Below are 72089 nucleotides of genomic sequence, written 5' to 3'. Positions count from 1 at the left end.
GTTTTTCATGTGGTCTAATTTTCCGTTTCTTTTCTCCATTAAAGATATACTTGTAGAACCCTGCTTATGTGAGGTTCGCTGTTTTTGTGTTTCATACAGAATAAATCCTGCCCCTAGGTTGGTTAGACAGTGGTTGTCTTCATCTTGCTCCACATCATACACAGCACAACACAGTCCAATACACACACACATATGTGTGTGTATATATATATATATATATATATTTATATGCAGTATATATAAGTCTCAGAGCAGATGGGTTAGGTATATTCAGTGTAAGTCAATCACATCTTTAACTATAATCAGGTAAGTATTTCAGAAGTCAGCATTACAGAACTGATAGAATGAAAAATACATTTGTAATTATCAGTGCCTTTACCTCTATAATAATGATGCTATCATGTCACATAATCTGGGATTACACCCAATTTCCTACTAAGCCATTTTAACACTGACTTAGCTCATGTCATAGATTTCCACCTCAACAATAGCTGACCTTGCACTGCTCATGGTGGCCCTGATTTCCACTGGTTCCCATTTTGCCAATATACTACTTCCTGCAGCCTTGACCCGTTTGAATGTGGTTTCATTCTTATCGTACATGAGATTGTAGAGTTCCTTGTCACATTGCTGATTATTGTCAAAAATGCCCACTGCCAGCCAGTTGTCAAAGATGTTGTAGTCAAAAGGCACAGAGAACATGATGGCCATCATCTTATCAGTGCAGCGTTTCTCCTGTTCCAGGTCGTAAGTCAACACACCCACGGCCCCACTGGCCACACCTGTATTCTTGGAGAAGGCACACGCCGCCATTGTGTTGACGTCCACAGTGGGTGGGGGAGGTTGAGTGTTGTGGCCGCTGTACATCCAGATTCTAAATAAATAAATATCATTCAGTTAAATTAACTATGTGTCTGGTTTCATCACCTTTTAACATTAAATTAACTGGTGTAAATACACGGATAGAAATGAGTGTGAGGAAAATGTTATTTTCACGTCACAGTGATCACGTGTATAACTAAATAACTAAATCGTTAAAAGGGCTTTGTGAGTCCTAGGCCTGACTTAGTCCTAATTAAGTAGTATAGATCTAAACCTTAGTCTGGTCTTACTTGGGGTTGACAAGTGAGTAGACTCTGCTGTCATTCTTAATATTTATGGTGCAACTGCGACAGGAGAGCTCGCTGACAGCCTGGCCAGCACTCACAACAGTAGACGCAGGTCCCAGTGTGTTCATTTTCCAGTATGTACTTTTGTCTAAGAATGAGAAACACACACACACACACACACACACACACACATTAACTGGTGCAGACTGAAAAGCTCCATGGTAGAAATTAATGGAATCATTTTAGGTCAGCAAGAATCTGACAGTGTCATCTGCTAAAGTCATCTGACTTCTCTGTCCTCCTGAACTCACGTCAATCAACCTTCATCAATAAATCCTAAACACTGGAAAGTTATTAATAACTACATTTCTGTGTAGAAAGTTACAAGGTTCACTTTCAAAAACCTAATTTTTGATGTGTCCATATGTGATAAATCTACACTTAATCCTTAATCGATCTTTTATAAAAGGTTAATTAGTGAATCAAATTAATATACATTTTACACAGTGGACACAGATGAGAACACGACTATATGTAGCAACAAGTGTCAATTTCTTTTGGCCACGTGCTATTTTGATTGTGTCTGCTAGAGTTTCAGATATAATATATGACATGGCAGTGGACACAGGCGCTGTGTGTTGGGCTAGTGAAGGATTTGTCAGTTCAGGTCTTTTCTCCTCCCGCCCCACAGTTATTCCAAGTTTATATCCTGCTGAAGAATTAACCCTTTATAGCCTGCTTCTTGATCATATGTGCTCCCAGTGCATAGATGTTGAGGATACTCCTTTGATCCTAACCTTTTAGTAAGCCCCAGGTTTCCACAGTTTCCATTTTCAATGTTTGAAGCAATTTGAAGGGATATCATCAGAATACTGTAACTGTCCATAAGAGACCAGTCTATTGTTGAAGAGGGACCTTCACTTCCCCCGACATCCTTCATTTGGTAAACAACCTGAGTCCTTACCTTATGTCTGCTTAGAGCCGAATAACCTAATGTTCCTCTCATTTGAAACTAGAAGGTAAAACAACCTTGCCCAACTTATGTTCATAAAATAAGCTTCCTGCACTGATACTAAGTGTCTAGAATAATTAGATGCATGAAACTGTCTCCTCAATGTTTATACAGTCAGTTTATTTTGCAAAGTTGAACTGGCCTAATTCTTCAGTTGGAAAGAATACATGACACCAGGTTCAGATGAACACTTTGATTCTGGACCACACGATCACCCAGAGCGTCACATTTTCGAAAGCATGGAATAGGTTCTACAAATACAAAAAAACCCCCAAAAAATACACACACACACACACACACACACACACACACACACACACACAGAATCAACTTACCCTCACTTTATCTTCTGAGTTTGATTTGGTCGTGGTTTTATCAGCTAAATTCAGGTGTGGTTAGTCAGCGTTTGTTCTTGTTTTTCTCTTTAACTAATGTCCCTTGATGATCTCAGAGAGCTCCCTTTTATTGAGTTTGACTACTCCTTTGGGGGCAGTCCCTTGTAGCTACATCACAGCTTGTCTTTATTATAACTCACTCTTATTATTGTTATTCTTATTATTGTTATTATTGCCTTATTGACACTGTGAGCCATAACAACATGGCAAAAACATGCCATCTGTCAGTTTCTACAAAGATAAGGAATTTAAAATGTATTGATATATGTTTTGGTTCTTCCACATTAAGTCGGTACAGTAACTGAAAACTCCATCCTCCTCCCTCCACAAGGCCATTCACGTAATGTCAAATCCTGGCTATTTTACTCATCCCAAAAATAATTCAGTCACTGATCTTGAAGTTATTCAAAGGCTCATGATTACAAGAACAGTGTGCCTTATGTGTAATATAAAATAAATTAGCAGAAATTAGCATAAATGAGATGGGTATGACCCGGTTCTTCCTTTATAGCTCACAGTGCAGATAAAAAAGGAAGGGGAGGAAACTGACACAGAGCGTAAACTGTGAAATATGAGCTAACGCTGTACTTAAAACTGAAAGTGAAACCAAAATTAATCCAGAGAATATTTTGGTTTCTGTTGCTTCTAATTCTTTTAATCTTACTCTACTTTCTAAGTTTCTACTGGCATTTCCACTGCCTTCATAATGATGAATTTAACACAAACGCTACTGAAAGCTGTTCTTAGACTCAGGGTCAGAAAACATTTACAAAACAGGAAGTACTTGTAACCCTCATAACAGAGCTGGTTCTCTCAGTCAGTTTTGTCTTCAGCCCCAGAGCTGCATAAAGAAAAAAAAAAAAAATACTAACACTGCATAACAGGATATCCTCTTATTCACATCAGTTGTGTACACACGTTTTCACAGAGACATCATCATCCCTTTTCTTTTCTTTTTTTAATCTCAAATCAGCATCTGTGATCTGATCAAACTGACCTGATGCTGCCGAAATATGACTTTTCTTCTAAGTTGATATCTCAGTCATTTATCCCTCAGGATGCTATTCCAACCTAACTGTTGATGAAGCTCTTTTCTTATCTTTTCTTCTCTTTTCCCTTTTCTCTTACTGAGTTATCTCTTAAATTATACTTTTTTATTGTATATTGCACAGTGTGCCCTGCTGCCAACCTTCATTTCACTGTTACTGTAAACTGTACCTCGGCATGTGACAAACAAAAAACTTGACTTGGAAAAAATTTCTAGTCTACTTTTTGTTTTAGTTATATGATAGGTTGTTTTTCATTTCATCGTACGAAAAGAGAAAAGATAGGAAGTTTCTATATATAAACTGAAATGTTAAAATATTCCCCTTTACAACTACTTTGATTCTTACTTTTGACACATGTAAAAACTTCCTTCAGTTTGTTGTGGTTAGGGGCCTTCTTCAGACATTACACAATAACAGTATCATCCTTAGTCTGAACCCATTATAATCCTACCGTGTTCCTTTTTTTTTTAACTGTCAACAAATCCTCTGTTCTCTTTTCTGTACATCTTCAGTTATGACCTTATGGCGGGACTTCACCTTTATGGCTGGACTAAAAAAATGCATCATAAATCCCTTCTGAACTGAGCTTTGTAACAGGAAAAACATTTTATCAGATCATAAAGGGGTATAAGGGGGGAGTATAAGGCGGGTAGTATAAAGACTTGTTAAGTGAATACAATGCTCACACTGCTCGGGTGTCACACAGGGACTAAATCTCTGCATGATTCTCCAATGTCACTTCTCAGCACTCAGACAAGTACTAATATTGTGTGATGTGCCACCTAGTGGACAATAGGCATAACATAAATACAATCAGAAACGATCAGCACATAACTGAGCAGACTTAATTCAGTGTGTGTGTGTGTGTGTGTGTCTGTGTGTGTGTGTGTGTACATGTGTGTGTGTGTGTACATGTGTGTGTGTGTGTGTGTGTGTGTGTGTGTGTGTGTGTACGTGTGTGTGCGTGTGTGTGTGTGTGCAGGGGGGTATTTCAGGAAGCGGGTTTAATGAAAACTCTGAGTTTGTTAACCCTGAGATGAGGGAAACTCTGGGTTTTCCGTTTCAGAAAGCGAGGTAACTCAAACTCTGGCTCAGTTACCGCAGTAACTGACTCTGTGAACCTAACCTGCTCGCTGGCAGGTTTTCTTCAACAAACCCTGAGTTTCTCCCTAACTCCTCCCTCCGACTGAACCTGAAGCATCTGTAACACATGGCGTCTCCTTTTGTCGCTAACCCGATCGGTGTTGAAACCAAAGTAATTCACATAGCCTTATGTCGGGAGAGGTTTTTGAGACCCCGATTAGATGTATTATCATTGCCTGATGACTACGTAATCGAGCGTTACCGTTTTTCATCACAATCTATCATTTATCCGAACAACTGCGGCCTACATCTCTAATATTACACACCGTGGACTTCTTGCTCTCAGATCGGAGCAAGTTCTTTGCTCTTCATTTTTTTTTTTTTTTTTGCGGACGGGAGTTTCCTTTATAACACTGGCGACGCCGAGTATATCGGGAAAGCAACTGTTTGTAGAGCCGAGAAAAGTGTCCCTTGTACTTAAACGGCTACTGCACATTTTCCTAGTGTCAGACCTCTAAGGACCATCAAAGAGGAATTACACAGGATTGCAGGCGACTGATGTAGAATCATTCAGTTAAAGGTAACGATATTTTAAATTATATCGTGTTCATGACATTCTGCTGCGACCTCAGACTGGGATCAATCGTTAGTTTTTATGTTGCAGCGTTTCCCAGTGTCATGGGCTGCATCGATGGCACACAGATCCCCATCACTGCTCCTTCAGTTAATGAAGTTGACTATGTGAGTAGGAAGTCTTTCCACAGCATTAATGTGCAGGTACACTGACTATTGTCTTACAATAACAAAGACTATACATCACAATATACTGCAACTAATATATCTCATTCTCTGCACTGTCAAGATCATATGTGATGCAGTGCATTTGATCACAAATGTTGAAGCCAGTAGCCCAGCTCTGTGCATGATATACCAATGTATCATTAGTGTACCCTGAGCAACAGATTTGCACATGGTAAGTAAAGCTTTGCACAAATATCATTCCTTGTCTCCCTCTTTTAACACCCTTAAACTGTATCCACTGTATAATTACAGGAGGGTTTGATGGCCACCTGCTTGGTGACAGAGAGCACCCATGCCAGCCCTCTCTGTTGAGCCCTTACCCTGACCCTGAGCTGGGCCCCCAACAACATTCCAGTGTGGCCCACTGCAGGACTAGAGCCTGGGTTGAGATGACAGTAGGCATGCTCAAAGCCCGGCTCCAGTGTCTGCGTAAACTCAGGGTAACCCCAGAGACGGCGTGTGACATTATTTTGCCATGTGTTGTTCTCCATAATAATATTGCCACAATTGGGAGAGCAGCACCCTGCTGCACAAATGAACCACCCTGAGGAAGACAGTCCCATCCACTCTGCAGATGTCCTGGGTGAAGGAGCCGTCCGAGAGAATTTGCCAAAAACATTTCACAGATTAAGATACCACCACCCCCAGCAGTCAAATAAAGAAAAATCAGTCACATTTTATTTGGTCTTCTGTATTTCCTACAAATGCAACAATTACTATATTTAGATTGTTCCAACAATTCACCCATGACCATGCACCCACCTCTAACTGCTGTTCCAGTAATTGAATTTCAAGATAGGCCTTTTAATCTGCCACAGCAAGTGCATCATTTCTCAGTCAGTTTTAGCCATTTTCCTCCTTAAGTCATAACTGAGAAAACATAAGGATGACACTAAATTCTACAGATCTACATGCAGAATTAACCTGGCATTTATTGAACATCTCTCTGTGTCAGTCTGTGCTGTGGAGGTTGATGGACTCTCCTCCTGGTAGTGCCCAGTCATGCTCTGTTAAAAAGGATAAGAACGTGTCATCCCTTCAGTGTGCATTTTAAACTCAAAATTCCACACAAGAATGTAAAAACATTTTAATAGGGAGAGAAATAGCAGTAGTTACCATACATAATATCAATGTAAACCACAGTAGGCCTTTCTGAATCCCTCTCTGTGGCAGCAGACAACGTGTCTTCATCATCATCCTGTGATGAAGAGCTTTCTGTTTCAGTATACTTTAAACTACTATAATTGGCAAAATCTCTGGGAGTATTTACAGCCCAAATGTTAATCTGCTAAGCAGGATATTAGGTGAGAGGACATTTGTGTGTCTTAAAACAGCATTCTGATGGGGGTTAAAGCTACTCCAAGTTGAAATAGCCACTGAATGACATGTACTTGGTTTAATATGTCAAATATGATTAAAACCAAAATGATGTACAGTCATGAGCCTATAGGCCTAAGCAAAATGTCTTACCTGTTTGAACTATGTTTTTATATTTCATTTTCAGCAGCTGCCAAGTGCGCTTTGTGCCCGTAGGATTGCTCCTAAAAGAAAAGAGTTTTATTCAATTACATTCCACCACTTCCACCTGTAATATTAAAAGAAAGTGTGCTTACATGTTAAATGCATAGACTTCTGCATTCCAACCTACGCATTGACTCGGGCAGCAATTCTCTCCCACGCCGATTATATCGCCTTTGCCGATGCAGGTGGGAACCGAACCAAACACCTTTTTGTTGTGAGGCAACAGCGCTACCCGCTGCGCCACCGTGCCGCTACAGAGTGTGCTCATACTCGCCATAAATATGTGTCAGAATTTCTAACTGCTGTGGGGTGAGGTAAAACGACTTTTGTTTTCGCCGGTCGCCATGGTGAATCGTAGTATCGGAGCTCCATTGATGATGGCTTTTTAGAATTGTCATGCGCGCGCTTAACTCAGCGTTAACATACCCAGAGTTGATCGAACCAACTCAGATCAGCTTTTCTGGAACCGAAAACTCAGAGTTTCCCATCTCAGGGTTCATCAACTCAGAGTTCAGAATTAAACTCGGAGTTTGTTAAACCCGCTTCTTGAAATACCCCCCAGGTGTATGTCTATTGAGAGATATGGCAGAAGCCTTTTTGTCCCAACCAGTTTGTCAATCATAGTGCTGCAGCTCAGGATCACCAGATTTTTGAAAGAAATAAAGAAATCATTATATTTCACTGTATTTTTATCACTTGATTGTAACTGTGGAAAAGATGGTATGCATAGTCCATTTGTATATTATTATTATTATTATTATTATTATTATTATTATTTATTATTATTATTAATAATACTAATAATACTAATAATACTACTACTACTAATAATAATAATAATAATATCATCATCACCATCATTTTCTACCGCTTATCCAGGACCGGGTCGCGGTGGCAGCAGGCTGGGGAGGGTAGCCCAGACATCCCTTTGCCCAGCTACATCCACCAGCTCCTCCTCCTCCAAGGCATTCCCAGGCCAGCCGAGATATATAATTCTCCCAACGTGTCCTGGGTCTTCCCCGGGGTCTCCTCCCAGTTGGTCGTGCCCAGGAGGCATCCTGACTAGGTGCCCGAACCACCTCAACGGGCTCCTTTCAATGTGGAGCAGCAGCAGCTCTACTCCGAGCTCCTCCCGGGTGTTCGAACTCCTCACCCTATCCCTAAGGGTGCGCCAAGCCACCCTGCGGAGGAAGCTCATTTCCGCCGCTTGTATCCGCGATCTCATTCTTTCGGTCACTACCAAGAGCTCGTGACCATAGGTGAGGGTTGAAACAAAGATTGACTGGTAAATTGAGAGCCTTGCCTTCTGACTCAGCTCCTTCTTCACCACGATGGGGCAGTACAACGAAAGCATGACTGCCGCCGCCGCCCTGATCCGCCTGTCGATCTCCCGCTCCATTTTACCCTCATTCGTGAACAAGACCCCGAGATACTTGAACTCCTCCACTTGAGGCAGAAACTCAGTCCCAACTCGGAGGGGGCAAGCCACCTTTTTCCGGCATAGGACCATGGCCTTGGACTTGGAGGTGCTGATCCTCATCCCGACCGCTACACACATGGCTGCACCCCACCCCAACGCGTGCTGGAGGCCACAGTTTGATGAGGCCAACAGAACCACATCATCAGCAAAAAGCAGAGACGCAATCCTGAGGCCACTGTACTGGACGCCCTCCTCACCCCGACTGCACCTTGAGATCCTGTCCATGAAAATTAAGAACAAGATCGGAGACAAGGTACAGCCCTGGCGGAGCGTCAGGTCAGTTCGATCAGGTCACAGATGCTGATTTGAAATTAAAAAGAAAAGAAAAGAAAAGAAAAGAAAAGGAAAGAGAAGAGAAGAGAAGAGAAGAGAAGAGAAGAGAAGAGAAGAGAAGAGAAGAAAGAAAAGAAAAGAAAAGAAAAGAAAAGAAAAGAAAAGAAAAGAAAAGAAAAGGGATGATGATGCCTCTGTGAAAATGTGTTAATACACAACTGATGTGAATAACAGGATAATCTGTTATGCAGTGTTTTTTTCTCCTTTATGCAGTTCTGGGGCTGAAGACAAAACTGGCTGAGAAAAACAACTCTGTTGCCAGGGTTACAAGTACTTCCTGTTTTGTAAATATTCTCTGACCCTGAGTCTAAGAGCAGCTTTCAGTAGCATTTGTGTTATACTCATCATTATAAACTGAAAACTGACCCATGAATGGGGGAATTAATGCTGCACAAACATCATGTGACTCTCAGTGCTATTTCGCTGCTGTAGACTAAATAGCAGTTAAGCAATATGAGTGATATGGAAACAACCAGAAGGAGAGGGCAGTGGAGATGACAGTAGAGATTTAGAAAATAGAATAAGATTAGAATAATTAGAAGCAACAGAAACCAAAATATTCTCTTGATTCATTTTGGTTTCACTTCCGGTTTAAAGTGCAGCGTGTGCTCAGATTTCACAGTTTTTGTTCTGTGTTAGTTTCCTCCTCTTCCTTTTTTTATCTGCACTGTGAGCTATAAACAGATAATATCCATCTCATTTACACTAATTTATGGTATATTAGACATAAGGCACACTGTTCTTGTAACTGTGAGCCTTCGAATAACTTCAGGATCAGTGACTGAATTATTTTGAGATGTGTAATATAGTCTGGATTTGATATTATATGAATGGGCTTGTGGAGGGTGGAGGGTGCAGCTTTTCAGTTACTGTACTGATTTAATGCAGAAGAATCAAAACATCAATACATTTTAAATTCTTTATCTTTGTAGAAACTGACAGATAGCATGTTTTTGCCATGTTGATATGGCTCACAGTGTCAATAAGGCAAGAATAACAATAATAATCTATTCACATGAAAGACAAAAAGAAATAGAGTAATGGCCAGAGAGCAGTTTGAGATCAGAGTCCAGTATATGAGTTCATTAGGAGTGTGAACAGGAGCTCTGACATCGTTCATCTCGCTCACTGTCAGTATTAGAATTCAGTGTTGCTGTGATGGGGGATGTGCGCCACCATCATGAAGAACGGGAGAGCGTGGAGACAGGGTTTGGTACACAGTGGTCAGTGATGTCTGAGACAAGGTTGGGGCAATAGGCATTACAGAAAATAAATTAGACATGATTAATGACACAATGCAAAGAAAAATATCAGGGTACTAGATGTTGTGATATTTAAGTACAACTCGGGCTGAGATGCAAGTATTTTGTCATTAGGTCTGGACATTTCCCCAACATTCTGACCTTTTAACCGCACTGCTGACACTCAGTCTAACTCACACACACACGCACACACACACGCGCGCGCATACTCTTCCTCACATATATCACACGCATCTTGCATGCATCATTCAGACACCAACACCATAACCTGAAAGAGTAATCGATAAAAATGGCCACATTTGATGTTTTAATGTTTTATGATCCCACCAATCATTCCCCATGATAATATTATAATTATAACGTTCTTCTTGTCTTCAGATGCCTGTCTGCTCACACTGGACCAGAACACAGCACACACAACCTGTTCTCTTTCTGAGGAGAATAGGAAAATGAAAGAGACTTGTGACAGTTTAGGTCTGTATTCCTCAGTTGCATTATCTTGCGAAAGATGTCGGTTAAAAACTCACGGCCACACTGGTTCTTGCACAATGAATGTCTTTTTTTTACTCACATTAACAAAAGAAAAAAGCAGGAGACCTAAATGTTTCTAGAGTTGAAAAGGGTAAAAGAAAAGTGGGGGTTGAACAAAATGGTACTGCTGTCACATGCAGGGCCGGCCTAAACCCTTATGGGGCCCTAAGCAGAGTTTGATGTGAGGGCCCCCCACCACCTCGGCGCCGCCAGTACTATTGACTGAAATTCAGCAAATTCACAAGAGTGGTCAGGTGTTCATTTGCACTTTAACATTCAGAGTCATGCAGTATTAAGTAGGGCTGTATCGAATGTCATTTTTTGCCAGTCGATTTTGACCCAATCTTTCCCTCAGTGTGGCTCTCACACTGTCCTAAGAACAACAGTCAACTAGAATTCAAATCTAGTAACTTAGATAAACAGAAGGATGTCCTTTTTGCGAAATTACTTTGTTGCTGCGTTTCCCACGCAGAGGAGAGAACTGTAACCTAACATTGGTCTCACTGACCGTGCTTGCTTCAAAATGCAGGTAACATCTGTTAAAGGTGATGATAGCACACACATATTTAACTAAATGGTATTTCCTTATTTAGAACCTGGATGAACACTGGCTACAACAGCCACCCTCCCTCACCCACTGTGAACATCAAGACAACGGAGGTGTAAGCCTGGGAGGACAAGCGGCCTTGCAGCTGAGGTTTTTGTGGTCCTAATGATAGAAACTATTGAATTGCTCCAGCAATCAAATCAATTCTGTAACACTGATTTCTGAAACACTTACCTGATTAAAGTTAAACATGTGATTGGCACTTGTACTTTTCCGGTCATTATGAAAACTTGTGAACATATGATAAGTCCAATTTAGACTGACCGTAGTTAGTATGGGAGGACCCATATCTGAGAACTTATCATTTACTTTTAATGACTATAATTACATGCGTGTGTTTTGTTTTAAGTGGTAAAACTAAAGCAACACACTTATATTGATAAACACTGTTTCATAAGCCAAAAGTAAATCCAACATTATTATGTAAACACAGACTTGGGCATATTATTCTCAAATTTGAGTCAGATTAGTTCTGCTCTGTACTCTCTGTGCTGCACTGTGCTGTGTGTTTTAACTTGTGTAGAATTCAGAACGGTTTAGGAAACCAAGTCTCCTAAATACAAATACTGGAATATCTGAAACAGTTGTTGAAATGGGGGCATTTTGTATCTCTGTGGCCATAGTGAAATTTATGGTTCTAAATAACCACTCTCAGTCAGAGCTGGCCCCATGCATAAGCAAACCAAGCGGCTGCTCCGGGCCCCCTGACCACCAGAGGGCCCCAAAGAGAGCTTGAACATTACCTGCATTTTGATGCAAGAGCAGTCAGTCAGATTATTAACGTTAGGTTACAGTCCTCTCCTCTGTGTCGATGGAAAAGCCATGTTGCAAAAGGGACTGTATTCTGTATCTGTATCTGCTGTTCCTTTTGGAGATTTTTTTAAACCAAAAGCAAGTAAAAGTGGTTAACTTGTTTACAGTAAAGGCATTATAAGCTTATAAGCTATAAGGAGACATCCTTCTGTTTTTCTAAGTTACTTGATTTGAATTCTAGTTGACTGTTGTTCTCAGGACAGTGTGAGGGCCACACTGAGGGAAAAAAAAATTCTGACATTTCGAGAATCAGAATAAAGTCGTAATATTACGAGAATCCACTTGTGATTTTTCTGGAAAAATGACACAATATTAAGAGAATAAAGTCGTACTTTTAGGCCACGTGTTATTTTAGAGAGGATATATCAGAAGAGCAGCCTGACGCCTGCGTTAAAATGAGGAACTAAACTGTAAACCTGTGTTTGCTCAACAAGCCAAACCGCATTTATCAAACGTTTAAAGATAAGATGATTAAAGTTGCCTGGTGACTGACACAGACACTTCCTAAACCAAAAGCAGTTAAAGTGCTAACTTGTTTACAGTAAAGGCATTGTCTGCTGCTTTATTTAGTTACTTTTCAGCACACCGTGTTCAGTATGCCACTTAGTACCAGGGCTGTACTGATAAATTCGAAGCTTCGCTCATTGAATTGGCATTCGACTTTAAAATTAAGCATTTGATTATTAAGATGGGTGCTCAGTTGCAGTTTTAAGGTTATTGTTACTGCAATATGAGAAATTCCGATGTTAAAGTGGCCTACTTTTTTATTATTATTTAACATAAACAATTTTGCTAATAAACACAATAAGCACTTTTTGAATCTCAGTAATGGAAGCCTCATGTTGCTCTCCATCAAGGCGTCATAAATTTGCACATAAGCTAAGAACAGGTGCGGCCTGTTCATATGGGCAAGTGGGGCAGAGCCCCACTAAAAATCATCCATCCAAAACCATAGTTCCTCCTCATAAACTATTTTTCCATGTTAATACATAATAATTTACATTGCAATAAATATTACTTAGTTTCTTTATCTTGCAAGATAAGTTGCAAGATAAGTTTATTTCTAAATTTGTAAATTAAGGTCTACAATATCGTTAGTTACCCCCAAGTTTACTTTAGCCTACTGCACAGATAATCACTGTATTATTTGTGAATGCTTAGATGCATCCTCAGCTATGGAAGGGATGCCAGTCTTTGAAATCGCAAAGACAACAAACTCTTGATCAAACGAAGTACATAATGTCTATTAAGAGTGTTAAGACTCAAAAAAAGTGTGACTTGCAGTTTCTCATATTCATAATCTCTTTATTCAAATTATTGAGCAGAAAGTAGAGTATCCTGAAACAACAGGCCAAAATGATGATGTCAAGTCACAGACATTCAAAGCTTCATTCAAAAGATTGGGCCAAATTCGACTGGCAAAAAACGACATTCGATACAGCCCTGCATGACTCTGAAAGAGTGCCAATGGACACCTGACCACTCTTGTGAATTTGCTGAATTTCAGTCAATAGTACTGGTGGTGCCAAGGTGGTGGGGGGCCCTCACATCAAATTCTGCTTAGGGCCCCATAAGAGTTTAGGCCGGCCCTGCATGTGACAGCAGTACCATTTTGTTCAACCGCCTCTTTTCTTTTACCCTTTTCAACTCTAGAAACATTTAGGTCTCCTGCTTTTAGGTCTCCTCCTCTTTTGTTAATGTGAGTACAAAAAAGACATTCATTGTGCATGAACCAGTGTGGCCGTGAGTTTTTAACCGACATCTTTCGCAAGATAATGCAACTGAGGAATACAGACCTAAACTGTTACAAGTCTCTTTCACCTTCCTGTTCTCCTCTGAAAGAGAACAGGTTCTGTGTGCTGCGTTCTGGTCCAGTTTGAGCTGTTTGAGTCCAGTTTGAGCTGTCTTCTTCTGAAGACAAGAAGAACGTTGTCACAATAATATTATCATGGGGAATGATTGGTGGGATCATAAAACATTATAATATTCAATTTAATATTCAATAATATTTTTATTGATTACTCTTTTAGGTTATGGCGTATGGGTCTTCATGTTCATTAACAGACAATAAATACTTGTAACGACTTCGTCTCCTCCCGCACCGACTCCAGCCATTCAGCGATCGGCGTCACTGGTTTACTAATCATCGGCCTGTCCCTTCATCATTCACACCTGTGTTCACTTTGTTTTCCCTGATCCCCCCCCCTCTTTATAAACCTCGCTGTTTCCCAAAGTCATCGTGAAGTCTACACTTCACCATGTGTATTCTGAGGGCTCTGTATTTATCTAAGTCCAATTCGTAGTTTTGTTCCAAGTGTTATACTGAGTCTTAGTCCTGGTTTACATTCCAGTTTAAGTTTGTGTTGCTTTTCTGTTTTTTTTCTGCTTAGTGTTGGAAGCAGTTCTCATTAAAAATACAATCTCTGCACTTGCGTCCGGTTTCCTGGTGACTTCGTGACAATACTGTTATTGAATATAGTAAGACTTACATTTCTTCAGCCTGCTGTATCTGAGGATGTGTAGCCAAAGGGCTTTGAGCTGAGGAGCCTCTCCATCTCAGTGATAACTGTCCTCAATATGTCCTCTGTGACTGAATCCCAAGTCTGACCCACAGGGCTGCTTAGAGGAGATGTATTTCTTTTTCAAAACAGTTATGAAAATGAGGCATGTTTTAGGGGTTGAAAGCAAACTTAATCTGCTGAATAACAAGTTGGTCTTGAAGGTTAGACTGAAAGTAGTAGAGGATTTCTCAAGCTCTTTCTCTCCCCCGATATGGGAAACACTCTAGGCCTTGGCCCATACAAACCACCTCCATTGTTTTTAATCATCTCTTTAACCCAACCACATGAAGACAAAAAGTAAGAGTGTGTTGAAGCTTTCCTGTTTCTTGGGGTTAATGGATATGGCTGTCATGATCCAGCCCGGACCTTCCACTGTCTAGCCATGTTTTTCCCTCTCTCATGTTGGTGCCATGTTCCTGGGTTCCTGTCTCCTCATTAGACGGTTTTAAAAGCCATATTTCATCCATTCAGTTCTTGCCAGATTATCTTGTTTGTTTTCCAGGAGATTGTTCAGCCATTTCATGATCTAAGATTATAGTGACATCTGAACAGACATGGTTCATGATAGAAGAACTGTTTAACCTGATGGTCTTATTACCATAGATACAAAGAAAGCTTCACACCTTTGGTGCCACGTTACAGTTGGAGCCAAGAGCAATTGATTAAGGCAAAATACAACCGGTAATGGGCAAATGGCAGCCATCACAGACAAAAGGAGACTTTAGCATTAACACCTAGATTCTGATTTGCATCAAGCAACGTTATACACCTGTTGTCTGTTTGCTTCATGGTATAAAAGGCCGATCACGGTAACAGTTCTCTGAGTTAAGCTTCAGCGCAAGCAGACGTGCTGCCAGATTCCACCACCACCAAATAAAGCTTTTCTCCAAGCGCGCTTTTGCTCCAGTCCATTTACTTGTAAAATCACAAGAAAATCCAACAATGAGTATTCTGATTCTTGTTTGTGTTTTTGACTACTGCCTGTTTTTGGATTTTGCTCTTTTATTTTTTTTGGTGATTTGCTTGGTATGTTTTAGCTCTCCTAGTCTCTGACCTGTGCCTGCTCACTTTAAATACTAACCCTTCTCTGTACCTCTGTTTTTGTACTGGGCTGATCTCTGTTTTTTTGAGCTTTGCCTGGACTCTTACCATGCTTTTGCATGATCCCTTACTTTGTGCTTGTTAGTGTATCAACTGGATTACCCTTTCTTGACTGTGGTTTCTGCCTGCCATTTTCTGTGGTTGCTTTTGATTGTTAAAAATCATTTTTTGAACTCTCACCTCAAGAGACTGGTTCTGGGACCAAACACCACGTCCCAGGCCTCACAAGCCATGAGGCCATTAATTTGTTATTAGATAGACAACCTGTGAAATTACAGATTAAAAAAAAACAAAAACAAAAACAAAATATTCAGTCTTTCAGAGTTATCCAGAATCATGTGATCAGTGTATGAACAATTCTAATAGTCATGAATATTAATATGAATGTATGAAGCATGAAAATTAGAAAAGTTGGACGTGGACTTTTTTCTCCTCTTGCACCTAATAGTAAATACATACATACAAATTTACTACAGCAAAGGAATAAAGGTTCGGTGTAGGTTATTTTGTGAATGATGCATGCAAGATGCACGTGATGTATGTGAGGTAGTGTATGTGTGTATGTGTAATAGTTTGTGTTAGTTTTTGTTGGAGGTTAAACTGAGCATCAGTAGTACTGCTAAAAGGTCAGAATGTTGGGGAAATGTCCAGACCTAATGACAAAATACTTCCATCACAGCCCCAGTTGTCCTTAAATATCACAACATATTATTAATATTAGATCGTTTTCCTATAAGGCTTTGCTGGTCAGCGACTTGATGAGTGGTCTTAGCAATGACATGATTGGTCTCGGTTGAAGTCACATGGTTTTTTTTCCTTTAAATGAAGCTTCACCCCCCCCCAATTATTCCTTTTCTCATGTTGCTAGGGCAACAAAGAAAGGTAGGGGTGTAGCCCTAATTTATAATACTGAATTCTCTCCTAACACCCTTAGCTTACCCAACTTTGCCTCCTTTGAGTTGCTCTCCATGAAGCAATCCTACACTGCCTCATGTTCTCTCATAGTAGTGCTCTATCGCCCCCCGGGGGCCTATAGTCAATTTCTAGATGAATTCTCTGAATTTCTCCCTGGTATTATAACTAGATTAGATAAAATCCTGATAATGGGGGACTTTAATATCCACATCAATAACAATACTGACTCGCTTAATAAAGCATTTACAGCTATATAGAAACTTTTGGTTTTAACCAATATATCCAAGAACCCACTCATTCCAATGGCAACACCTTGGATTTTATTTTAGCTCACGGCCTAAATGTCTCTCACGTAGTCGTCCCTCCCTACTCTGCTACCCTCTCTGACCCTTCTCTTACTACTTACCAGGTAACGCTCCCCTTCCCACCAGTTGTGCCTACCATGGTTTGTAGCTTCCATCGCATTAATGCGTCCACCACTGCTGCACTCGATACCCTGCTTTCTTCTGCCCTCACCTCTTTCAGTGATCAGGAAGGATTCAACGACCTGACTGACAGTATAAATACTACCTTCTGTATCCATTGATACTGAAAAAAAAAATAGGCATAAACACTCAAAACCCTGGTTTATTAGTGACACCCATGTACTGCGGCAGTTGTGTAGGAGACCAGAACAAAACTGGCGCACCACTAATTTCCGCCTTGCCTGGCATGACAGACTATAAACGTTCTTTGGTCAAATCTCTCTATTTCTCAAAAATCATTAAACTTAACAAAATAACCCCAGATTCCTGTCTGACACGGTATCTAAACTAACCCAGAATCACTCCACTCAGTCTAGTTCTTTTACAGGGAATGACCCCTTCATTTCTCACAAAAAACAGACTTAATCTGTGGTGATATACAAATTAGTCTGTCAAATCAGCCTGCCTGTACACCCTCCGCTGCTGCGTCAGAGACTAAACAAGATGTACACCTCCAAAACTCTACATTGCTTGTCTCTGTCCTCAGCCCAACAACTCTCAGCCTACTAAATAGTTCTGCTGTTTTCAGCTACTTTGTTGGCTAGCTAGTTATATCAAGATGGCGAGCGTAGTGTAACTGCTGAAGACGGCATGGTTAGTCGTGTCTACTGTCTAAATAAAGTGTTGTGAAGGTGTTGAATAATTATTCTTGAAATAATAATTATTCTACAGCTTTTGGTCATTACCTTGAGCGATATATTTGGTTTTACCATTGAACTGTGAATATTTTAAAGTGAGAACATTTGGGTTTCACGTGGTTGATAATAAATGTTCTGTTTTCTTTACTGAACTGTCATTGAGTTCTTATTCTTCCATAAGTGGGTTTTCCTATTCCTCCGTAAGTGGGTGTTATTTCAGAAGCTTTCAGTCAGTGACTAGCCCAGCATACTCCACAGACAAGCCAAATCAGAAGGTTCTAGGATTTGATTTGTTCTCTAATGTAACATTATTCACCCACGGTGTTACACTTAACACAGACAAGACTGAAATGCTGGTCACTGGTCCCCTTACAGATAAACATCCTTTTAGTAATCTTACCCTTAATTTTAACAACTGCATTCTCTCTGAAAATTCTACAGCTAAAAACCTTGGTGTGACAGTGTCACCTTATTCACTTACTTGCAAGGTTCACTTAAACTATTAAAGAGAACCCTTTATTAAGACAGCCATATTAAAGAGAGCCCGTTATTAAGTCAGCCATATTGAATAGAACCCATTATTAAGACAGCCATATTACAGAGAAACTTTTATTAAGACAGCCATATTAGAGGGAAAGAACGAAAGAGGCATTCATATATCTTCGGTAAATAGAAAAAAAAACAATGTTGTATCCAGATGACAGAAAGGGAAATGAATAAGATCAACAGCATATCTTTTCATATAAAGATTTCAGAATTTACCCCTCATGGAACAGTTAAACAAAATTACAGAACTAAAGATTTAAGATTTGGATGGAGGGGTTTGCACTGTGAAGATTTTCTGCAAGCATTAGAATGAGATTACATTTTTCCATGTTATAGCTGAGATAGACTGGCAACCTGTCCCAGGGTGTTTCTCCTGCCTTCAGCCCAAAGAATGCTGGGATAGGCTCCAGCACTCCCCACAACCCTGATTATGATAAGCAGTTTAGATAATGAGTGAGAGAACGAGTGAGAGCAAGTAACCCCAAGAAACAGAAAAGTTTCAACACACCACTTACTTTCTGAAGTCTTCATGTGCTATTTTTCTCGTTCTGCTTTTTGCAATCCCTACATTTTCATGATTTGTCCTTGTGTTTTTGCCTGTTTGTGTTTTGTGACTGAATTCTCGGTTTTGACTTTGTTTGGTCTTTGTTTTTTGGATTACCCTTGGTTGTGAAAGAACAAAGCTTTCTGCAAATGGATCCACCTTGTCTAATTGCATTACACCTTAGCTGACTCCACACTGAAATGCAGCCTGTAACTATAACTGGACATTAATTCATTATAACTGTAACCCAGCTGTAATTTAGTCAGCTTGTGTTTGTTGATTGTTTTCGCCATTAAATAGTTGCTGTCACTTTAACATTGGTATACAACACTTTATCACTGGTATACGACAGTAGCAACCGCTTTCTGGTAGGGGTTAGGAAGCTTCCATACAAATGCACTTCCATACGGAGAACATGCAGGATCAGAGGGGCTATGCGCAGGCAGAGAGCACGTCTGCAGAGTTGGTCCTCGCCTGAGCTTCGCTATCACCCATAACTGTGCGATATTCTCTCACTAGGCGGACTGCTGGTCTTCAGTAGTCCTGGACTCTTTGACACGCTGAGGAGAGGAGTGGACGGATTTGTACTGGTCATCCCACCGGGACAACTTGAGTATTACACATTTTTTTCACATAGAGCTCTATACTATATTTTTTTGGGGGTACCCCTTTTTTTGTTTGTTTGTTTGTTTCGTTTCGTTTTCTTCTTCCTTCCTTCCTTCCTTTTTTTCTCAAATTTTTATGTTTGAACTAAAGTGTGGCGATAAGGACACCCACATTTGGTGAAGGAACAATTTCTTCAGACGACAGACCTTTACGGAACAAATCTGGTAGAATGGACTGAGCAAAGGATTTGTTAATTGAGTTTGTGTTTAACTAAAGTGTTCAAAGTATCATTTGGAGGTGAATTCAAATCTTGTAAGCAGTGAAATATACTATAGAAAGACTTTGTTTTATGGGTTGAACAAACCTTTATTGTGATGTATAATTTACTTGATATTCAAGGAGAAGGATATGTTCCAGTCCAATCATTTTATTGGAGTCAGGTAGTAAACAGCTATCAAACCCTGAATAAATTCTCCATTTCAGTAAGTCAATCCAGTCTGTTCATTTCTACTGGATGCTGTGATTTGGTTACATAACCACGCCCTCTAAATCCTCCAGACACCCAACCCTGTACCTCAGTGATGCCACTTTAATGTTCCACTTTACTTTGATATTTCACTTTGCCACCCACCATACCTCCTGTTTCAAAAGTAGCCCAAAAATCTTTGACTCACTCAACAATGCTCTTTGCTCAGTCCATAGGAACCTTTGGTTTGGTGCCTCAAACTCTCCCAGTCACTGCTACATCTACTTGTGGCCCTGTATTAACAGATAAGACCTTCCTACAGCTAGACTACGAGTCTTTAAACAAGCCTTCTACTCCCCTGTAGTCAACTGTTTTGACCGCAATATGTTGAAAGTGGAGCCCAAAATTAAACGAGATGAGAAATACACGGGGAAGCCTTGTGAGATTCTTTGTGACAAGGGCACCAACTTCTATGGGGGAGAGAAAGAGCTTGAGAAATCCTTTGCTACTTTCAGTCTAACCTTCAAAGCCAACTTGTTAGTCAGCAGATTAAGTTTGTTTTCAAACATGCCTCATTTTGAAAAAGAAATGCCTTTCCTCTAAGTAGTCCTCCGGGTCACACTTGGAAATGCTGAGGGCTGTTATCACTAAGATGGGGTCCTAGGCTCAAAGCCCCTTGGCTATAAGCCCTCAGACGTGGCAGGCCCTGACCCCATCACCCCTGATAGCCTTCTCATGGGGTGGTGCGTTGCCCCTCGCAGTTTTTGCGGTATTTCATCAAATACTAGGGTTAGAGTTAGGGTTAGGGTTAGCGCACATATCTTTTGAACCGTGTGCCAGATTTTCAAAAGTAAGGTACCTTTGGATTCCTTGGATCAAGTTCAGTGTGCAGTTAAACTGGTGGATGTGGACAGCTTTTATAACATTTTGTAAAAGCCAAGCTCAATGCACCCTGTGCCATCAAGTTCCACCATATTGGATTTTCCGCCAAATTGGATTTTATGAAAAAGTTTTAAAAGATTTTTCACAGGCCACAAATTTTGCAATAAGTAAAAATGTGTTTTGGCTGATAGATGTTGATGTGTTTGCCTTAAATAACTCATTCATGTGTGTGGTGATACCGTCGGATGTCCCAAAGCCAAGACATGGCAACTTGTCACGTCGACCTAATTTCTGCGGCCACCACTTTGGATTTTGTGAAAAAAAAAAAAAAAATTCACAGGCTGCAAATTTTGTCCAATCTTCCTCAATATTGGCACAAACTATCTTCAGATGAAGCCTCACAAAATTTATTTGCAAAAGCGTCCGCCTGTCACAGCCAATCAAAATGATTGGCAAAGTCTCCTAAAAGAAAGTGAGCTCACATTTCAACACTCTAATATCTCGACACCAAACTTGGCGGACTGACTCAAGACTCCGCCCAAAGGGAGTCCAGAAGAAATTGCCCCATTTTACCACTCAAGGCCACTATAATACGAAAAACATGTTTTTGCTCATTACTCCTCTGATCTTTGATGTAAAATCATGATCGTTGCTTGAAGTCATGCATTTTTTGATCCTGAGGTCTGGACATTTTGCCATTTCTTGTTCTGTAACTGTATGCTACAGTATTCTTGTTCTGCAACTGTATTCGACAGTGAAGCAGCCAAACGGGAAGTGAGGTCATAAGGTTTGATGTATCAGAATCAGACTTGGTACATGGACTCGGGACCCCATTCTGAGGAAGCACAAAAATTTCTGCACCATCTGACCACGGGGGCGCATGTAATGTAATGTAGTGTAGTGTGTGCATGTGTATATATATATATATATAAGTCCAAAATTATTCAGAACCATCCCAGATTTGGAATTACAGTGAATGTTTACTTGACCAATGTTTCATCTGGCTGGAAATGACATAAACAAGTGACAAAAGATGGTAAGACATTGTGCCAGAGATATTGATGATCAATTTTAACTACTTCTGATGAATATGAGCAATTCTGGTACAAACATCTCAGGACACTCCAGCAGACACTGCATGAGCCTGGTATCCATGGACACCAACAAAGGAGGACTCCACTTCTGCAAGACAGGCACACAAAGGCTCGTCCAGCCTTTGCAGAAACTCACCTGGACAAAGACGAGAGCTGTTGGTAATCCAACCACAGAATTGATGACTACAAGCTTTCTTCTTTTCTGTCTTGGAGAAGAGAAGTCCTCCTTGGTCAGCGTCCATGGGACTAGCCTTGTACAGTGTCTGCAGGAGTGTCTGCCTTGAGATGTTGGTACCAGAATTGCTCAGATTCATCAGGATGGCTTTGGTGGTGATCCTTGGTTTCTACCTGGCCTCTCAGACTGCCATTTTGCCAGAGCAGGGCCCTTTTGAGCATTCTTGGCCCCCTAAACCCACCCTTTGAGATTTTTCACAGTGTGGAAGTTCTTGTACTTTTAGATTATGCTTTGCACTGTGGCCTCTGCCAGTTGAAAACACTCGGATATGGCTTTATACCCTTTCAGTGTTACAGTGTTCGTTTTGGGTCCTTTTATAGATGACAGCATATGGATAAAAATTAAAACTATAGTAATCCTTTTTTTAAACATTGTTTTGGTAGGTCTACTTTGTCTCACAGTAACCCGTCTGCTTCCGGCTACCCACTTGAGGCTAATGCTGTGTGCACAGAAATCATGACGGGAAAAAGAAAGTCATCCTCTCTCAGTGACAAATGTAGACTCATCGAAGCTTATGACAAGCTGCCAAAACCAAGCCATCAAGATGCAGCAGCAAAACGTGGTGTTCCTCAGAATATTTTACGGACAAGGTTGATTTCAAACTCTACTACCAGTGCGGCATTGATAGCCCATAGTTTATTTTCAATTCTGTTAAAAATTGAGAAATGCTCTGAATCCCCGGCCAAGCTGTGGCTTAGCATGTATTTGCGCAACTGACATTACTGTATTTTGTGAACCGCACAATACTTTTACGTTTTAGGCTATACAGTCTGAACTACAATAAGCTATAATTTATATTATAGTGTATTTGACTTATCCTCAGTTTAGTAATTTTATTTATACAGTGCTGTAATTTGAGAATCGTTTGAAACAGCTGAAGTCCTCATGTATATTGAAAAAGTCCATGAAATTCTGTAAATAGCAACGCGGTCCGTTTCACTTTATATTCATGTAAAAAATATACAAATATCAATTATATGGTAATCTGCATGAGAAATAAAGGCAAATAATTGGTTATAATGATTGTCCGCTTATAGTGATAAATTTCAATTTCTGGACAGACGTGATCACTATAACTGGTTTCCATTGTGTGTGTGTGTGTGTGTGTGTATATATATTTTTTATATTTATTTATTTTTTTAACTGATTCTAATTTTAATAATTACACTTCTAATTATAGGATACTAAAGTGTTAATACAAGTGTTCTCCAATAAACTATTATAATAATTATGAACACTTAAATGTTGTGCTGGTTTTTGGTTTTCATAAACCCAGCAACAAACATGTATAACCATAATTATCACTGAAAAGAAAATCATTTTAAAACTAACGTTGAGTTTCTAATCCACACTCAAACCTAAACTCTATACCAATAAACGCCTATGTGAACACTGTGAACCTTGCCACCCTGCCACCTAATTAGATGACCCACTGTGTCACACACAGGCTGACTAAGCAGTGAGCAGAGCGTGTAGGTGAACTAGCTAGCAACTATACTGCTAGAGCTAATGTGGGCTAATCTCCTACGTGGAGCATCCTCTGAAGATACTTTAATATAGGTTTCACAAATAACAAAATACTTAATATTTTGGCACATCAGCACCGTATTATCATAAGTACCAGGACTTTGAAAAGATTATGCAAGAAACTGTTTCTATTCCGAAGAGAGAACCACACAGATTTGGAGGAAATTGGCTCGAGAATAAAGTCGCAATGTTTCAAGAAAAAATCATAATGTTACGAGAATAAAGTCGTAATTTTAGGCTACATGTCATTTTAGAGAGGAAATATCGGAAGATCAGCCTACTGCCTGCCTTAAAACAAGGAACGTGGAAGGTTATTCTTATATTTACATTAAAAAAGTAAAGATGAATGAAAAAAATCTTCATAAGTACTTCATTGTTACATTAAAGCTGTGAGCTGCTTAAAGAAATAGGCTTACAGTGGATTCCAGGCAAGCAAGCTGCAAGTGGTTCAGTTTCCAGTTCTTAATCTCTTTCGACAACAGTCTCAGACAACACCGATAAAAGAAGAATTCAGCAACCATACAATTAGTTGAAGTAATCAGTCCCCCAGGGTTCAGGGCTTGGTCCTCTCCTATTCATCCTCTACATGCTCCCCCTTGGCAATATCATCCGTCAGCACAATCTCCACTTCCACTGCTATGCTGATGATGTCCATCTCTACATTTCCACCAAATGCATCACCACTGCAACTTACTCTACTCTGACCAACTGTATCACTGAGGTGAAATCCTGGATGCAAGCCAATTTCCTCATGTTAAACTGGGAAAAATCAGATATGATCATCATCGGTCCCAAATCCCTCACAAAAAATGCTCACAATGTCTGCCTCACCATCAATAACTCCACACTGTCTCCCTCCCCACACATCCGCAGTCTTGGAGTCATTTTTGACAGCAACCTCTCTTTTGAACACCATGTTAACCACAAAACCAGAACTGCTTTTTTCCACCTAAAGAACATAGCACGTCTCCGTTCATCACTCTCCTTTTCTGCTGCAGAAACTCTGATCCATGCTTTCATTACATCCAGGATTGACTACTGCAACAGCATTCTTCACAGCTCATCAACCAAAGTCCTAAATAAACTTCAATAAATCCAGAACTCTGCTGCTCGCCTGCTCACTCACTCCCGTTCCCGTTATCACATCACCCCGGCTCTTCAGAAACTCCACTGGCTTCCTGTCCCTCAACAGATCCAATTCAAGGTTTTCCGTTTCACCTTCAAAGCCCTCTATAACCAGGCCCCCTCCTATCTCACCGACCTCCTCCATCTCCACGCTCCTTCCCGAAGCCTCCGTTCCTCTGATGCGAAACTCCTGTCTGTACCATGCTGGACCAAGCACCGTACCTGGGGCGATAGAGCCTTCTCCATTGCTGCCCCCTCCCTCTGGAACTTCCTCCCCCAACATATCCGAGACTGCACTGAACTATCAATATTCAAATCCCTCCTTAAAACCCACCTCTTTCGAACTGCTTTTAATGTATGATTAACACTGCGTCTTATACCCTTTTATTGCGTTGATTTTACGACTTTTTAAGTCAAGTGCTCTTATTTCTTATTTTATTGTTTCTTATGTTCTCTTATTGTTTTTCTTATGACTATTATTCTTTTACTGTTTATTTTATGCTTGTTAAGCGTGTTTGAGTGTCATGAAAAGCACTCTACAAATAAAATGTATTATTATTATTATTATTATTTAAGTGTTCTGGCACACAATATCCCTGTATACACTAATGACTAATGTTACCAGCGTTGGCAGACAATACAAAAATATCAACCCTACTAATTCTCAGAGATATGTTGCTAATCCTTTTTCGTTGCCAGTTTGGTTTGTTTCCAGGTGACTGAGGGATAGTCTGGGGATATTTGTAATAATGCAACTCCTACAGCTACAGTGATGAATCCACAAAAAATACCTACGCAGTCCACAACACTCAGAGCCATCCACTCCCTGAGCAAAACAGCAGAGGCCAGTATGACAGTGGAATTAAAAGTCACATAGTAGATTGTATCAAACATGGTGGAGCTGAAGTTCTCCAATGCTTTGTTGATGAAAGTGAACTGGATGAGGATACTTACTGCAAGAGTTCCCAGTAATCCCAGAAAGAGGTAGACAGCTCTGATGTCAGTATTGGGCCCATGAATAACATCTGGAGCTGCCAGTTTAAGCCCTTTAATACTGGGCACTGTGAAGCTCCCCAGCAGGGAACAGATACCCACATACACCATGATGTTGGATGAGCCATAAGCTGGAGCGAACCAGCCAATCAGTATGATCAGGAGTAACACTACCACTGAAATGTAGATCAAAGGCACTGCAAAACAGAAAAAAGGCCTGACTAATTAAAGGAAAATCCATAGTTTAGATGTAAAATTAGCAGCTGCTTTAGTTTTAGTTGTTTATATGTGTACTTATTTTACACATGATACATCAGTATACTTTTCATGTTGATAGTAATTCCAGTTTACTACATGTATGTTATATAACTTTAATAACTGCGGTAAAGAATGGAAATGTCAAGTTAACCACAGCTAGAGCTGAGAAATACAGTAGAAAAACATCAACTGTTGGAATTGTTTTGTGTGACCATAGCTCCAATTAATACCCGAGTCCATCAGCCTCTCTTCCAGTTCAACTCTTGATGCCACGTTCTCAAACTTTGGAGCATGAACAGCAAGCACCACAGAACCACAGCTGCACAACACACAGCCCAGTTTCCCCAGTCTGTTCAGCTGCTCCTGCAGAACCCTGGAGGCCAGGACAGCCCTGGGAGAGAGGAAAACAGTACCATTATGTAACACCACACACAGGAACAAGTGGTATAAGTGTACTAACTACAACTGTAACCAATAAACATAGGAACTTAAAAGTTGTTTAATTTCTAAGCACAGATTGTAAATTCAGATTTTTAACCGAAAACAACCTTTGAGGTAACTTGATGTAGAAATATTAATAGGACAATAAAAGGACTGACACAGAATATGAATAGATACATTTACCCAAAAAGGATGCCAAGGGCTCCGAGTGGTGCAACTACAGTTGCAGGACCTGAACTGTATGGAAGTTGGTATATAGGCCAACTTCCAAAGGTAAATTATTCCCATTTGTGTCACTAGCTCTTACTGACACATCAAGATACTTTCTTGCTGTCCTCAGCCTCATGAATATCAACATGTTCTGGAAGGCTTAAAAGCGTCTCTTTTGATGTTGACGACATCTGTGTATACTCCCATTCTATGTGTGACAGACAGGCCAAGGAGAGGCCTGCTCGCTTGTTATCTCCTAGAGAGCTTGATAAATGTCACCTGGAGACTAAACAGGATCAAAGTCTGTGCTGATGCCACTGGAGGTCCAAAGACGATCGCATTCTTTTTGATCACCATTGGATGCCTTCGGATTCTGTTTTAATGTGCTGCAGAAGTCACGAATTCCGAGGGCATTGCCTATCTGACCCACAATCACTGTTTGGGTGATATTTAAAGCGTCTTTATATGTTTGTCCACAAATAATCTGTCTTTATTTAAAACAAGCATTAAAATGTTTGGTTTGAAAATGTCCATATCTATGATACAGTATTGAAACTAAATGCGAGACAAATTCTAAGGAAAGATCGAAGCTGAACTAACTTGCAAGTGTACCACTCCACCACACACAGTCTGCCAAGCGTGAACCACCTACAAGAATTCATTCAGTCAGGTTTACATGAGCAACCTCTAACAGCAGCATACACACAAGTGAGGTAAGTGTAATTACCAGCAGTCCACAATCTAATCAATTAATGGACAATTCAGAGACAAAGAAAATTAGTGGGTTGTTTTTGTAGGAATTTGTGGATTTATTTATATTGTTCCACATTAAATTGGCTGAAAGGGCCAGAGAAGGTTGTGATCTACCTTTTTCTACCTTTTGGAGCACAACTGTAGATCCATTAATAAAACTAGATACAACAGCTAACCCAACACCAACAATCGGTAAATTGTGCTGTGTGGCTTCTGTCATTGTTGTCATTTGTAAACAGGTATATGCAGAAGTTATGTTCTTGAGTGTTTGTGTAACGAATCTCTTCAGACCCAAGGACTGGAAAAGACACAGGACTGCTTCTATCTGTTTTTATTCGGGAAGACAAATAAAAATCCTAAATTTCTTCCCAAAAAAGAGTGTGACAACTGCAGACCTAATATACACCGCATCTTACATTCATTCCTCACATATGTAGATAAACATTGAAAGAAAATAACAAAAAATTATGTACTCTGCTAAACTTACAACAACATAAATTCGATGACAGAATTATTGTACTCATTTCTGATCATATAGTTTTACACTGGATTGTTAAACAGTGCTTCCAGAACACATAAGGAATGTTTTTTTCTTTTTTCTTTCTAGTTTTCTTATAAAACATACGAACATCTCTATCACCCGTTAGCACAGCATTGGAATGACGATGCATAGCGTATAGACTGCTGCATTAGTACATTAAGAAATGTAAAGAAATTATATACATGGAACATACCCGGAAGGAAATTAAAGTCCTTATTTTCCTCCAAAAAAGATAGAGAGATGTGTGACGACTTCAGATCTAAAATACACACTAGGTAAAAAGACATATAACACACACGCAATGAGACGACATCATTCAAACTCTACTAGCAAAAAGAAAAAACAAAAAATTGTCGGCATTTAACAACGCACTACATGGTGAAATGAAAAATGCATGTAAATTTACGACTACCGACCAAAACGTTGCATTTATCATAAATATTTTGCTAATATATTTGACAGTCACAATGCATGGAGGATTTTAACTTAAAACACATTATTTTTCAAATAAGGTTAGGATGTGTGTGTATGCATGAGGGAATGTGAATGTTCATGTATGTGAACATGAATTGTATGTACTGCTTTCTATGTAAGTGTATGAGGGCTCCCCCCTGAGGTTAAAGAGGCAAACTGCCTCAAAATACCACAAAATTGTCTCTGTGATTCTCAATCTCAAAAAACAATCAAACAAACAAACAAACAAACAAACAAAAAAACACCAAACACCAAACTAAGAAGAAGAAGAAGAAGAAGAAGAAGAAGAAGAACAACAACAACAGCAACAACAACAAAGAGTCAAATTATTGACTTCATTATGAAACAAGAGTTGACATGCAACATTACAAAAAAAAAGTCCTGGCATCACAGCAATGTAACTGACAGAAAAGGAAAAAGAAAGAAAGAAATAAGAAGAAAGACTCCATTTTTAATAGGTTTAAGCTTTATTAGTCCACACAGTGGCTGCGCAGGACACATCTGGGCGCGGAACCTCCTGTTTGAACCCCTGCTGCCGCGTCGTTAGTTATTTTTGAACTCTTGTAACAATGATATGGACTTGTGAGTCCACATCCAGTGAAATGTGTAAATAGGTGTAAATAGTGCATTTTCGTGTTGGTTTATTTTGTGTTTTTGCTTTTTTATAGTCAGCACATGTAGGGGGTGGGTGCCATTTCCGTTTAAACGTATTTTCTCCTGTTTACGTTAGTTAGGGAGGAAAGTTGAGTTTGTCTTTATTTTGGTATTCTGTTGTAGGTTATTCCCTTTTTCCTATTAGTTAGATGTGTTTTGTTTATTGTTTTGGCCTGGCTCACCCCTAAAGTCTTTTGTTTGTAAATATATATATATATAGTAATAAAACAAAAGCTGACTATTTTATATCGGTTTCGGTATTGGTGTTTTTTTTTTTGTTTTTTTTTCGGGTTCACTAGGGCAGCAGGAGAAGGAGGTTTCTCCCACTCATTTATGTTCACCCCACCCTAGACAGGGTCGTAACAACCTCACACTCCCGTATAAATATTCAGCCTTAAAAATATTGAACTCACACTCCCTTATAAATATTCAGCCTTATAAATATTAATCTGACACTACCTTATAAGTATTCAGCCTTATGAATATTAACCTGACACTCCCTTATAAGTATTCAGCCTTATAAATATTAACCTGACACTCCCTTATAAGTATTCAGCCTTATAAATATTAACCTGACACTACCTTATAAAAATTAACTGCTGATACTTTAGTTTTTTTCACTTTGTTGTAATTGTGACAGTAGAGTTGTTTTCTTGATCATTGTTCATAGCATCTGCTTCATCCTCCACACTGGGCACGTGTGTGTGTGTATGTGTGTCCTATGTCTTATGTGTTTGTATGAGTGCATGTGTTGTCAGTGTGTATGTGCTGTATATTTGTGTGTGTATGTGTTGTATGAGGATATGAGTACAAATGTGTGTGTGTGTGTGTGTGTGTGTATGGTTTGTTTGATTGCTCTAACCACATAACATTACATATGACCGCCCAACATTCTAAACATCCTCTCCTGTATGCTTTGCTGGAGGATGGTTTATTAGCTGTGAGTAAAACAGAGCTTTCTGCGGGTGTGTCGTGTGTTTGTTCATTTGAGCATTCATTGGCTGGCGTGTTTCTTTCTGCGGTGAGTGGTGTGTTTGTTCATTTGAGCATTCATTGGCTGGCGTGTTTCTTTCTGCGGATGTGTGGTGTGTTTGTTCATTTGAACATTCATTGGCTGGCTTGTTTCTTTCTGCGGGTGTGTGGTGTCTTTGTTCGTTTGAGCATTCATTGCCTGGCTTGTTCTGTGATGGTTGCTTTATCATGGTGACTAATCTAACACTCTTTAATGAGCTGATTATTTTTAGAGCTACTTCTGAGAAAGAGAGGGAGAGAGAGACGGAGAGGCATATATGTACACACTACATAATGTGAAAACAGAGTATGGAGGGTTTTAATGAGCTTTGAATTATAGGCTTCACCTAACAACTGTTGTCAGGGAGACATAACTATTGTGTTACATATTACGATATCATTAGTGCACTCATTTACCGAACAGCTTTTATTCTTTTGAAAACTTACAAAATGCACAATTGCTCCCCGGGCACTGCAGCTGTGGCTGCCCACTGTTCCGGATGTGCGTGTGTGTGCTTACGGCCTGTGACGGATCAACTCTCCATCACGTATGGACTGTTTACAGTCGCGAACTCTTTATACGTAGTCACATAACACTGAGTACAAGTCCAATATTTATTGATCGCTGTCATTGTGATTTTGTTGTGTGTGACGTCCAACATCTTCATTTATTGATCTGTAAATAATCGGGAACAAAATGTTAGCATTCAAAGTATTCCATAACATTTTCGATTAAATTGGTCAACGGATCAATTTTGCCTATTCCTATCCTCATATCACTGTTAAGCTGCTACGTTAGGTTGTGTTGTCCATGTGTAAATGTTGAATATAATTTGTGTGATTGCTGATAAACCTAAGCCATGTGTGACACGAACTCATCTCATTGCGGCTAGCTCCGACTTTAGAACGGTCTCGAGCGTTGCCAGAGAGTCTGCCATGTTAGCTGAATTAGCACGACTGTCCTCCGGTTTCGGCTTCTTCTTGTGGGGAAAAGAAGAAGTTAGAGTGAGCTGTTTGCGAACTCTAGCCATTTACAAATAAAAACTTAATACATCAAAAAGGATAAACTTCGAAAATAAGGACGATATGTCAGGACCTCGGTCAGTGTGCGTGCTACCCCATGGATGCATCATGTGATTAGAAACAGTTTTTCCTCAGTACACAGCAAGTATTGCACAGATCCTTTATTGTAAAACAAGGGCAGAGATGAGGTTCAGTAACAAAAGTAAAGTTTATTTAAATCTGCTGTAATGGGAGAAAAGAAGCTACAAGAGCATGTTCATGCAGAACAGCACTTTTAGATACTAAAGAACTTAAATGTACTATTTAATAAAAACCAGAAGGGTCTAAACAAGATATTACCACTAAGTACTAGGATGCTGCCAAAAGCGGCACCAAGCGGCCCGACTGCTGAGGGGACTAATGGGGGGGGGGGGGGGGGGGGGGGGGTTATCTAGTTTGGGAGGAGAAGACCTACCACCGCCACACGTGATTGTGAACATGCACACATTCAAACATACAGGGCACATACACAGCACACACACAGCAAAAAGAGGTGCAAGGGTTAGGTACAAGAAAAGCACATCAATTAAGCATGCAGTGGTAAGAGTTAATAAGTAAGGAACCCGGCTTTGAAACGTCTTCTCTCAGTACGACTGCCAGACACAACGCTGATGTATCGGAAAGAGAAAGGAACTAATACTGAGAAAACCAGAGCAGTTGGTTTACAAGACAAGTTTACAGCAAAACTTGGGCAGAGCAGGAAACAGTAAAGCAAACAGTAAAGCAAGCAAGCAAAACAATTAAGCAAAACGATAAACCCATGACGATACAAGCCAAACAAACTCAGATAAGCAATCTCTGATCGGGGCACCGGCCTGATCAGGTAAAACAATAAATGGAAATGTAATGAAAAGGAAACTAAAGGCAAAACAGACAAACAGACAGACAGACAAACATAAAAAAAAAAAAAGGAAATGAACTACAGGCATGCAGGAGGCTAGGGACAAAACCGTAAGCTGCAAAACAATTAGGCAAAGCAAAACATTTAAGAGGTGAAACAGGAAACGAAGGACAAATCAATTAGAAGAAATGCAAAACAGCAGCGGCTATGACCCTAAAAGACAACACAACACTTAAGACTTTATAAAATCAGTCCTGATAAAATACTAAAACACTGAAATGGGGTTGAACCATTGCCTGGGGGTCGCAGGGTAGCAAGTGCTACTCTATCGTGAGCATTCGTCCTATTAAACTAGGTCGGCTAAAATGAAACAACGGTAAGCAACGATTTGGGCCAGCATGAGGCACTCAATCGACCTGAAAAAATCAGTTATACAGAAACAAACAAAAAAACGAACAAAAAGACACAGACAAAACAGAGAAATGTCTTTTTATTGGACAGAATGGAAACGTCTTTGTATGGGACACAATGGAAATGTCTTTTTATGGATCAGAATGGAAATGTCTTTGTGTATGTGGTCTCCTCAGTCAGGACTATTTCTGGCCTGTCACATGTTTTCTTATAAAAGCTTTATTGTATAAAAGCTGATTGGACATGGTGTACACACCCTCTGAGCTTAGACAGCAGGTTAGCTTAAGTTTCCTAGGCCACCAGTGAGGCCCTCTTGCACATGTTGACTTGATGCCCTTGTGAAAATGTGTTAAAACACAAGTGATGTAAATAACAGGACACCTCCCCCCTCCCACGCCGCGCCCCCACCGCGGTTACAGGTACTGTCTGTATTGTACATGTTCTCTGACCCTAAGAACAGCTTTCAGTAGTGTTTGTGTTATACTCATCATTATAAAACTGAAAACTGACCCATGAATGGAGGGATCATGCTGCGAAAACATCATGTGACTTTCAGTGCCAGCATAGAACCATGACCTCAGACTTGGAGATGCTGATCCTCATCCTGACCGCTTCACTTGGCTCCAAACCGCCCTAGCGCGTGCTGGAGGTCACAGCTTAATGAGGCCAAGAGAACCATGTCATCAGCAAAGAGCAGAGACGCAATCCTGAGGCCACCAAACTGGACACCCTCCACCCCCAACTGTGCCTTGAAATCCTGTCCATGAAAATCACAAACAGAATTAGAGACAAGGTTTAGCACCGGCAGAGTCCAACATCCACTGGGAACAAGCTTGACTTAGTGCCAAGAATTCAGACATGGCTCTCACTGTGGTTATACAGGGACCGAATGACTTGCAGCAGCAAACCCGGCACCCCATCCTCCTGCAGCATCTCCCACAGGACACCCCAGGGAACTCCGTTGTAAGCCTTCTCCAGATCCATGTAACACATGTAAACTGGACTGGCAAACTCGCATGATCCTTCTGGTATTTGTACAAGGGTGAAGAGCTGGTCCGCTGTTCCACAGCCAAGACAGAATACACATTGTTTCTCCTGGATCCGAGGTTCGACGATTGGCTGGAGTCTGCTTTCCAACAGCATGAAGTAAGCTTTCTCAGGGAGGCTGAGAAGTGAGAGACCCCGATTATTAGAGCATACCCTTCAGCCCCCCTTTTTAAAAATGGGAACCACCACCCCTGTCTGCCATTCCACAGGCATTGTCCCTGACCTCCAAAGTCCAAAATCTTCAGCATTTCAGGGCGGATCTCATCCACTCCTGTTGCCTTGCCACTGTGGAGTTTTCCAACTGCCTCAGTGACCTCTGCTCGGGAAATGGGTGTCAACCCCCCCCCCCAATCCTCTGGATCTGCTTCTTCTGTGAAGGGTGTGTAGTCGGGTTCAGGAGCTCCTCAGAGGTTTCCTTCCACTGTCCGACTACATCCTCAGTCGAGGTCAGAACCTCCCTGTCCCTGCTGAGAACGGCCTGGATGAGGCCCTGTCTGCCCCTCCTGAGTTGCCTGACGGTTTGCCAGAACCTTTTTGAGGCCATGTGGCGGAGCCGTCTTAGGCAAAGAGGCAGCAGGAGTCAAGTTGGTGGCTAGTGGCTGATCACCCAGTGGATTTATTTGTGACCCAACAAAAAAAAAACAGGGAAAAATGAGAAAAAGGAAAACCAAACCAATATAATAAAGCATATATGCTATTTACAGAACTGTTGCAGAGAGAAAACAAGACATAAAACCTGCAATAACTTTTCCAATGATTGTCTCACTCTGGCACAGAATTTGCACACCCACTCACAACAACCCCTGTCTAAACCAAAATGGAGGACTTTTATAGTTTAAAACAGGATATGATGTAAGTGGACTACCGGTTGAGTTTGCAGGACTTTTACTTTAAAATAACTCTTACTTTAAAGTTGTGACATATGAGTTTCCTTTACGTCTTTGTCGCAATTCTCACACCTGGGAAACATAAAACAGGTAAGCAACAGACCTTGCATTCAACACACAACTTAAAGACAATATAACATAATGTAGCAGTTTAACAGTAATATGGAGATAGTGGAATGTGACAGATTAAATCGTTGGCCAACTTATCGGTAGAGTTATGGAATATTTGACTGCTAATATTAGTCTCTCTTTGCGAGTCTTTTCAGAACAATAAATGAAGATAAATGAAAACATTTGACATCACACACGCAACAAAATCACAATGACAATGATCAATAAAGATTTAATCCAATAAGCTGCTGCTTCAACAATGGAGGCTTTGAACAGGGTCCATTTGGACTCCACGTCCCCAACCTCCCTCGGGATCAAGGAGAAGCTTCTCCGGAGGTGTGAGTTATAGACCTTCTGGACAGGGTCCTCAGCCAGACCAGTGTTAATTTCATCAACGAAAACTGTGATGAAAAATGTTTGTCAACAAAAATTTTTCCACTACGAAAACGAGACAATAACTGAATAAAAATGCACCTTTCAAAAATAAAAACTGTGACGAAATATATTACCATTTTCGTCGACGAATACTAATGAAACGATAATGTCGGAGACAAATAAATGGGCAAGCAATAGCCTCCCTACTCTGGAAATCGAATGTTAAACATTTTAACTAACATGAACTTGGCAACCAGCATTGCTAGATGTACGATTATTATTGAATTTGTACGATAATTTCTGTACGATGTACAATCAATAATGCCAAAAGTCCCATAATGTACGATCATTTGATCATTTTGTGACATTTAGCATTGGTAGTTGTAATCAGTCTAGGGCTATTTTATACTGACTGCAGTAACTTATGGGCCAGTACTATGTTTATCCAGTGCAACGCAGTTATCATTATAATATAACATATATATAAAAATATTACATATATATATAAAAAATCGATGGACAACATATAACAGAAATGAATAGAACAGGATACATTAGAACAGAATATACTGTGATATAATAAAATATAATATAAATGCTTTTTGGGAACATAAAGGAAACACTAGATGTTCTATATGTTGAGCATTCCCGAACAACCCAGCTTCTGTGGTCTCCGTTGTGAATCTATCCACACCAAGTCGTGCATGGTGATTCACAACATACTTTTGAGTATTTTGGTCTCTGTCCAGTCTATTCTGTAGCACCCCACACAGTGCAGACAACTCTGTGCTATGCAGGAGGACCCACGCTGGCCTTCCGTCCAAGATGCCGTCCTCCTCCTCAGAAATTATATCTACTGATGCGGTCTTCCATATGGCAGCCTCTTCCTCAGTTTAAAGAACACTAGCTCTGGCCTTGTGCTGCTGCAAAACACAGGGAAAACAGAAATTAGATCGCTGAAAACAGCAAATCGAGAAAAATTCTTAACACTACCGGGGAAATTATTATGTTTTGACTCACTCTTCTCTTCCTTTGCCTCATGTGAGTGGTGATCCTGCCCTCCTCGTTCTTCTCTAGATTCTCTTCTTGGTTCATCCTGTAACTCTTTTGAATAGTTTCAACAGGTCTTGTAGGATGCTAGAGAGAAAAAAAAGCGGAGAAGAAAAGAGGATTAATTAAAAGTTCTTTTGGAATTCCAAGTACTGTTATCAAATAATCGCGATGATATACCAACAAAACACATTGGCTGACCATGGCTATTTCAGCGTTATGCATTCTCTGCACAGCTTTCTGTAAAAAAAAAAAAAATTAGCACAAGAGTTATATGCAACCACATTAAGGGATAAAGCAGAAATGCGAACATATCTCACTGTCAAAGTATTCCAGGGATGCAATACGAAAGGGTAAATTAATGCTCAGTCTTATTGTGATCTCTGCTTATGAGGTAATAGGAATCTGACTGATGCACTTATTGTAAGTCGCTTTGGCTAAAAGCGTCTGCCAAATAACAAATTGTAAATTGTAAATTTCAGAATGTGCAGCAGCCAAATAAAAAAAAGCCAGCAAGCCACTTAAATAAACTTACCGAAACAAAGTCATTTCCCGTTCGTTTTCTTTGTTGGGACAGACTCCTCTTGCGCCTCATTGAGCTCTCTAATGTCTGACTCCATCCTTTCCAACCGTCAAATGACATTCTCCATGAACCTTTACTGCTGTTCAGACATCTTCTTAAAAAATGAATTTAACACAGACACCAGTTGTTTGTTCTCATTCGGACTCGGCGTTGGAATAATTAGATATTCCCCTCCTACCAGTTTTCTTCCTTGTCATGTTTATTTTCTTGGTCTGCCATGGGTCTGTTCTGGAGTTCTGTAAGTTTCTGATATTCTTGTTTACTTTAAATAAAGAGAAAATTGATCTGCATGTGCATCCAGCCTCTTTCTAGAGATGTGACACTGTAGTGAGTTAGAGATTCATGTTCGAAATTTGACCTACGAAGTACTGGTAAAAGACCTCACATAAAAATTTCATATTTTACAGGGTTGTTTCCCCACAAATTTTATGGTGTTTTCAGTTTAAGTTTTTCAAGTATAGCTGCAAATGTTTTACATATATAGTTTGGCAAATCAGTAACTGAAGACATTTGAATATTTGAGTCAGGAGGTTAATAATATTTGTAAGGAGGTTAAAATAGTAGCAAATGACAGAGTCAAAGAAAAAAAATACCACAGCATTAAAATAACCTGTAAAACTAATCACTATTTTTCAGGAGTTTCCTAAGGTCCAGCTGTAGAAATCACCAGTCCTGCTGTTTTTTGTTTTTGTTTTTGTTTTTGTTGTTGTTGTTTTTCCCCTTTCAACTCATGACAGGCAGCCCACACAACACTGACCTCTTGTGGTGAATGCTTATAATGTGCACACAATCCTCCTCACTGTGTTTGTGTTGCCATGTGGTAGATGTGTGTGTTTGTGGTGCAGACACATATGATAATAACATTTACAATACAAAAATGTCATCAAGCATACAAAGACAAAATAAGGAGTCATGGAGCCAAAACAAATGGAGCTAAAAGTTGAAGACGTTTGTTGACAAACATGTTGCGACTATGGTGCCAGGAAAGATGGCTGGAAGATTAAAAAACACAAGATATGTCTTTCTTGAGAAGGATGTTCCAAAATTAATTTGAGCCTGTGAAAAAATAAGATGGAAAACACGGTAAACTGTGGTCGATGCTATAGAAAAGGTGTAGAACCTTTTTGAGCAGAAATCATTTAAATCAGTGTACCCTTAATTCATTCATTTAAATTTCTGAGCCCCTCCTATGCCTCAAGAGTCTGACCTATGCCTGCAAACAGAAGGGGAGGTAAAGACAAAGGCATGACAGCAACTCAGTGATGCTTCATCTGTAAATAATTTACTTGTCAGAGATTGATGTCTCTTTCGTAGATTTCTGACCTCTGAGCTTGCTGCTGGACAGGTAACTAGGAGGCCTTACCAAGAAGTAGTTATTTTTATTACCTGTAACTTTTATAGGTTTAGCTACAAATATGTAAGCTCAGAGCCTCTCTGAGATCTGCCTGTAATTCCTCACTGAAAGACAAGATGACTCTTCTAATACACTGTCACATGATTCTTGCTATGTTCACTGAACAATGACCAATCACAGTCATATTGCTGATGTTTTTTTTTTATTCTTCCTCTTTTCAACCTGGAAGTATTGCAGTAGTCTTTGTTTATAAACATTCTGATTTGAGTATGGGGCAGCATGGTGGCACAGTGGGTAGCGCTGTCGCCTCACAGCAAGAAGGTCTCGGGTTTGGTTCCCGGGTTTGATGTTCTCACTGTGTCTGTGTGGGTTTCCACAGTCCAAAGACATGCAGGTTAGGTGAATCTGAGACACTAAATTGCTCCTGTGTATGAGTGGGTCTGTCTGTGTGTCTGCCCTGTGATGGACTGGTGACCTGTCCAGGGTGTATCCCTGCCTTTGGCCCTGTGAGCACTGGGATAGGCTATGCGACCCTAATAAGTGGCTTAGAAAATGAGTGAGTGAGTGATTTGATTATATCTGCTTATATTCTTAAGATAACTTCATATGGAAAAAACAAACATTAAGGCAAAAACTTCAGCATTCTAATGTACAAAGTTCAGAAAAACTCCCTAAATGTGTGTCTGAGAGAGAGAGAGAGAGAGAGAGAGAGAGAGAGAGGAGGGGGAGGGGGATTGAGAGAACAAAAGTGTGTGTGTGTTAGTGTTGAGATTTCACTTTAAGCAAACAGGAATCAGGAGCAGTGTAAAAACAGAAAGCAGAAAAGCAAGCCATGGCTGGTAAGTAGCTTTTCTGAGCTTTTCTAATAGAAGACCATAAATAAAAGCAGAGTTTTCTCTTTCACAAAGTCTGCTCAAAATCAAACATGCGCTTTATTTACTTTTTCCTGTAACACAGTTTTGTGTCTCTTGGCTGAGAAATCTGTGATGTGAAAGTGTATAATTACAGCAACTGAAAGAGTTGTCATATTGTTGCAGTGCTGAAGATCCTCTTGATACAATTTACTGAATAGAAATTTACTCAGTCTGTACAGTTTAAATCTCATGTCTCATTTAGTGTCTGTGCAATGAGTGGTGAGAAGAAATACAAAACCAAAAGATCAGACAACAGCTGTTAGTGGCAAAAGTGTAAACCAGAGAAACAATTCACAAAATGGTCACTTACTGAAGTAGGTGGTTCTTATAAAGAAAAACTAGATATGCCTTGGGAAAAATAGGCCATTTCAGTATAAAATGACACAGCAGTACATGATTAATAAATAAGATTACAAAGACACCACGACATCACGACAGGTAGTACAGTATTGTTAAGTACAGTAGTAACTAGTAAGTAATAATCATATTACATCATATGTACTAGCTACATTGTTTTAAGGTAAAAGCTTACACATGGCCAGCTTACAGTGACTGATGGTAGATTTTAAAACATAAAACAGATGCGGGCTGTGATTAACTTCACCCAGAAACGAACCTAAGAAAACACAGCCAGGTCAGAGCCATTTGAATGGAGGGCCACTTGAGAGGAACGCTTGTAGGGAGGGACTGTATAATCTATAATCAGTTATTTTTCATAGGAAGTGCATAGTCATATTGTCACAACAGTCATATTGTCACAACCTTATACACATCACAAATGGAGGGAGAGCAAAAAAAAAAAAAAAGAAAAAAAAGAAAAAAGAAATGCAAATGAAGGGGTAAAATAAGGCAATATCCACAAACAGACATGACTGTCTTTAACATTATGAAATGCTTCATAACCAACCCAAGGCACTTGGTGTGACACTTGATAGATGAATGATAATAATTTTAAATATTTACTTCTCAAGTGTTGCACGCATTTCACATGGTTATTTAATGTTTCGTTTTCTCTCGTTCTCTTTGTCTTCATGCACCGATGTGTCTACAGAAGGAGAAAGAAATCGTTCTAATCCACAAACCATGCGTAACACAAAGAGCTTACGTAACTGCACAGTGGACATCAACAACGCCAGTGAGGTCTTCTCCCTCATCAACCCTGAGTAAGAATACACTGGATTTTTGACTCTAGTCTCCCGCTTGTCACTCATATCAAGAGCACTACCAAAACGGCTTTTTATCATCTCCGCAATATCGCCAAAATTAGGCCCCTACTATGTTTGGCTGATGCAGAAACCATTGTTCATGTATTTTTCACGTCTTGCCTTGACTACTGTAATGTTCTGTGCTCTGGTCTGCCTGCCTCTAGTACCAGAAGTCTTCAGCTCGTCCAGAATGCTGCTGCCAGAATCCTGACCCAAACTAGGAAGTTCGATCATATCACTCCCTTACTGGCTTCCCAATTCACATGAGGGCTGATTTTAAAGTCCTCCTATTAACATTTAAAAATCTCCATGGGCTTGCACCGGCCTATCTATCCGAATTAATTACACCCTATGACCACCCCCCGGCCTACCCCCCCCCCCCCCCCCCCCCCCCCCCCCCCCAGGATGCTAAATTATTAGTTGTTCCAAGAATTAAAAAGAAGTCCGCTGCCCATCGCGCCTTTGCCTACCACACACCCTTTCTCTGGAACAGCCTACCTACAGAAATCAAAGAGGCAAACTCTCTTGCTACCTTTAAAACCAAACTTAAGACTCATTTATTCTCCGTATCGTATGATAGCATAATCTCATTGACCATCCGGTGAGGATCAGTCTCTGCTGTAGTCTCTCCTGGCATAGTTAAGCTTAGTAGCTGCCGGCTTAGATACCTCTCATCTTCTCTCTCTCCTCCCTCTCCTCTTTACCTTGTCACTTTCTGTCACTAACCTGCTCTCTTCTCTTTGTGTGAGTGGTCGATATCTGCACCTACGTCCTGGATGTGGCGCCTTCCCTTGGCCAGCTGACTGACTTTGTGCCCTGCTGTCCCTGGCCCTGCTCCTCCTGCGCCCTCCACAGCCACGAGTCTTGCAACATTCATGCTTCTATAAAATTATTTTCCTTATTTCATCTGTTAAGTGCTGATACTCCAGTAATGCTCTCCTTCCCTCCCTCATCTCCTTCATGGCTGTGACTAATCTGTTCTAGCATGAGTGTCTGGCTTGAATGTGGCTATTTTCTTCTTACGTGTGCCCCCCCTCCCTCCCTGTCAGCTCTCTCTTCATCGTCATCCCGATGGCTGCTGCGGCTTCGTGGCTTGCTGCGCTGCTGTGGCTGTGTCGTCCACCCTAACTGAGCCCCATGCTGTCGTGTCATTCTTTATACTGTCTACTTGTTGTTTTTTCATTTTCATTATCACTGTGTTTGTAATTTGCCCACTGGGTTGGCACCTATTGCACACCTGGCTGGCCTAGAAGAGGTCTCCTCTTTCTGTGGTCCTTCTCAAGATTTCTCCTATTTTTCCCTAGCATCTAGGTTTTTTGAGGACTTTCCTCTTGCCTGCTATGAGGATCAAGTCAGGGGATGTCAAGTCACCGTGCTCTGTTTGTTGTAATACTGTGGGCATGTTGAGCCCTTTGAGACTGTAAACAGTGATATTGGGCTTTAAATAAACTTAAACTTGAAACTTAAACTTGAAACTGGCTAGAGCCAGCCCAGTCTCAAGAGTCTCCAGGGATCAGTGGGGGCACTGGATAGAGTTACAGTTATTCATATGAATGTGACATAATTTATGAAAGATCCTATGACAACACCTTCTTTCACCCATATCAGTTGTTCTTAGATTATACTCTATTGGCGAAAATGGTCAAAGTGTAGTGGTCGGACTTAACAACAACATCAAAACCACGACAACAACTATCATAATCCTAATCCTAATCCTAATCATAATCTCTGATCCTAATCATTGTATTTCCTGTGATAGTGTTTCCTTATGCATATTTCAAACTTCTTTTTTTCCCCTTGACAATGTCAAGGGAATTGAAGTTAATAAAGCTTTATTTTCATTTTAATTTATCCCTTTAGGACACACATGTGCAATGGTTTTGTTTACAACCCTCCCCCACCAACTCTGGGGAAGGCCTCTGTGGGGGCATGCACCTTTTCCAAGACCAGAGGAGGTACTACAGGTGCTGTGGGTGTCCTAACATATAAGATGTTCAATACCAGGACATCTAAGATCAGTAAGACATTAGCCATCATGTTCTCTGTTCCTTTCAACTATGTTTTCTATGAAAACTGGCTTGCGGTGGGTGTTTTTGCTAAAGATCAGAAATGCGATGCGAGGTTGTACGAACACATGTATTATGGAAATGAAAGCGGCTTCAAACGCATCAAGGGTGGAACAGGCACACTGGTACATGTAGATGAAGTTAAACTACAGGCCACCATGAGCGGGGGTGGAAGAGCTTCAGTTAGGCTGGAAATCAGTGATGCAAATGCTAATAACTAGTTGTTATGTCTTTACAAGCCCAGGTTGTACAGTGATTTGGGTGATGAAGATATATATTTGCATCCTGGTGATGAGGTGAAAGATAAATGGGAGAGATGTATGCATAAATGAAAATGGATTAATGATAGCTTTTTTTTTTTTATTAAAATGGATCATCCCTGTTTGTATTCATTATTGTGGGATACATCAAACTATATCACCTCCTATTAACCAATTATCAAATAACAATTGTGTGTGTTCTATCCTCATTTTGTATCAAGGTTGATTTTACATTTACTAGTTCATTCATAAAAGCTGAAGCACATCCTTTCTATATGATCTATAAAAATGACTTTTTTTCTTTTCTGGCCGTTTCTTGGAGATGTTGTATTTACCTCTTAAATGGCGTTCAGTACACATGATGTAACATACATTAAGTGGCTCACATGTTATTGTACTTATAAGACTTTTAATGTTTCATATTAATGTTCATATGATAAGGTCAGATATCTAACTTGATCTTGTTTTCTTCTCATCATTACAATAAACTTGTCAGCTGAATGTTGATGAATGTAACTTACGCTGACCATACCCAATAAATGTCCTGGAGCACACATATTTTCCCTTCCATGAATAAAAGAAATTCACAGCTTTATTAAATGAAAACATCCAACTTCCAATAGCTGGAAAGTTCTGCAGTTACTATTACAGGGATCCAGTCATATGTAACATTTCATTTGTAATTTGTCTGAATTTTCTTCCAGAGTACAAAAAGCAGTAAGTATATCTGCGTGTAAATTACAGTAACAAACAAGCTTCAAGTGATCAGCATTCAAGACCATTATTGTGTGGTGTGTCTGTGTGTGTGTGTGTGTGTGTGTGTGTGTGTATAGCTGCATACAGTCTATAATGAAAACCGTTAACATAATCAAGCCAATTTTGAGGAAGTTCTGAAGACTTCCAATCGTCACTCAATACAGCTAGAGGACCGCGCACCGTATGCCCAAACACCAAATCGTTTGGACTAAATCCTGTTCTCTTCTGAACAACCTCCCTAAAAGCCAACAACCATGGCAAACCCTCCTCCCAGTCTTGGTTCAACTCTGTGCAATATGTTCAGCTACATTCCAGTGGTGGAATGTAATGAAGTACAAGTACTTCGTTACTGTACTTAAGTACATTTTTCATGTATCTGTACTTTACTTAAGTAGATTTAGTTGTGGGTATTTTTGACTTTTACTCCACTACATTTTACAGCAAGTATCTATACTTTCTACTCCACTACATTTCTGCAATGCGTTGCGTTACACGTTACAGTCACATTGCGTTTTTTTGTTTGTTTGTTAGTTTTAAAGTAATCAATGGCGAGAGGGGAATTGGTCCACTGAACCAATCAAAGCGGGCAGGTAATGTTAGACCCTCCTTCAACACGAGCAGGGCGCGCCCGCAGCAGCAGCATCAGCAGCAGCACTAACCGGTGATAAAACACCCAAAATGGATTCGAGAGAGGCCACCACGGAGATTCAGCCATTAGACATGCGCCACCCATGGCCTTATTTAAAAGAGTTGTTTGAGATTACCGGTTCTAAAAATGATTCATGGAGATTCCGGTGCCGTCTTTGCCTCCCTCGAAAACACGAGATACTAGCTTTCAAAAATTCGCCGTCAAATTTGAAGAAACATATTGAGGTAAATTAGGTTGCTTAACGCTACCTGACTTTTGCATGTTAAATTAATTTAGGTTAGTGAAGTCTTATGTAACCTTAGCTAGCCTCTTCTTCAAATGCACCACTAGCAACAAGTAAACACGATTAAATTATTATAATCTAGCGTTAACTGGCAAGTAACAGATGCATGTTGCTAACGCAATGTAGTCTTGGTCCTGGGTGTTTGCTTGGATGCTAGATCCCAGGAACAGCGGTGTTTATGTTGCTTGTGTGGCTAGGGACTCTTTAGCCCTGTGCTCCTTCAGAGTTAAGGTTTAAAATTAGTTGGTATTATAGAATGACAAGATTAACATCGTAGTAATTACTTTAAAGATACCTTTGTCTTAATTACACTAAAATGGAATTTAAAAGTCAGACTGTCAACCCTACTTGGCATGCTTATATTGAGCCAAACCAAATGTCCATCTCCTGTAAGAACAGTCTGGCAAAAATATAAATTTTGTAATAGATAATATGTTGAAATCCTGTGTTAGGATCAGTGCCTATTCCTTTGTTAGGTGTGTTTAATGCCCCCTTTTTCAGGCAGACAACTTTGACTTGAATGTGTTTACTGCAGTCAGTATAACACAATGGTTTTACATTGTGTTATATTGTGTTTTGTTTTATTTACAGTTAAATAAAAACTTTCAAAGGTATAATCAGTCCTCTTTCTTATTTTGCTTAATGGCATTTAACTCTGCAGGTCACCCCTGAAATTCTGATTCACAGAATCGTAAGTACAAGTGTGAACTGTGTCACAGAGGGTAAACACAATAAAAACAATAACCTTTCAAATAATTGATAAGAGATTGCTTGCCAGTGTTATCAGTAGCATCATCTGCAGCATTCTTAATTAAAATGGCACAGCTCATACTATTGATCTATTAAACAAAATATACATATAGTAGGCACACTTAATGATATTGTAGACCATTGCATTAGGGAATACATTCAGCAAGTACTTTTACTTTTAATACTTTAAGTATATTTAAAAGCAGATACTTAATTACTTTTACTCAAGTAAAAAGGTTAATGTGGCACTTTTACTAGAGTACATTTTTGTCTGTTTATTTGTACTTTTAAGTACAGTGTTTGAGTACTTCCTCCACCACTGCTTACTTGGAAATTTGGGTCTAAGGCCATAAGAGATACCTGCACATACAAGAATTAATTTATTATTAGATAGACAACTTTCCAAATTGTGAATGATTCTAATAGTCATAAATATTAGTGTGAATGTATGAAGTATGAATATTAGAAAAGCTGGATGTGAGCTTTTTTTCTTCTCTCATGCCTGATGGTAAATACATACATACACATGTCCTATAGCAGAGGAATATAGGTTCAGTGCATGTTGTTGTTAGAATGATGCGTGCAAGATGCAGCACCTCTCACATACAGATATCCTCTCTAAAACTTTCAATCAGGAAGGACTTTCACTTTCTATCTTTGTAAGGTCTGTTATGTCTGTCTGTTATTTCTGTAGGCAGGCCATTCTACATGAAGGGAGAGTGGTATGAAAAGGCGTGGTAACCAGCGTACATCCTGTGTGCTGCTACGTGTCTGCTGTGCGCTGTTTTCTTGTAAAGTGGCACGTAGTTCAGCATTTCGGTGGGTTTTGTGTTAACATTCAGACAGGGCTTCAAACCACATCTTTTTCTTGTGGTCGGTTCCTTCTGAGCAGAATATGTATTTTAACGTTTCCGGCTTTGCGTTCCACCTTAAAAAATCGTTCTCAAACCAGTTAGAGCCAAATGAACTACCAGTGAATCTCTATACAGAACTTGGTAGTCATTCTTAAATCTCTCATAATGATAAGGCAAAGCCACTGAAGTCTCTGTCACCTTCTTATTCTCCACAGAAAGAGAACAGGTTCTGTGTGCTGTGTTCTGGTCCAGTGTGAGATGACAGGCATCTGAAGACAAGAAGAATGTTATCATTAAAATTTCATCATGGGGAATGATTGGTGGGATCATAAATATTCAAATGTGAACTTTATTATCGCTTACACTGTCAGTTTATGGTGTTGGTGTCGGAATGATGCATGCAAGATGCATGAGATGTATGCAAGGAAGTATAGTGTGTGTGTGTCTGTGTGTGCGTGTATGTTTGTGTTAGCTCTTGTTGGAGGTTAAACTGAGTGTCAGTAGTGCTGCTAAAAGACTAGACCTAATGACAAAATACTCCCATCACAGTCCCAGATTAACTTAAATATCAGAACATCTATTCCCCTGACATTTCTCTTTGCATTGTATCATTGAGCATCTGCAATTTTTTTTCTATAATGTCTAGTTGTCTGTGTGTGATCTGCTGGTTGTTTTGGGCATAATGAGTTTTCCCAAGCCCTTGTTGTTCTGTATCCTGTGTACCAAACCTTGGATTATTACTACTGGTGACTACTACCCCAGCCTTGTCTCTGATATCACTGACCAATGTGTACCTGACCATGTCTCCGCTCTCTCCTGCTCTTCATGATGGTGGCACAAACACACACACAATAAATAAACAAACAAATAAATAAATAAACCAGCCCACTACACTACACTCTACAACCCTACCACACACTGCCATCACTGCCAAAGTGGTGGCACAAGATGTAATTAACTCTTATTTCATAACAGACTTTTAACAGCAGAACTAACAGAATAAACAGCATAAAAGGCAAGCTCTTCCCAAGATATGAATATTTCTGTTTCCAAAGTGAAGCATCTTTCAAAGCATAACACAACCAAATAAATTCACTAAATTCACCAAAACAGTGGGATGGGTGTTCTGACCAGCTCCATCATAAGAGTTGAACTTTTCACATAACTCAGTGAGTACTGATTTACAGTGTGTCACTGTATCATGTTTGTTGTGTGTTTTCCTTTGGTTGTCTTTGTATCCAGACAGTTTGTATTTCTTTGTGTGCAGATGGTTTCATTCTTATGCAGACATCCTTTTATAATAATAATAATAATAATAATAATAATAATAATAATAATAATAATAATACAAGTGTATTTAGAGCCCAAAGTCTCCAAGGGCTTTGCACATCTACAGCAAAGTCAAATCAAACTTATATTATCCATTAGCCAAAGACAATAGATAAGTCGTTTGGTTTTAAAGGTATGAAGAGAGTTTGCCTCCCAAATTCCTGTTGGTAGGCCATTCTACAGGAAGGGAGAGCGGTATGAAAAGACTCGGTCGCCAGCGTACGTCTTTTTAACTCTTGGAACGACTGATAGTCTGGAATCTTGAGAAGACAGGATGTGAGAGCAGGGGGTGGGGTTGAAGGAAACTCTTTCTTTCTTACTCTGTGTGCTACCTGCTTTTGGTGTCTTTGTATTGACACAAAGTAAAGTGGAGGTGCCCCCCCATACAGATATCCTCTTCAAAACTCTCAGACAGGTAGGCCTTTCACTTTCTATCTTTGTAGGGTCTGTTATGTGCATCCTGTGTGCTGCTACGTGTCAGCTGTGTGCTGTTTTCCTGTAAAGCGTCATATAGTTCAGCTTTTCAGTGGGTTTTGTGTTAACATGTGTTAGCATGATGTCGCAATTTTATGAGGCAACATAGATAAATGTTTGAGTCAGGTATGATACGTCACTAGAGCAGGCCAGGTCACAGGTGATTAGAGAACCTGCTAAGGCAAAGCCCTCAGAGAAAGTATATAACACTGTGAACTGAGCCACAGAAAAGTGAATCATGGGAGGTGAGTATCCAGAGCCTTGTATGACAAGACATGTGGTTTATCATCAGCTGATGATTGAAGAATCTCTTGTTCCTTCTTTCCTTTCAATGTTGCTATCTAAATAATGAGTATTCTTTGATAGTCTGAGTGAACCACGCCAGTGAGTGAATAAGGTGACACTGTCAGATTCTTGCTGACCTAAAATGATTCTGTCAATTTCTACCATCTAGCTTTTCAGTCTGCACCAGTTAATGTGTGTGTGTGTGTGTGTGTGTTTCTCATTCTAAGACAAAAGTACATACTGGAAAATGGACACATTGGGAGCTGCGTCTACTGTTGTGAATGCTGGCCAGGCTGTCTGCGAGCTCTCCTGTTGCACTTGCACCATAAAGATTAAGAATGACAGCAGTGTCTACTCACTTGTCAACCCCAAGTAAGACCAGACTGAGGTTTAGATCTATACTATTTAATTAGGACTAAGTCAGGCCTAGGACTCTCAAAGCTCTTTTAACGATTTAGTTATTTAGTTATACACGTGATCACTGTGATGTGAAAATAACAGTTTCCTCACACTCATTTCTACATGTGTATTTATACCAGTTAATTTAATGTTAATAGCTGATGATACCAGACACATATTTCATTTAACTGAATGTTATTTATTTATTTAGAATCTGGATGATCAGCGGCCACAACACTCAACCTCCCCCACCCACTGTGGACATCAACACAACGGTGGTATGTGCCTTCTCCAAGAATACAGGTGTGGCCAGTGGGGCTGTGGGTGTGTTGACTTACGACCTGGTACAGGACAAACACTGCACTGATAAGATGATGGCTATCATGTTCTCTGTGCCTTTTGACTACAACATCTTTAAGAATTGGCTGGCAGTGGGCATTTTTGACAATAGGCTACCATGTGACAAGGAACTGTATAAACTCATGTACGATAAGGATGAAACCACATTCAAACGTGTCAAGGCTGCAGGAAGTAGTATATTGTACACACAGAACTCAGTGGAAATCAGGGCCACCATGAGCAGTGCAAGGGCAGCTATTGTTATGGTGGAGATTTATGACATGAGCTAAGTCAATGTTAAAATGGCTTAGTAGGAAATTGGGTCTGATCCCAGATTATGTGACATGATAGCAGGATTATTATAGAGGTAAAGGTATTGATAATTACAAATGCATTTCTCATTCTATCAATTCTGTAATGCTGATTTCTGAAACACCTGCCTGATTAAAGTTAAAGATTTGATTGGCACTTGTTCTTTTCTGGTCATTATGAACACGTGACAGCAGTATAAGAACTTCATATAAACAGGTTTCTACAAGTATATATTTAATGGAAAAAAGAAACAGAGAATCAGACCACATAAGAAACCAAACGTGTTCCACTACCCTAGCCTGAGACCGGTGACTAGCATTCCAGACAGAAGTATGGTACATGATCAACGCTGGTTAAGTGTGCCGGTGTACTGGTCCTCTGCATAATTAATATGAGGCTAATGTAATCTCATCTAATAAACAATAACTTTGTGTGAAAATAAATGTATATCGTTTAAGCACAGTGTTGGTGTATGATCACATTTATCTTTGATAATGTATGAAAAACGTCTGATTTATTCTATGCAGCTACAGCTATCGCTATCAAATCCTCAGGTAATCCAGGTGTTTTATTAAGGTAACTGCCTGGTTGTTGTGAGAACACTTGTGATCTCCGAACAGTAAAGGTACAGTTACCTTCTGCTTGCCTTGTGAAACTGGTGACACATTAGCTAAGTGTCCTCTGTAGTGCTGTTGCTTTTCACTGTTAGAGGGGTGACAACAGACATATTTTAGAGCTATAATGGGTCTAAAGTCTATACAGAGAAGAGACACATACATTTTATTGAACAGAATCAAATGCGGGTCAAGCAGTCATTTAACTACCACGGGCGTTATTTTGTTGATTTTCCAAAATCCCATTGCTCATTGGGATTTCTCTAACAAACCGGAACTCGCAAAAATGCAAATCTGCAGCATACAAAATGACGACTGTCTTGCTCACTCTACAACACATTCATATAGAGACGTTTCTATATCTGTGCTACAACAAGCATTAAATAGCTCTAAACAGACTCTCAGGTGTTTCCAGTCAAAGTGTTCACACATGCATAGTACAAATCATGCAGGAATAAATTAGTTTTCCAATTAAGTAATTATGTGCATATGCAGAACGGATCGCTTCTGCCGTCCGTCAAGTGTTCAGGTTCACCACCGTAAAATGTTCACACATGTGTGGTACAAATCGTGCAGTGTATAAGTTGTATTTCTGATTAGGTCATTATGCGCATGTGCAGAATGGATCATGCTTCCGGGTGCAGATCGTGGACTTACAGACCCATGCGGGAGAACTCATAATTTACTCTCAATGACTACAATTACAAGCATGCTTTTTGTTTGCTTGTTTGTTTGTTTGTTTGTTTTTAAGTTGTCAGACTAAAGCAACACACTTCTATTGACAAACACTGTTTCATAAACTAAAAGTAAATCCAATATTATTGTGCAATCACATACTTGGGCATATTATTCTCAAGTGTGAGTTATATTACTGTGTGTCCTGCTCTGTCCTCTCTCTACTGCACTGTGCTGTGTGTTTTAACTTGTGTAGAATTCAGAACAGTTTAGGAAACCAAGTCTCCTCACAAATACTGGAATATCTGAAACAACTGTTGAAATGGGGGCATTTTGTATCTCTGGGGCCATAATGAAAGCTATGGTTCTATATAACCGCACTGTAACGGACATTAACTGCAATTTGAAGCAAGCACAGTCAGTCAGATTAATGTTAGGTTACAGTCCTCTCCTCTGCATGGGAAAAGCAGCAAAAAAGTAATTTTGCAAAAAGGACATCCTTCTGTTTATCTAAGTTACTTGATTTGAATTCTAGTTGACTGTTGTTCTTAGGACAGTGTGAAAGCCATGAGAGAACTGAGAGAAAAAAAATTCTGAGATTTCGAGAATCAGAATAAAGTCGTAATAATCCAAGAATAAAGTGGTGATCTTTTGAGAAAACAGACACAATATTAAGAGAATAAAGTTGTAATTTTAGGCCATGTGTTATTTTAGAGGGGATATATCAGAAGAGCAGCCTGACGCTTGTGTTAAAGTGAGGAGTGAAACTGTAAACCTGCGTTTATTCAACAAGCCAAACCGCATTTATCAAGACGAGATTTAAAGACGAGATGATTAAAGTTGCCTGGTGACTGACACAGACACTTCCTAAACCAAAAGCAGTTAAAGTGGTTAACTTTTTTACAGTAAAGGCATTGTCTGCTGCTTTATTTAGTTACTTTTAAGCACACCATGTTCAGTATGCCACTTAGTACCAGGGCTGTACTGATAAATTTGAAGCTTCGCTCATTGAATTGGCATTTGACTTTAAAATTAAGCATTCGATTATTAAGATTGGTGTTCAGTTGCAGTTTTAAGGTTATTGTTACTGTAATATGAGAAATTTAGATGTTAAAATGGCTACTTTTTTATTATTATTTAACATAAACAATTTTGCCAATAAACACAATAAACACGTTTTGAATTTCCATAACAGAAGCCTTGTGTTGCTCTCCATCAAGGCGTCATAAATATAAGCAAGGAACAGGTGCGGCCTAAAAATCATCCATCCAAAACCATAGTTCCTCCTCATAAACTATTTTTCCACGTTAACACATCATAATTTACATTGCAATAAATATTACCTAGTTTCTTTATCTTTCAAGATAAAAAAAGCAAGATAAGTTGCAAGATAAGTTTATTTCTAAATTTGTAAATTAAGGTCTACAATTCCGTTAGTTACCCCCAAGTTTACTTTAGCCTACTGCACAGATAATCACTGTGTCAGGAAGTACCAAGGCAGAGAACACAAGTCTGGGCAAACTGAGGTTTTTAATAAGTCAAGTAAACAAAAGAAGCTTTACACAGACAGGTATAACAGGGGGCCAGAGGGAAGTGCACACAGATAACAGAGCTAGGAACCAAGGAACTTTTCCGAACACACAACAGAAGAATGGCTCAGTAGACACAGGAAGGTGTAGACTTCGTACTGACTGATCCGACGGAGGGGTTTAAATAGGGAGATGTGTAATGAGAAACTAAAGTGAGGGCAGGTGTGCGGGAGGAGAGTGATCAGGCCGGTGATTAGTAAACTGGTGATGCTGAGCGCGGAATGGCTGAGACTGGCGAGGGAGGAGGCGAGGTTGTTACACACTGTATTATTTGTGAATGTTTAGGTGCATCCTCAGCTATGGAAGGAATGCCAATCTTTGAATTCGCAAAGACAACAAACCCTTGATCAAACGAAGTAAATAATGTCTATTAAAGAGTGTTAATGCTCCAAAAAAAGTGTGACTTGCAGTTTCTCATATTCATCATCTCTTTATTCATATTACTGAGCAGAAAGTAGAGTATCCTGAAACAACAGGCCAAAACGATGACATCAAATCACAGACATTCAAAGCTTCATTCAAAAGACTGGGTCAAATTCGACTGGCAAAAAATGACATTCGATACAGCCCTACTTAATACTGCATGACTCTGAATGTTAAAGTGCAAATGAACACCTGACCACTCTTGTGAATTTGCTGAATTTCAGTCAATAGTACTGGCGGCACCGAGGTGGTGGGGGGCCCTCACATCAAACTCTGCTTAGGGCCCCATAAGGGCTTAGGCCGGCCCTGCATGTGACAGCTGTACCATTTTGTTTAACCCCCTCTTTTCTTTTACCCTTTTCAACTCTAGAAACATTTAGGTTACATGTGGTCTCCTGCTTTTTTTTTGTTTAGGTGAGTAAAAAAAAAGACATTCGTTGTGGAAGAACCAGTGCGGCCGTGAGTTTTTAACCGACATCTTTCGCAAGCTAACGCAACTGAGGAATACAGACCTTAACTGTCACAACTCTCTTTCACCTCAGAAAGAAAATGGGTTCTGTGTGCTGTGTTCTGGTCCAGTGTGAGCTGACAGGCATCTGAAGACAAGAAGAACATGATCATTATAATATTTTCATGGGGAATGATTGGTGGGGTCATAAAACATAATATTCAAATGTGGACTTTTTATCGATCACTCTTTCAGGTTATGGCGTTTGGTTCTTCATTTTCATTAACTGACAATAAATACTGTTATTGAATATAATAAGACATATCTTCAGCCTGCTGTATCTGAGGATGTGTAGCCAAAGGGTTTTGAGCTGAGGAGCCCCTCCATCTCAGTGATAACAATCCTCAGTATGTCCTCTGTGACTGAGCCCCAAGTCCTTCATAACAGTTATGAAAAAGAGGCAAGTTTTGGGGGTTGAAAGTAAATCTGCTGAATAACAAGTTGGCCATGAAGGTTAGACTGAAGGTAGTAAAGGATTTCTCAAGCTCTTTCTCTCCCCCGATACTGAAAACGCTCTAGGCCTTACCTTTACAAATCACCTCTGTTGTTCTTCATCATCTCTTTAACCCAACCACATGAGGACTTCAAATAGAAAGTGGTGTGTTGAAGTTTTCCTGTTTTATATGGCTTACTTGAAAATTTGGGTGTGTAATGCTATAAGAGATACCTGCAAGAGATACCTAATTTGAAATTACATAGACAACTTGTCAAATTACAGGAAAAAAAAGAAATAGATAACAGGGGAAAAGAACAATTTAGGTCTCTTAAAATTTTCCAGAATCATATGATCACAGTGTATGAACAATTGTAATAGCCATGAACATTAGTATGAATGAATGAAGTATGAATATTAGAAAAGCTGGATGTGGGCTTTTTTCCTGCTTTCATGCCTAATGGTAAATAGACATATACACATGTACTATAGTAGAGGAATGTAGGTTCAGGGCAAGTTGTTGTGTGAATGATGCATGTGATGTATGTGAGGAAGTGTGTGTGTGTGTGTGTGTGTGTGTGTGTGTGTGTGTGTGTGTGTGTGTGTGTGTGTGTGTGTGTGTGTGTGTGTGAGCGGGAAGCTCTTTCTTTTCTTTCTTACTCTGTGTGCTACATGCTGCTCCTTTTGTCTTTATATTGAGACACAATAAAATGGAAGTGCCCCCCCCCCCTACAGACATTGTCATAATTTTAGGCAACGTGTTATTTTAGAGGGGATATATCAGAAGAGCAGCCTGACGCTTGCGTTAAAATGAGGAACTAAACTGTAAACCTCTGTTTACTCAGCATTCCAAACCGCAGGTAGGAAGGACTTTCACTTTCTATTTTTGTGGGGTCTGTTATGTGCTCCTGTGTGCTGCTAGGTGTCTGCTGTGTGCTGTTTTCTTGTAAAGCGTCACGTACTTCAGCATTTCTGTGGGTTTTGTGTTAACATTCAGACAGGGCTTCAAAACACAGTTTTTTTCTTTCATTTGGTTCCCTCCCAGCAGAATCGATATTTTAATGTTTCCAGTTTGCATTCCATCTTAAAATGATCTTTCACAAACCAGTTAGAACCAAATGAAATACCAGTGAATCTCTATACAGAACTTGGTAGTCATTCTTAAATCTCTCATAATGATCAGGATGAGGCAAAGCCACTAAAGTCTATCACCTTCCTTTTCTCCTCAGAAGGAGAACGCTTTCTGTGTGCTGTGTTGTGGTCCAGTGTGAGCTGACAGGCATCTGAAGACAAGAAGAACGTTATTATAATATTATCATGGGGAATGATTGGTGGGATCATAAAACATTAAAGCATTAAAACATCAAATGTGAACTTTATTACCGCTTACTCTTTCAGGTTATGGTGTTGGTGTCTGAATGATGCATGCAAGATGCGTGTGATGTATGTGAGCAAGAGTGTGCGTGTGTGTGTGTATAAGTTAGACTGAGTGTCAGTAGTGTGGTTAAAAGGCCAGAATGTTGGGGAGATGTCCAGACCTAATGACAAAATACTTGCATCACAGCCCGAGTTGTCCTTAAATATCACAACATTTAGTCACCCGATATGTTCCTTTGCATTGTGTCATTAATCATCTGTAATTTTTTTCTATAATGCCTAGCTGTCCGTGCTGCAGGCTGTTTTGGGCATTATGAGTTTTACCAAACCCTTCTTATTCCGTATGCTGTGTACCAAACTTTAGATTATTTGTATGACTATTGCCCCAACCTTGTTTCTGATATCACTGGCCACTGTGTACCAAACCCTACCTCCACGCTCTCCTGCTCTTCATGATGGTGGCACCCACACACTATAAAAAGGGTCCCCCATCACAGCAACACTGAATTCTGATACTGACAGTGAGTGAGATGAACAATGTCAAAGCTCCTGTTCACACTCCTAATGAACTCATATACTGGGCTCTAATCTCAAACTGCTCTCTGGTCACTAGTATATTTCTTTTTCTCTTTCTGTTTTGCTTTCATGTGAATAGATTATTATTATTATTATTATTATTATTATTATTATTATTATTATTATTATTATTATTATTTTTGCCTTATTGACACTGTGAGCCATAACAACATGTCAAAAACATGCCATCTGTCAGTTTCTACAAAGATAAATAATTTAAAATGTATTGTTTTGATTCTTCTACATTAAGTCCGTACAGTCACTGAAAAGCTGCATCCTCCATCCTCCACAAGCCCACTCATATGATGTCAAATCAAGGCTAGTTTACACATCTCCAAAAAATTCAGTCACTGGCCTTGAAGTTATTCAAAGGCTCACAGTTACAAGAACAGTGTGGCTTATGTCTAATATACCATAAATTAGTGGAAATGAGATGGATATTATCTGTTTATAGCTCACAGTGCAGATAAAAAAAGGAAGGGGAGGAAACTAACACAGAACAAAAACTGTGAAATCCGAGCACACGCTGTACTTTAAACCAAAAGTGAAACCAAAATGAATCAAGAGAATATTTTGGTTTCTGTTGCTTCTAATTTTTCTAATCTTATTCTATTTTCTAAATCTCTACTGTCATCTCCACTGCCCTCTCAAAGGTTGTATCCATATCACTCATATTGCTTAACTGTTATCTAGTCTGCCGCAGTGAAATGGCACTGAGAGTCATATGATGTTTGTGCAGCATGACCCCTCCATTCATGGGTCAGTTTTCAGTTTTATAATGATGAGTATAACACAAACGCTACTGAAAGCTGTTCTTAGACTCAGGGTTAGAGAATATTTACAAAACAGGAAGTACGTGTAACCCTGGCAACAGAGTTGTTTTTCTCAGCCAGTTTTGTCTTCAGCCCCAGAACTGCATAAAGCAGAAAAAAAAAAACTAACACTGCATAACAGATTATCCTGTTGTTCACATCAGTTGTGCTTTAACACATTTTCACAGAGGCATAATCATCCCTTTTCTTTTCTTTTCTTTTCTTTTCTTTTCTTTTCTTTTCTGCTCTTTTCTTTTCCCTTTTCTCTTACTGAGTTATAAGTTATCTCTTAAATTATACTTTTTTATTGTATATTGCACAGTGTGCCCTGCTGCCAACCTTCATTTCTCTGTTACTGTACACTGCACCTTGGCATGTGACAAATCAAAAACTTGGAAAAAGTTTCTAATATACTCTTTGTTTTTATTGATAGGTTGTTTTTCATTTCATTGTACCAAAAGAAAATATAGGAAGTTTCTATATATAAACTGAAATGTTAGAATATTCCCCTTTGCAACTACTTTAATTCTTATGTGTGCCCTTTTGACAGATGTAAAAAGTTCCTTCAGTTTGTTGTGGTTAGGTGCCTTCTTCAGGCATAACACAATAACAGCATAATCCTTAGTCTGAACCCATGATCCTTCTTATGACAAAACCACTGACAGGTTTGAATCCTGCTCCTTCTATTTTATTGTCAACAAATCCTCTGTTCTCTTTTCTGTGCACCCTCAGTTATGACTTTATGGCAGGACTAAAAGATTCATTATAAATTCCTTCTGAACTGTTCAAATGTAAATTCAGCCTCCTGATAGAATGATTTGCCTATCAACTAAATAAACTATATGATCCCAGTTCCTGGAACCACATTAAACACAGGCACACCCAGTCCACCAAGACTTTAGAAACATACATAAGACATAAGATGCATACATAAGAAAAAAATTAGATTCACTTTCAGATTCAGTCAGATGGACTAGTGTAACTCACTATGATTCTCTATCAACTGAGTTATCTGCAGAGCTTTGAGACCTATTTGGCTGCTTTACTCCACTTGATCTCATAGAATTTAATGTACTCCCTTCAGGCAGGGTTCTGAGTCCAAATCAGGTTTGGTGTCATATATCAAAGTGTTGCTGTGATGTGGGCTCACTTCCTGTTTGGCGGCTTTGCTGCTGATTTCAATTGGCTGTTATGGTCGAATGCCATTTGATAACTTTTTTGAGGCTCAGTCTGAAGATTGGACAAAGTTTTATAAAATCCAAAATGGCGGAAAATCCAGTATGGTGGAAATTGATGTCACTGATTGGGATGAATTTTGACCCAAAGAATCCAGCATTACCTCATTTTGAATTTCCCTCTCATGGTTTTAAAGAGTCATGTGTGAATTTACCTCCAACTTTGACCCACTGGTGGTGCTAGAGTGCTTGGTGGGCAGATATGAAACTTGTTGTACAGAATCAGGGTAGGAGTCCCAATCTTTGTGCCAAATTTCACAACTGTGTACCATACAGCTCTAAGAAATCGTCTTACTTCCCGTTTGTCAACTTCGTCATCGAATACGATTGCTGAACAGGAGCTATCAACTTGTCCAGACCTCAGAAACAAAATGGGCATGAACCAAGGAAATGAGGAGTAATGGACAAAAACATGTTGTTGTTTTTTTTTATTATAGTGCCCCCGAGTGGTAAAATAGGGCATTTTTTTTTGTACTCCCTTTGGAGCTTGAGTGAGTCCACCAGTTTTGATGTTAATACATAAAAGAATTGCTGAAATAAGAGCTCACTTCCATTTTGGCGACCTTTCCGCTGATTTCGATTGGCTGTGACATATGAACGCTTTTGAACATCAAAAATCCATTGGATAACTTTTGTGAGGCTTGGTCTGAACCAAATTTGGTGAAGATTAGATAAAGTTCGTCTGAAGAATACTGCAAAATCACTTATTTTTATAAAATCCAAAGTGGTGGAACATTCAGTATGGCAGATCTTGACATCATGCATGCATTGAACTCACCTCCAACTGTACCTCATTTTTGAAAATTGGACATACAATTCAAAAGTGTATAAAAGTACTTCAACTGTGACCCATTGGTGGCACTAGAGTGCTGGAGGTGCAGACATGAAACTTGGTGAGGAGAATCAGGGGACCATCCCCAATCAGTGTACCAAATTTCACAACTTTCACCATACGGTTTTAGGGGCTGCCATAGACACTGTAAAGGGCGGGCCAGGAGAAGAGCACAGAGACAGGAGTGGCAGTGCAGAATTTTGCGGTTTATTGGAGGAAGCCTCAGTTCATTGTGAAAAAAAGAGAAGAAAATCCATTAAACTTTGGAAACCGAAAGTGAAACAAAACAAAGTGAAAGACAAAATAATTCTATACAACTAAACAAAGTCTGCTCTGGCCTCCGTTGATAGAGGTCTAAAACCAGCAGAAACCAGTTTAGCCTTTTAGGAAAAAATAAATAACCAGTGCTCTGATACACCTGAACAATGGACAGGGACCCTAAACAGGGGCAAAAAACAGGGGCAAAAGACAGGGACAAAAAAACAGGGAGCTCCCACCCACATACATATAGTTTGGTGGCCAGAGCCAAACAGACAGAGAGGGTGACAAACCATAGAGCATGACTAATATATAAATATATAAGGTTATAGTCAAACAAATGTATCCACTGAAATTTACATAATGTTATTTAAAAAATAATCTTATTAAAGAAAACAAAGCAAAACACATTAAGAACAATTAGGAAACACAGGGTGATGTGTGGTCCCCTCAGGTAATTAAAGATGGTATTTCCCTCCACTTTGCCTCTTGGAACTCAATAAATAGCCTGTGTTTCCACACGTACCCCTTTCCATGATGGACCAACCTGGAAAGATGACTCAGGCAGGTAACAATAGATAAAGGTGAATTACAGACTCCCTCAGCAACTAAGTTTGTGCACTTAACTCAGAAACTGAAAGTAAATAAAAGGTTGTGGAAGACAAATGGTAGTTGGTGTTGTTATATGTTGCAGATTTTATGTGTATGTGATAAATGAGGTGGAAACTAAACTGATGTAGTGGCCTATATGTGTGACCGTCACACACAGCCGTCACAGACACCCTTGCCAGAGGAAGAAGATGATGAAGAAAAGGTAGAAACACGATGAGGGCCTATGCAGCTTCACTGCTTGGTCCCCAATTATCAGTGAATGAAATATTAAACATTTGTTATTTGGTAACCTGATCACCTGCCCTCAGTGCAATAAGAGCGATTACCTGGTGTTGTACTGTGTATTGTAGCCATGTCACTTACTGATCTCACTGTGAGGATTTACCCATCTCCTGTTTTCATCTCATACCTCTCATGACAGTTCCATAACACCCATTACGGCTGAAAATGTTGCATGTGTAGACATGACACACTGTCACCACTAGGGGTTGCATTGGTATAAAAGATGCATACTGTCTCTGTCATGTCACTGACTGACAGTACACAGATCCCAAATACCTTCTATGTGTACATGGACAATTTCTATATAAGCCCAAAGTTCGTGGTGCTCTCTCTAGTGGTATGTGGAGGAATCTGTGAAATGTTTTTAAAATTAATTTAAAAACATATTATACTATCATGCCCTGTGATGGACTGGTGACCTGTCCAGGGGGTTTCCCAGCCTTTCGCCCAATGAGCACTGGGATAGGCTCCAGTACTCCGTGATCCTAATTAGGATATGCAGCTTTGGAAATGAATGAATTATACTATCAAAGTACTACTATGAATAAAAATACCTTAACCATGAGATCACTGAAATAGGATTTAAAATAAGTTTTGCCTCTCCTGTAATATTTCTGTTTTGAAATCACCCTGTTTACAAGTTATAAGCTTATGAACTATTACAAGCTAAACTGTGATGGCAAGATAGTAAGCGGAGATAGCTAAAATGATGAATGGTTTAGAAACACTGCAATCGTGGCTCCAAATGGGAACTATCAGGAGGAGAAGTGCAGATCACAAGGAGAATATTTCGAGCTGCCCTGTAAAAACTGAAGTGCATTGTCAGTTCTAGCTTGTATTGCACCCTGGCCATAAAATTATATGATTGAGTTAAATAATGAATAGAGGGCTACTAATTTTTAAATGTCAAAGTAATTTGGTAAGGAATTGATACGTTGTTGTTATGTCAGAGAATAACTGTTTAATGTTTAGGGGGAGAGGATCAGTATGGCATAGAGAGGCAGCTCTGGCGTGCTTGTGTAAGTGAAGGCTTTACCAAGACAAGTTCAGTTTTAGTAGGTGTCTCATCTTGTGTAAAGTTTCTTCTGTTCCCCATTCACCTGCTGACAGCTTAACAAAAAAGATCTCAAACTGTAGTTTCAGTGTCAGTTATCCTGCCTTAGACGCACTGTCTGAGACTATATAATAGAAACAACATTATGCAAACATTAAACATAGCCATTTTCTCACCACAGTAACTGTAGTGTTTTAATATGTGAGGATTTGACAGACCAAGACCCAATCGCAGACCCACTGAGTACAATAAGATTTATTCAGAACCAAAAATCAGAATCCAAATCTCAAGAACAGTGTCCAGTCCAAGGTCAAATCCAGAAATCCAGAGGGCAAACAAATCCAAATCGTAAGGCAAAAGAATGGTCAAAACAGGATACAAACAAGGTCAGAGCCAGGGATCCTCAGGGCAACCAAATCCAAAACGTAAAGCAAAAACAGGTCCAGGTAAACACGGTCAAAATTACAGATCACAGGAGGCAAACACACAGACTGGCAGAGAGAACAAAAGGTCACAATCTGACAAAGAACAGGTACAAACACAGGACTTAAATGCACAGGACAATAAACAGCAGAGACAGACTATTGGAGGAGACAACCCAGGTAATAATAGGGATCAGGTGGGGGGCGGGGACAGGAGACACAGGGACAAACAGAAGCACATGGCAAAACCAAAACAAACAAAAGCACAACTCGACAATACACAGGATGGCCAGCAGGGCGGCCAGATTCCCCAATCCTGGCAGATATACTGACATAATAGGGAGATAATTAGGCTTTTTTTTTTTGCTGGGGCGGTGCTTTTGTGGTGAAAATAGTTTTGATTTCATGCACAGAGTACACAGTGAAAATACTGCTAACACCCAGTCAGTGTAAAGAGAGCACGGCTCTGAGATCTGGCAACCGAGTCAGGGCTTACTGAACATCTCTTACTCAACATCTCTCACTCAACATCTCTTACTTAGTATATATCAAGTCTGTGTTTTCTTTCTTTGACCACATTACACATTTTAAAACAATATGAACTCAACACAAGAACGTCGATAAATCTCACAGACATTTCCATGTTCCAGCAGATGTTCATATCATAACGCTGCAGTCTCCAGTTTCCCATGTGTTGCAGGTTTAGACAGGGTAATGTACTTTCTTGGCTACATCACTTACTAGTGTTTTTTCAAAGTTCTTAAACATTTATGTTTGTTTATTTTGAGAGGTATATAAGTAAGAAAGATCCCTTCACTCTGATGAAACACTCTCACATAATCCTTACCAGTACATGGTACTGTGTATTAATACTCCTTGGTTTTCCCTGTTTCTTTGTCTTACATCGTTTGGTGTGAACCCCACATCACATTGGTTTTCTTTCTCTCTATTTCTGAAGATGGTGCTCTGTGAGTTGTCACTCTTTATTACGCCTATTGGAAATAAAGCCACTGCTGACCTGCAGCTGCATCCAGCCTCTTTATCACAACATGGCAACCAAAATATCTGTGTTTATCACTGACAGAGTATCCAAAAACTTGACAGCTCAGTGTCTCAGTGCGTCAGCTCTCACAGTGACTGACTTTAAACCTGCGTAGACTCGGTAACATTTCTAACTCGGCAAAATGTTTAAGAATTTTGGAGTCATTTTCAGCATAAATGAAATTATGAGAGTTAGTGAAAAGTATTTTTCATTACACTGAAGAATCTATTCATCATAAAACCGCTCAGGTGAATACAATGAAGACTGTTGGAGGACCTTTGATAAGAAATATTCTTTCATGGATGAACTTCCAAGTATATAATCACAACACTAGTCAATAATCATGATACTACCATTATGTCTGTGTTTTTCACTGACAGAATATCCAAAAACTTGACAGCCCAGTGTCTCAGTGTGTCAGCTCTCATAGGGATGAACACACTGATACTTTAAACCCGCATAGACTCCGCAAAATCTGTAACTTGGTAAAATGTTTAAGGATTTTGGAGTCATTTTCAGCTTAAATGACAGAGATTAAAATTTTATACATATTCTTCACTGACAGAAGATCATATTAAATGAATATAGCTGTCACAGCCTGCACCTTGGTTTGGACTTTTGTTTTGAAATGTCTTGTGCTCCTGTTCTGTCTGTCTCTGCCCCTCACCTGATCCTGTTTATTCTATTTATTAACCTCGTTTCAGCCTTGTTAATTTGTACCAATCACGTTTCCCCAGTTTAGTTCTCCTCTGTATTTAAGCCCTTTTGTTTGACTGGTCCTTTGTCTATCGTTGTTAGTGTTTGGTTACACTCTGTTTGGCTGCACCATTTGTATCCAGTTTTTGTTCCTGTCTGCACCTGTTTATTTATTTACGTTTTGTAAGCTAAGTCCTCCTTTTTTGTTACTGCCATCACCGTGTCTTGAGTTTGGGTCCAGCTCCACTGCACGCCTCACAATAGCTGGCTTCAGAATGCCAAACATTTTAGTCAGTATTGAGTTTGAGTTCTCAGATTCAATCATGTATGACATTAACGCTACAATCCAAATTGTCTCAGCATCAGATATAGTATCACATCTTTTAAATAATACTGACTCTAGCATTGAAACTTGTCATCTCCTGAAGTACACCAATATCCCTTTTGCTGGACAAAAAAAAAAAAAAAAAAAAGATTGCATGCATGAATGAATGTAGTGATTGCAATAAAATATAGAAATCAGAGTCAGAAATCTAAGACAAACATAACCTTATGATTTTGTCATGTTACAGTTGTTATTTGGGTAACATTGCAGTTTTGTTACCGAATGATTAGCTTTCACTATTGTAGTAATGATTGTACATATCACACCTTTCTCAGATCCACTGACAATCACGGGGTTTTACTCATCTGCTGTCACCATAAGTACATCGCTCCTGTGGCAACACAGATGGAAGATGTGGCAACCCAGAGAAATAACCAATGGCCTTAGGGTGTTGAACACACATACATTCACCACTAGGGGTCAATGTTGTATGAGGCTCTTGTCAGAAGGTGAAGGAAAAAATCAGTAGGATGCCAGACCTCTATGACTTGATCTGAGGAACCTTGTTAAAGATAGTAACTAGTTATATTAGTGATTTGCCACAAATTTCCATGGGTCTTCTGTTACAGCAAGTACATTCATTACAAGATGCTTACATGGCAATGAATAGTCAATTACAAATGAGTCTTCTGTTTCCTAAGGTTTTTAAAGACAAATGAGGTTTAAAGAAATCTTTTACAAGTAGCCCTTATGTCAAAACTTCAAACACATCTCCAACTGACCAGACTAGACAAGTAGCTCTCACTAAAATGAATGCGAAGGGTGAAACTGAGAAATGGATTGCAATAAAGGCCTGAGATCTGGTCTGACAGTTGTACATGTGACACGCAAGACGTTGTTAGAAGAGACATGCAATATGTAGGTGGACATCAGTCAGTCTGGCCCTGAAGCAGGCTCAGTTGTTGCTGGTCATGCTTATTTGTTTACAAGTTCTGTCTTTTTTCTCTGACTTGAAAGATTGGGGAATATGAGAAAGAGAGGGACATGCACATACATGCACAAACACATGCGGACACACATACAAAGAGAGATGAAGAGAGAGAGACACGCACATACAGAGAGAGAGAGAGCTGAACAGCTTATGGTTCTCATTTATACCCAAATGCATTGTAGAGTACATATGTGACATGAGTAATCAGAGTTGTGACAACTTTGTCTTCTCCCACCTCCACTCCGCTCGCTAGTCTTCTGATCACCTATCTGATCACCCTTCATCTCTTTCTGCTGATCACACCGGTTTTTCACTTGACCCTTATGAAGTCTTTTTTTAGCCTAGATCATGTTACCTGCCGATGCCGTGTCTCACTCAGTTTTTAGATAGATAGATAGATAGCTTTGTTGATCCCCAAGAGAAAATTGAAGTGTTACAGCAACAATTCACATAAATCACAAAACACACCCAGCTTACGTTGGCCACATAGTAAAGGTAATTAAAGCCTTTTTTCTAAAAGTCTGCATGTAATTTGGTTTTGTGAATATATTCAGTTTCAGGTCTCCTTCATGAAACCAGTAGACTAGAGCAGTCTGGACAGCTCTTTGGCCGCAATCATTATTAAAGAAAATGTGAACTTTGCTCATCATTACATTAAAATATTAGTTATAATATTTCAGTTTGAAATGTTTCAATACAGATAAGCCTCATGGGAGAGGAAAAAAATAAACAAACCTGTAATGACATGCTCGTTCTCGTTGACAAAATACGTAAACAGGATGGGTGAGCATAATATCTTTTCAAATAAACTTTTAGAATGTCTCTGGAGTTCATACTTGTGACTGCAGGGTTGCCAGCTCAATTCCCAGGCCCAACATCCACAGCTGTGTGCCCTGGAGCAAGGCACTTAACCCCAATGCTCCCCGGACGCAAGGGATGTTGCTCCTGCGTCTGGTGTGTGTTCACTACTGGTGTGTTGGATGGGTTAAGTGCAGAGGACAAGTTCACTGTTCACAGTGTGTGTGTGCAATCATGGAAACTTAATTAGTAAAAAACAAAAAGGAATTAAGTTTTTTAATTAACACCCAATGTATGTGAGAACTGTAGTATTGTGGGACTGTGAGGCGCTGGTTGTACTTATCACTGCCCTCAACCTGTGGTGTCGGCCAGAACACCACTTAAGGCCAGGATGAAACTTATTGGCCACAGGCAAGGACTTCACCAGGAGACCAGAATAAAGATTGATATTAACTGTATTCGACGTAGTATGTGTGGGGTTGTTTTGCATTAACGCACAACAGAGAAGGCAAAAGTCGTTAATAATCCATAGAAACGCAAAGTGGAACAGGAACACAACATACCAATGTACAATGCCATTCTTTCAAGAAAGTCCATTCCTTATGACGCAGGCACTGCACCTGAGTCGAGCACCACCCAAATGGAACAGTACCTTGGCCACGACTGATGACGTTTCACAAGTCCATGAGAACGCAAGTACAGAGAAGGACGCATATTGAGGAATGGTTTTAGTGTATGCTGGTCAACAACAATAAAATTTTAAATGATTTATCTGTTAACAACAGAATGGTATGTTGTGCCTGGCCAGTTATTTAACTGTTACAACACTGAACATCAGATACGAGGCTACTTCTTCCTAACACGGTAGTTGCAATAACAATCTAGTTTATTAACATTGATTGAACTTAAAGAATACATATATATATATATATATATATATATATATATATATATATATATATATATATATATATATATATATATATATATATATATATAAAAGTTGGATAAGTGAGATAGGAGATCCCTCTTTGTGGTTGTTCCTTATATGTTAGGGTAGTCTTGAAAAGCCCTCAACACAGTTAGTTGTTCGAAAACCTAGGTTCCCTTCATCATATTGCAGAGCCACAAAAAAGATGTTACCAAGACACCATGTTTTCAATCTCCTCTCTTCAGGTGTCTTGTGTCTAGATGAGAGCCTGTTGACAGTAAGGGCTATTCAATTAAGAGAATTGCTACTGTTACTGATGTGGATAATGAAGTCCCCCATTATCAGGATTATATCCACTCTAGTTATAATATCAGAGAAAAATTCAGAGAATTCATCTAGAAATTGACTACCAGACCCAATAGAGCACTATGAGAAAACATGAGGTAGTGGAGGATTGCTTCATGGAGAGCACCTCAAAGAAGGCAAAGTTTGGTAAGCTAAGGGTGATGGGAGAGAATACAATATTATACATTAGGGCCACACCCCCATCTGTCTTTGTTGCCATAGCAGCATGAGAAAAGGAAAAGCTGAAAAAGCTTCATTTAAATGAAAAAAAAAACAAACACGTAGTTTCAATCAAGATCTATCATGTCACGGCTAAGATCACTGATCAAGTCGCTGACCAGCAAAACCTTATGGGAAAACGATCTAAGATTAATTAAACTTGACTTCAGGGTCATCAGGCTTACAACGATCGTAATGGAGGAGGGAGTCAGATGAATTGGAAGTTGTTGTGAGATATGGTCTTTCTGACTCTAGACCGAAGTGACCTCTGTGGGCATGAAAGTACGCTAATGGGAAAAGCCAAAATGCTGCTGTTAGAGGGATAACCAGAGTTCAGGTTATGTCATGTAACTGAGGCATAATGAGGACTAGGAGGATTAGAGAGGCAAGTAGTCTCTGCTGAAGCCTCTCTACTAACTGAATGACTAGTCACATTAAATTTAACCTTAGGGTGGAGAAGAGGAGTCATTGACTCATAGGACTCAGCAGCCTCTGAGGGCTTTACCTTAGCAGGTTCTCTAATCATCTGCAACCTGGCCTGCTCTAGTGATCTGTCATGCCTGACTCAAACATTTATCTGTGTTGCCTGACAAAATAGCGGCGTCATACCCAGTAGGGTGTAGGCTGTCCACTTTTAGCAAGACAGGTCAAATGCTAAAATGCGTGACGCTTCACAAGAAGAGCTGGCGCACATTGCAGCATGCAGTAGCACGTAACAGACCCCACAAAGATAGAAAGTGAAAGTCCTTCTCAACTGAAAGTTTTAAAGAGGACATCTGTATGGGAGGGAAACCACCACTTTGTCTCAAAACAAAGACAACAAAAGAAGCAGCACGTAGCACACAAAGTAAGGACATGGTTCCCACGCGCCAGCTGCCTCAAGAAAATGTGATGCTCATGCATGAGTGATTGAAGTCGAATGATGTGGATTAAACAGCTGAAGGCAAGAAAGCCAACTTAACAGTAATTAAACTCTATCCGTGTCTCAGACTATGCTGTGTTGGGTCCTTGAATTTGAGGAAACTGGAAAAATCACTCTTATGTTTAAGAAGATGTGGGAACCCTGTAAGAAAGAAAGAGCTTCCTGCTAACCCCCCTCACACCCTGCGCTCTCAAGATCCCGGACAATTAGTCGTTCCAAGAGTTAAAAAGATGTACGCTGGCTACCGAGCCTTTTCATACCGCTCTCCCTTCCTCTAGAGTGTTCTACCTACAGATATTAGGGAGGCAAACTCTCTGCATACCTTTAAAACCAAACAAAAGACTATTTTCTCTAGCTAATGGATAATATCATTTTGATTTGACTTTACTGTAGTGTATAGTGATACTGGGCTCTAAATAAACTTGTATTACTATGTACTATTTTTATTATCATTATTATTATAATTATCATTACAAAAGGATATCTGCGTAAGAATGAAACCGCCTGGATACAAAGAAAACCAAAGGAAAACACACAACAAACAAGATGCAGTGACACACTGTAAATCAGTATTCACTGAGTTATGTGAAAAGTTTAACTCTTATGATGGAGCTCATCAGAGGACCAATTCCACTGTTTTGGTGAATTTGGTGAATGTATTTGGTTTGGTAACATGTTAAGATGCTTCACTTTGGAGAAAGAAATATTCATATCTAGGGAAGAACATGCCTTTTAATACTGTTTATCCTGTTGTTAGTTGTGCTGTTAAAAGTCTGTTTGTTATGAAGTAAGAGAAAGTTAATTACATATTGGGGCCAGCAGTGATGGCAGTGTGTGATATGGTATTTATTTATTTATTCATTCATTCATTCATTCATTCTTTTATTTATTATCTAATGGTGGTGTGTGGTATGGTTCTAGTGTGTAGTGCAGTGGGCTTGTTTATGTATGTATTTATTTATTTATTCATTTAATGATAACGTTCTTCTTGTCTTCAAATACCTGTCAGCTCACACTGGACCAAAACACAGCACACATAACCTGTTCTCTTTCTTCATGAAAAAGACTGATCATTATAAGAGATTTAAGAATGAGTTCCAAGTTCTGTATAGAGATTTACTGGTATTTCATTTGGCTCTAACCGGTTTGAAAACGATCATTTTAAGGTGAAACGCAAAATCGGAAAGGTTAAAATACCGACTCTGCTCAGAATGAACAGATTGGAAAAAAGTGCAGCCCTGCCTGCATGTTAACAGAAAACCCACCGAAATGCTGAACTACCTGGTGCTTTATGAGACAACAGCACACAGCAGACACGTAGCAGCACACAGGAACACGTAGCACACCCAACAAAGATAGGAAGTGAAAGTCCTTCCCGACTGAAAGTTTTAAAGAGGATATATGTGTGTGTGTATGTGTGTGTGTGTGCCGGGGGGGGGGTTGTGACCAGGGGACCTCCACTTTACTTTCTCTCAATACAAAGACGAAAGAGAAAGCATGTAGCACACAAAGTAAGAACACAGTTCCCACAGGTCCGTGGAATCCTTGAAAGTTTGTGAAAGAGAGAAAAAAATCAAGGTCTTGAAAGTTTTTAAAAATAGACAGAATATGGACCCAAAAGCAGACTCTTGAGAGATTGTATTGAAAAAGGTGATTTTCCTGATCAAAAATTTCAGCAAAAACAGAAAACAGCAGACAGTGTTAGCAGTAAGTTCATAAACAGGCAAAAATGGGGATCAGGCAAAAACATGGTTTGAGTCCAGGCAGAGTCCTAAATAACTAGAGGTCAGCCCAATACAAAAGGCACAGGTCACAGACAAGGAGGGCAAAAACAGTCCAGGCAATCACAAAAACCAAAAGGGCAAGACAAGAGAAAAAATCCAGGAAACAGGCAGAGGTCAAAAACATGAGCAAGAGTCAGAAAAACATACATGAAACTGCGAGAGCACCTTCCAAATAGTGCCGAGGATAATCTGGCAAGTAGTGAGTGGTGAGACAAGGCTTTTAAAACACAGACTAACAGACATGGGTCATTGAAAGTGCTTGAATTTATATATGCTGTGCAAGAATAGAAATTGGAGTTCTTTTGATATTGTTTAACTTAACATTAGTAAATACTCTTATGATGGAGCTGATCATAAAACCAATCCCACTGTTTTGGTGAAATTGGTGAATTTATTTGGCTTGGTAATGTGTCATGCTTTGAAAGATGCTTCACTCTGGAAACAGAAATATTCATATTGTGGTGCCAATGGTATGAGGGAAATCTGGTTAATGGTTCACTGTGAATATTAGACTTAATACTAATATCACTTAACTGTAACCACAACCTGAACCCAGGGAAATTACAGATATTATGAAAAACTCCATTTACAAACACTGAACCTAGAAATTATGCAGAATAACTCTTCATTATCCATACATATAATAAATAACAGCATTAAAGTAGCAAGTCCCCTCCTGGAATCGCAGACTTATCATGTTCAAGGGGTTTGTGAGCCCCTGTGATCCTGAGAGCTGTGCTGCCTGGAGTATGTAGCTCCTGGTAGGGCACAGAGGTCCCAGGCCAGACCAAAAGTGATTCTTAAAGCCCTTATGAACAACATCCACAAAGAAACAGGCGCCTCGCCTGGAATAAGGAGACTGGGGTCCCTTCCTGTAGCCAGGCCTGACCTGGTGGTGAGTTGGATCAGACGGCTGGGGAGGCTGCTGGACAGACCTGGTAAACCCAAATGCATAGTGAGGGTGAACTGGGAACGGCTGGCTGAAGACCCTGTTCGGAAGATCTTCAATTCACACCCCCAGAGGAGCTTCTCCCTGATCCCGAGGGAGGCTGGGGACATGGAGTCCGAATGGACCCTGTTCAGAGCCTCCATTGTTGAAGCGGAAGCTTTGAGCTGTGGCCAGACGGTTATCGGTGCCTGTTGTGGTGGCAACCCAAGGACCCAGTGGTGGATGCCACCGGTGAGGGAAGGCAGTCAGGCAGAAGAAGGAAGCCTTCTGGGCTTGGCTAGCATGAGGGACTCCAGAATTGGCTGAGAGGTACCGGCAAGCCAAGAGGGCCGCAACGACGGTGGTCATGGAAGCAAAAAGGAGGAGATTGGGGAGGCCATGGGAAAGGACTTTTGGTTGGCCTCAAAGAGGTTATGGCAAACCGTCAGGCGACTCAAGAGGGGCAGGCAGAGTCTCGTCCCGGCTGTTCTCAGCAGGGACAGGGAGGTTCTGACCTCAACTGAGGATGTGGTCAGACGTTGGAGGGAACACTTTGAGGAGCTCCTAAACCCAACTGACACGCCCTCCACAGAGGAGGCAGGGCCAGAAGATTAGGGAGGGTCATCAACCATCTCTCTGGCAGAGGTCACTGAGGCAGTTAGAAAACTCCGCAGTGTCAAGGCGCCAGGAGTGGATGAGATCTGTCCTGAAATGCTGAAGACCTTGGATGTTGTTGGGCTGTCATGGCTGACACACCTCTTCAATGTCGTGTGGGAGTCAGGGACAGTGCCTGTGGAGTGGCAGACAGGGGTGGTGGTCCCCATTTTTAAAAAAGGGTACCGGAGAGTGTGCTCCATTTATCGGGGTATCACACTGCTCAGCCTCCCTGAGAAAACCTACTCCAGGGTACTCTCATTTTACCAGTCAATCTTTGTTCCAACCCTCACCTATGGTCACGAACTCTGGGTATTGACCGAAAGAGTGAGATCACAAATACAAGCAGCGGAAATGAGCTTCCTTCGCAAGGTTGCTGGGCACACCCTTAGGGATAGGGTGAGGAGCTCAGACACCTGGGAGGAGCTTGGATTAGAGCTGCTGCTCCTCCGCATTGAAAGAAGCCAGTTGAGGTGGTTCAAGCACCTAGCCAGAGGTATTCTGGGCATGACCAACTGGGAGGAGACCCCAGGGCAGACCCGGGGCACGTTGGGAGAATTATATTTCTCGGCTGGCCTGGGATCCCCCAGGAGGAGCTGGTTGATGTAGCTGGGGAAAAGGATGTCTGGGCTACCCTCCTCAGCCTGCTGCCAACGCGACCCGATCCTGGATAAGCAGCAGAAAATGGATGGATGGATGAAAGTAGCAAGTACAATAATGCCCTTCCAATTCAATACCTCAAGCTAACTAAATTCCTGGATCACCACATTCAATAACTTGGAAATAACTTGCCACATGCACAAAGAGTAGAAATATGAACATACACATTTATTACAACGATCTAATTCAAATTTTTGCACACCAAAAGGGTAGTGAGGGAGCAGAGAAAAGGGATGAGGAAGAAGAGCAGGCCAGGCCACGTTCTGGTATAAGAGACCGGAGTTACTGAGGTTGGCAGTAGGAGACCGTGAGCGAGACTTCGTGTCGGTGCCGGGAAAGTCTTTTAGCATCACGGATCTTCCGTAGCAGTGAGCCTGGGCCAATTCTTCGTGGAGACGAGCAGGACAGAACGGACGGACTTACATTACGGCTGATACAACCGGAGCTCAACTGACGCTAAGCCGATCTGTAGTGTGTTGGAACCAAAAGCTGAGCTGTAGCGTAGCTGAACTGTAGGATAGCAGGGAGTCTAGCATTTTATCTGATTTGCAGATGGGGGGGAGGGTGCTGCCATCCTTTTGGGGGTGTCTCTGTCTGAAGGGAGGAGACACTCCTTGAAATTTGGGAAGTATTCATTTGAGCTGGGTTGAAGTAATTTTGCACAACTTTTTCCCATCAAAGAATAGTAAAATTACATCCGCGTACTCGTATCTGCCGCATTTTATGCTCCCGAACAAGACCAAATATGGTTTCTTTATCATTAAAAACATGGCAGTTACATCAATGGTCATAAAATTAGCTGCTCGTGACTTGGCACGTGGTTATTTTTTATTCCAACTGCACCTTTATGACAATAGGAATGGTTATGGCTCGATACGCGTATTTAATTGATGATATCTTGTGGCTAGTTTCATTTTTCTTTTGTTCTACATAGTTTATGCCCAAGTGAATCAATGCAGATGGGTTCCATTCTCACCAGGAAACTAACCTACCGAGGTGATCTAGTCTCCATCGCAATTATCAGCATTTGACCAAATGGTCTGGGGGTTGCTGCACTAAAACATCGAGCCTTGTGTCTGTTAGGTGTTACAGTGAGGAGTTTCTTTTTTGATGTGCATTGCTCCTGAACACAGGGAGGCCTGGGCCATAAAGAGAGAACTAGGATCAAAAGGGATGGGGATAGAGAGGCAGAGTGAGAGTGATAGAAATGGAAAAGGAAGGGTGAAAAAGAGGGCTAGAGTTTACACAACTGTGACTTTAATTACTAAAAAACACTTAAGGTTAACAAATGTCCTTTTCCTTCTGAAAGCTGCACAGTGTCTGCCCGACAATATCTAGGTAAGAACATGCCTTTTAATACTGTTTATCCTGTTGTTAGTTCTGCTGTTAAAAGTGTGGTTA

At 40.0% G+C, this 72089-nt stretch overlaps 3 protein-coding genes across 3 annotated transcripts; 1 reads left to right on the top strand and 2 right to left on the bottom strand.

Annotated features, from left to right (window-relative positions):
* Window positions 1–456: 456 nt before the first annotated feature.
* Window positions 457–867, bottom strand: LOC115808824 (DELTA-sagatoxin-Srs1a-like). Its single transcript, XM_030770312.1, has one exon. The coding sequence runs from the start codon at window positions 865–867 to the stop codon at window positions 457–459; it is 411 nt and encodes a 136-aa protein (XP_030626172.1).
* A 24571-nt stretch (window positions 868–25438) lies between these two features.
* Window positions 25439–27635, bottom strand: LOC115808725 (magnesium transporter NIPA1-like). Its single transcript, XM_030770185.1, has 6 exons — window positions 27530–27635; window positions 27263–27310; window positions 27068–27097; window positions 26636–26696; window positions 26242–26402; window positions 25439–25950 (listed from the first exon to the last, which is right to left on the bottom strand). Exons 1-6 carry the CDS (start codon window positions 27633–27635, stop codon window positions 25439–25441), a joined length of 918 nt encoding a protein of 305 aa, XP_030626045.1.
* Window positions 27636–47888: 20253 nt separating this feature from the next.
* LOC115808822 (bryoporin-like) lies at window positions 47889–48669 on the top strand. Its single transcript, XM_030770310.1, has 2 exons — window positions 47889–48013; window positions 48252–48669. Exons 1-2 carry the CDS (start codon window positions 47889–47891, stop codon window positions 48667–48669), a joined length of 543 nt encoding a protein of 180 aa, XP_030626170.1.
* The last annotated feature ends 23420 nt before the right edge of the window (window positions 48670–72089 follow it).

Source organism: Chanos chanos, chromosome 3 (assembly GCF_902362185.1).
Source record: "Chanos chanos chromosome 3, fChaCha1.1, whole genome shotgun sequence".
In the NCBI taxonomy this organism is placed as follows: domain Eukaryota; kingdom Metazoa; phylum Chordata; class Actinopteri; order Gonorynchiformes; family Chanidae; genus Chanos; species Chanos chanos.
This window is presented reverse-complemented; position numbering and strand designations above follow the sequence as displayed.

Coding starts and splice junctions, on each gene's coding strand:
- LOC115808725 (XM_030770185.1), bottom strand. CDS start 27,635: ATGACAGAAGCCACACAGCACAATTTACCGATTGTTGGTGTTGGGTTA. Junction 27,098..27,262: donor GTGGAGTGGTACACTTGCAA/GTTAGTTCAGCT, acceptor TCACCCAAACAG/TGATTGTGGGTCAGATAGGC. Junction 26,697..27,067: donor TCAGATAGGCAATGCCCTCG/GAATTCGTGACT, acceptor TATACCAACTTC/CATACAGTTCAGGTCCTGCA.
- LOC115808824 (XM_030770312.1), bottom strand. CDS start 867: ATGTACAGCGGCCACAACACTCAACCTCCCCCACCCACTGTGGACGTC.
- LOC115808822 (XM_030770310.1), top strand. CDS start 47,889: ATGGACACATTGGGAGCTGCGTCTACTGTTGTGAATGCTGGCCAGGCT. Junction 48,014..48,251: donor TACTCACTTGTCAACCCCAA/GTAAGACCAGAC, acceptor TTATTTATTTAG/AATCTGGATGATCAGCGGCC.